The 72,089-nt window shown below is 36.5% G+C and overlaps 2 protein-coding genes across 3 annotated transcripts; both read left to right on the top strand.

The window, feature by feature from the left end:
* Window positions 1-24,840: 24,840 nt before the first annotated feature.
* On the top strand, window positions 24,841-33,979 carry LOC131159610 (tubulin-folding cofactor C). 2 transcript variants are annotated; one of them, XR_009137839.1, is made up of 2 exons: window positions 24,841-26,087; window positions 33,355-33,979. XR_009137839.1 is itself a non-coding variant. In XM_058114646.1 (1 exon), exon 1 carries the CDS (start codon window positions 24,970-24,972, stop codon window positions 26,017-26,019), a length of 1,050 nt encoding a protein of 349 aa, XP_057970629.1. In that variant the 3' UTR covers window positions 26,020-26,217. The 2 variants fall into 2 exon arrangements, 1 of the variants encoding a protein (XP_057970629.1); XM_058114646.1 differs by lacking the exon at window positions 33,355-33,979 and having other exon boundaries at window positions 24,970-26,217.
* On the top strand, window positions 33,366-35,973 carry LOC131159611 (CASP-like protein 2A1). Its single transcript, XM_058114647.1, has 2 exons — window positions 33,366-33,567; window positions 35,241-35,973. Exons 1-2 carry the CDS (start codon window positions 33,395-33,397, stop codon window positions 35,593-35,595), a joined length of 528 nt encoding a protein of 175 aa, XP_057970630.1. The 5' UTR covers window positions 33,366-33,394; the 3' UTR covers window positions 35,596-35,973.
* The last annotated feature ends 36,116 nt before the right edge of the window (window positions 35,974-72,089 follow it).

Raw genomic sequence — 72,089 nt, 5'->3', positions numbered from 1 at the left:
ACACATTAGTTTTGAGGGATTGTAATAAAGAATCAAAGTTATTGGATATTGATCCTGTATCACTACACGTAGGAATATTGCCATGTCTTACAATTATGTTTTGTACTTGGGGTTTCCAAAATTTTTATGGAGGTGATGCAGCATAAAGGAAGTCTAGGATACACTAGTCTTGGTAAGTTTTCTCATATTTCTTTAAATCCATGGTTTTAAAATGAGGCATCTATTACGAGGGTCATGGAGGTGCACCATTTCCTTGTGTTTCAGAAATTAAACTGAAAGTCAATGATAAGGTTTTAGTTAAGAGTTATTTTGTAGATAAACCAATTGTACTGGGGAAGACTATATATGTGGACTGAATATGCAGACATGCATTTTAAATATTGGTGGGAATGACTTCCTAGTCGACTTATTAAATGGATATTGTGAATTATGATGTAATCCTATAAATGGAGTGATTATCAATTTATCATACACTTAGTTGATTGTTTCCAAAAGAAAGTAGTACTCGGGGATCCAAATGGAGTGATTGTTTCTTTCCAACTAACAAGCTCTCATGTTGATATCTTGAGTGCTTGTGAAAGGATGGAACTTGGGCACATGTTTGGGCTTTGTAACAGCAATGAAAGAAAATACACAAGTTAATGAAACTCAAACTTCTTTACCCATAGGTGATGAATTTCTAGATATTTTTCCAGATGATTTATTGGGGCTGCCTCCAAAAGGAGATTGAATTTAATATTGATTTGGTGCTAGGAACGGAGCCTATATCGCTTGCTTCATATAGAATGACATTAGCTAAACTAAGGCAACCTAGGGTGCAACTAGAACATTTCCTTGACAAGAAATTTATTTGATCTTGTGTATCACCATGGGTTGCACCCGTGTTATTTGCTAAGAAATATAAGGGGTCCTTGAGGCTATGCATTGATTATTAAAAGTTGAATTGGGTTGCATTAAGAATTGATATCGACTTCTAAGAATTGGTAGACTAATTGATCAATTGGTAAAATCCCAAAATTTCTGAAGATTGACTTACAATCAAATTATCACCAATTGAGATTTGGGAATTAAACATCCCAAAGATGGAATTTAGTACATAGTAAGATCACTATAAATTTTTTGTGTTACCATTTGGGGTTACCAATGCACCTTACATTTTTATGAATATGATGAATCAAGTTATTCAATCATACTTGGATCAATTTATTGTAGTTTTTATAGATGATTTTTGATATATTTAAAAATTCAAGAAGAGCATGAACAACACTGGTGATTAACTTTACAAACATTATGGGAGCATTAGTTATATGCTAAATGGAAGATGTGAGTTCTGGACAACTAGTGCGAAATTTTTGGGTCATGTCATAATCAAAGAATGATTATCTATTGATTTCTTCTAATGATGATGTTGTATTGAGTTGGGAAACCCTAAAAATGTGGCTTAAATTCATAACTTTTTGGGTTTGGCAGGGTGTTATCATAGGTTTGTGCGGAAATTTTTCAAGAATATCTGTGCCACTAATTGAGTTGACAAGGAAAGGACAGAAAATTTGTGTGAAATGAAGAATGTGAATGAAAATTTCAATAATTAAAATATCTATTAACAATAGTTTCAACAGTAACTTTTCCAAAAAAAAATAGGATCGTTATGTTGTATTTATAGAAGCTTCCTTGAATGGATTGGAATGTGTATTGATGCAAAAGAATTTTATTCAAAGTTATATATAGCAAATTTCGAGGACGAATATTTATAAGGAGGGGAGAATGTAACGCCCCAGAAAATAATATGCATATAAGTGTATATAAACATAATTAGTATACGTAAATGCCGAAAATTAACTAGACAATGTTTAAAATTAATTCTTGTTAATGAGAAACATTATGTATATTGCAGGAAAGGAAGACAATAAGATCCAGTGATCCTTAAAAAAAATAATAATATTAATAATAAATAATACTAATGATGATTAATTAACATAATAAGAATAATTATTAAGTAAGTAATAGAATATAATATAATGGTATATATATTAATATAATATCATTTAATATAAATATAGAATATAATAATCTAATATTATATATATATATAGATGTATCTTGAAGCTTAGGATTTCAATTGAAGTTCAATTTGACCCCCCAGCCGTGCTGCCTTCTCTCTCTCTCTCTCTCTCTCTCTCTCTCTCTCTCTCTCTCTCCTCAAACACTCTCTCTCCCTTTCTAAGATTTCTTAGCTATTTCCTAGCCAAATCGAAAAACGAACATCATATCCGGGTCCTAACTCCGCTCCTGAATACTTTAACCAGAGTAGATTTTTTGTTGGGACGTCATAGGCACCACTACTGGGTTAAGGTAAAGGGAATAAATTATGTCAGGGTTATATAAAAAATATTCTTGATTAAATTTGAGTACGTGAATTTAATTAGATTTATGTTATTTAAAATATGCCTGATTTAAATTGATTACGTGAAATTAATTATATTTATGTTCAAATTTTATTTTAAAAATATGTCTGAGTTAAGTTAAACTGTAGGGATTTGATTATAACAGATTATCAGGAATACTATATGTGTTTTTCTGAATATTCAGGCAAATGGAAATGAAAATTTTGAATTATTTTTATAGGTATATTTTTGGGAAATCAAGTATTTTGAGTTGAGTAAACCCTAGAAGATGATTTAATGTTAGTCCTCAACAAAATATATTTTTCCTAGACAGATATTATATTATATATTATCACTCAAACTGTGTGGCATGAGTATATATATATCTATGTCAGATTATTTTATGATTATCCAAAGCAAGTACGATATGATAATGATTTTCAGAAAATGTTATAAATATTATGGAATTACGATATGACATTTTAGTTGGCTTAATGCCATGATCAGTATATTATAATAGTTCAGCCAGCTTAATGTCGTGATCAATATATTATAACAGTTTAGCTGGCTTAATGCTGTGATCAGTATATTATGACAGTTTAGCCGGCTTAATGCCATGATCAGTATATTATGACAGTTTAACCGGCTTAATGCCGTGATCAGTTATGGAATGATGATTTTATACAAAAATATGATATGACAGTTTTATGCAAAATTATGAAAAAAAAAATGAGATTTATGTTACAATTATATTATATAAATTGTATTATATGATATTAGAACCCTTATGGAACAATTATGTTCAGAGCACGGTACCGTTGCTGTTATGATATAGTCAGTGCCACCACACTTCTTAGATAAAGTGTAGGTGATTGGATAGTCGATTGGGCCATTGAAGTGTAAGATACCCTCCTGGGTTCAGATCAGGGTTGGGGTGACCAATCGTACTTGCATACGCGTTATGTTTGGTTTAGCGTGGTAGGCCAGCCATTGCTAAGTCCTGCCTACGGCTTGTACAACCCGATCGTGTGGGGTGATTACATGATATTATATGATTGTTCATCCAGGGGAAAATTCAGTTATGTATATGTGTATCAGATGATTTATGTACTCAGAGAAACTTATTATGATACAGTATGTATTTTCCATATATATATATATAGGTGTGAGTACAGATTTATCAGATTTATTAGTCAAAGTTTGTTGTTTAAAGTATATATTTATGTTACACAGAACTCATGTTTCCACACACTGATAATAATCTATTCCTTTTTACTAAGATGTGTCTCACCCCATGATTATCCAATATTTTTCAGATGCCATATGGAATATAACAGTGATTAGAGTAGCGCAGTGAAGCGTGGGCGGGATAGAAGGTTTTATTTAGAATAGATCTTTATTAAATTATGTTTGCAATGTATTTAGAATTTTAGGGGTGTTAATTGTGATATTGAAAATGATATTGTTATATTGGGTTAATTAGTACTCTGGTAATTTGTATTTGAGGTCTTCCGCTGTATGAAAATATTATTACAAGTTGTATTAGAGTAGTGGAATTTTTGGGTCGTCACACTTCTTCTTCTTCTTCTTCTTAGAATCCTTTATCAGCTGTGGACAATTAGGTTTGATATGACCTTTTTTTTTTTTTTTTGATTAGTAAAAGTAAATATATTGATCAAGTGTATATATACAACATACTCTGGGCATACCCAGGTTAAAGGGGAAGGCTAAACCCCCATCACAGTTGCTTTGCAATAGAATCAAAAAGGCAAGACAAAAAAAGCCTTCCTAACAAACTCTCATTTCATCAAGACTATCAAAACATTAAAAGTAAATGCAACAACAACAGAAAGTACATTTACAATGCAATCTAACCTGGATCTCCAATCCTATGCTGATAGAGTGATGGGAGTTTTTCATACAAGGCTCTATAAACATGCACCTGGTTGCATTTGATGATGACCTCAATCGGAGTTTCTATCTGCTCAAATTTGCTGTTTTTTCTGAAGTGCCATGTCCAATATACTGTTGTAACCACACAAGCCCTCCTAACCACTGATAGTGTTCCTGTACCTTTTGCTTCTTTAATTAACCACTTCAAGGCTGCATTTAAGGTTGTCATTCTCCTAGTCCATCCAAGCCACCCTCGAAGGTAATTCCAAACTTCCATAACCACTCTGCATAGTACCTTTGTTTCTCCAGAATTGTATGCTTTTGAACATATTAGCTCATCTCCAGAATTCCATAGGTTCAGCTGTTGTACTGCCTCATCCCTACTTCCACACTGTTGTAATAGCATATTTTTAATCTCCACAACCTTCTTGAACAGGGGAGAGTCCTCATGTTTTGCTATGACCTCCCAAATGCTTCCATTATTGAGATAAATCTGATGTATCCATTTCATCCACAAGGAATCTTTCTTTTTATGTACATTCCACAGAGTCTTTGTAAGCAAGGCCCTGTTCCAGATTTTCAAGTCAAAACCTCCCAAACCGCCTTCATTCTTGGGTAACCATACCTCCTTCCATGCTACCAGGGGTTCAACCCTACCTCCCCATAAGAATACTCTGCAAAGTTTCATTATATACTTCAACACAGCCCCTGGAATGGAAAAAATGTATAGCCAAAAACATTCCATTCCCTGGATTACAGTGTTAATTATTTCCATTCTACCTGCATAAGTCAATATTTTCCCTGGCCATGATCCAATGGATTTTTCTATCCTATCAATCAGTGGAGCATAGTGAGATGCTTTCAGTCTTGTGGGAGTTAGAGGTATGCCCAAATACTTGAATGGAAAAGACCCTTGCTGATAGCCGGTCAGATTCCTTAAGCTCTCAGATTCATATCCACTTAGCCCTGCAGCATATATTTTTGATTTTGCTGGGTTTGCTTTCAGGCCTGAACATTTAGAAAAAGAGTCCAAAGCATCCATCAACTTTTTAACTGAACTGTAGTCACCCCTGGAAAAGAAAACTAAGTCATCCGCGAAGGCCAAATGGGTGGATTTTAACTCTTTACATCTGGGATGAAATTTAAAATCTGAAGCCACCTCTAAATATTTCAGTATCCTTGATAAATACTCTAAGTACATTACAAATATTAGAGGGGATAATGGATCACCTTGCCTCAGTCCTTTTTTCCCTTGGAAGAAACCCATCAGGCTACCATTCAGAGCCAATGAGTATGAGGTTATGGTCACACATTCCATAATCCAATCCACCATTTTATCATGAAAGTTCAGGTTTATCAGCATCTGTTTCACAAATTTCCATGAAATGGAGTCATAAGCTTTCTTCAAATCAACCTTCAGCATACATCTTGGCAATATCCTCTTTCTAGCATACTTCCTTACTAGCTCTTAAACCAAGTATATATATTTTCTCTCATGCACCTTTGTTTCACGAAAGCTGATTGAGCAAGGTTCACTATCTTCTCCAGTTCAGTGCTAATTTTGCTTGCAATGATCTTTGAGATGACTTTATAAACCACATTGCAGCAATAGATAGGTCTATAATCATGTACAGTAGTCGCATGATGGCCTTTAGGAATTACCACAATGGCTGGGTGATTAAATTGTTTGAGCAGCTTACCATTCACAAAAAACTCTTTTATTGCTTCAGTGAGGTCCCCACCAACTGTACCCCAAGCTACCTTGAGGAAATTGGAGGTATAACCGTCAGGTCCAGGAGATTTATCATCTCCAATATCAAACAAGGCAAGCTTAACTTCTTCACTAGATACCTCCCTTATTATATGCATTGCTTGGTCATTGCTCAGGATAGGGCCATGAGCAATCACCTCAGGGTTAACATTATCACATTCATATTCAGATCCAAGCAGATCTTTATAGAAATTAATAAATTCATCGGCCACCTGTGAATTAGACTCTGTGTACTCGCCATTATCTTTTTTCACTTTCGAAATATGTTCCCAGCAGTGTTCCTTTTCAGTAAGGCATGGAAGAACTTGGAGCATCTATCATTGTTATTCAGGTATCTGGTTTTAATTTGTTGTGTATGGAAGCTTCTGTTTGCCTTCTCAAGTCTTTCAGCTTTCTCCCTTAGAGCCCCTACTTCCTTTTGCAAAACAGAATTCTTAGGATCATTATGAAGACTATTCTGAGCCAACACCTGACCTTTAGAAGCTTTCACAGCTCTGTTCGAAATATGGGAAATGTGTACTTGATTCAACTCCTTCAGAGGGCCTTTAAGATATTTTAATTTTGAAGCAAGCCTGAACAGTCTGAACCCCTTTACTTCTTTGCACCATGATTTTCTTACCACTTCCTGAAAGTTATTATGACTTCCCTACATGTTGAAATATTTGAAAGGCCTTTTTCCCATGTCTTCATCATCCAACAAAGTGACTATACATGATGCATGATCTGAATAAATGCTAGGCATTTGAAACACCACATGAGTACACAAGCCAGTCAAAAACCATTCCCTATTTGCCACAACTCTGTCAAGTTTACTCCATGTCTTGCCATTAGACCATGTAAGGAAGCTACCAGTAGAATTAAGATCATTAAGCCCACATTCATGAAAGCATTCCTTTATGTCATTTATTTCGTATGCAGTAACTTCATTCCCATTTCTCCTTTCAATTGGGTCAAGTACATTATTAAAATCACCTAACAGAATCCAAGCCCTAGTAAAATCACGGATAGATTGCCATAGCATTCTTCTAACAACAATTGTGTGGAGTCCATAAACAAAGCTTACAAAGAAGCACTTTGATGATATAAGGCACCTAATAGAGCAATGGATTACTTGGGGATTGCTATTTACCATCTCTAATCTAACCTTTTGTGGATTCCATAGCACAATAATTCTTCCAGCAGCATGCTCCCCAAAGTTGTTAAATTGATTCCAGTTGGGAAATTTCTTATTCATCAATTCTTCCAATTTATTAAGTGACAACTTTGTTTCCAAGATTCCCAAAACATCTAGGTAGTTCTTTTTAATGAGGTCAGCAAGCCCATTCTGCTTTAGGGGTTTATTAAAACCCCTGATGTTCTAGCTAGCCACCTTTATTTTGGTTTAGAAGGGGTTTTTTAACCCCTTTCCAATTTTCAGAGGATTATACTGTGCATTCTTCCCTTTTTTCTTCTTCAAAACTGTAGTGAAACCCTCAGCTTTTTCTTTCCCCTGCACAGATTGCTCACCATGAACTAACTGTACGTTATCCTTTGATACATTATCATTTCCATTTCCATTCCCTTTTCCCACAACTTTGCCCACACCTGAACCACTATCAGCACTATTTTCCCCCACATATCTCTCCTCAATCCCTTTTCCACTTTGCTTTTCATTGCCCCTACTGTTAGCATTGAAACTACCTTCTTTTTCATGATCAGGTCCCCTATGGACAACATGCAAGTTGCTATTGATGACATCTACATCAGAGTCCATTTTAACATCAGTGTCTACAGAAGGATCCTCTTCAACAGAATCAAGAATACCAGCATCTGTTTTTGCCCTGTCATCTTCAAAGTTAGTAGCCTCATTCTCCTTATTGACCTCTGCATTGCTGATTGCTTCCTTTTCCTCCATATTTTTTGACATCTGCAAAGGCAATTTATGTCTATATTGAGAGTCAACAGGTTTTTTGGGGCCTTCCCCAGGGTTACAGAAGGCATTAGAGTGACCAATAGCTTTGCATTTCGTATAGAATCTTGGTAATCCCTCGTATACCACCTCCTGTACTATTTCTATATCACCTGGTAGAAAAACATCACTCTATATTTAATTTCTTTGGCTAAGTCCACCTCTGCCTTTGCTCTGGCATAAGAGATTCTAGTTTTATTGGTTGTGAGTTTATCCATGCACAGTGGCCTCTCAATCTGTTAACATATTCTTCAAATTGCACTTGGATGCCACAGTTTGAAAGGAAGGTCCTTCAGTTGAAGCCATACCGGTACTACAGTCCTCTGCTCAATTCCAAATTGGAAATAACTTGGCATTCTCTTTAGAATAAGAGTTCTCCCATATACTGAATATGGCCCATTCATGAGTACCTCATTTAAATCATCTTCATTGAGGAATTTGAAGACAATCCAGCCTTTATCATGCTGTGTAGAAACTACCTTAACATTCCATGCTGTCAATAAAGAATTAAAAACCACCTTACCAGGGAATTTGCCCGTGAAGTACTCCACAATGTGTTTGTTTACAATACCTTCAGAGCTATACATCTCAGACTTTGATATTTGAACTTTGCCTTCACTAGCAGCAAACACAGGCAAAGGACCACAGTGAGCAGGGTCCCTATTATTTGCAAACAACTCTGTCTAGGGGACCTTTTCATTATTTCTAATAATCATATCACCTTCATGATTAATAGGTATCTTCTGTCCATTCTCTTCAGGAGCTGGTAGATTTCCAACAGGATCGTGATTAGTTTTAGAAATTTGAGCACTAGTTCGAGCCATGGCCACAACATTATCAGTTTCATTCAAGTCCAATTCATCAGACTCAAAAAGAACCTCATCATCCCATTGTATCTTCTTACCATTACTCAATCCACGACTCTCCTCTTCTCCACTTTGGTTGCTATTAGCATCAGATGAACCCATTACCTCCTCCACATTTCTGCTTGACAACAATGAACTTCCAGTCTTTCTCTCCCCTATTTGGTTACAACATCTTATCTCTGTGTTTGATTCATCCTGCATGCCCCTCTATGCGCTAATAGAACCCAACAGCTCATTTGAAGATTTCAACCCACTCACAGGTGTTTTGGCCCTTTGCGAAGCTATTTTGAACAGCCTTTCGAATTCTACCATTTTTTCACCATGACTCCTCTTACTCCACTCGTTCCTATTTCCACCTTTGATATTGATGAACTTCAGCGCAAGGTCCCTTTCTTCCCTTCTCTCCTCTTCCTAGAATTCCTTACCTGCAACCCTGGTATCATTTCGATGACCCATAGTTCCCAGAACTCTTCAAAATTCAAAATAAACCATGGGCGGGAAAATGGGCGAATTAAGACCCCGACGTACTAGATTCAATTTAAGCTCTATATTCCTTCTTCGATTAGTTTAAGAACCTCAAATATTGCATCAATGTCCAGATCATTCGCCAACCCCAGTAGATTACTGAGTCTCAAAGCTTCATGAAGAGAAGACCTCGTTCCACTTTCTCAGTTACAACACACTTTGTCTGAACAACTTTCAATCAATCCAATACCTTCGGACAATCCAAAGCCTTAAAAATCCACCCATAATCGCAGCCGATTGCAAGAAATCACAAGATGAGCAACGAAATCAGCCCTAAGAACTCGATCCGTAGTCATGCACCTACTTTCTTGTAGTTATAGCAAGTTGGAGGTTCTGCTTTTGTTTCTTTTCTACTTGATTCTCCTTTGTCCATCCCATATCGTCGAAATTTCCTATTGAATTTCTTATTCTTTTTAAAGAACCTACCTAGTCTTTTGGTGATTAGGGCTATATCTTCTTCATCCATCTCTTCATCTTCCTCATCATTTGAGCTTTCCTTGGAAGCTTTAAGTGCAATGGATTTCTTAACTTTGCTATTTTCAGTTGCCCTTTCGTTAATAGCCATTTCATATGTGAGAAGTGATCCGATAAGCTCGTCTAGGGACAATATTTTAAATTCCTACCTTTAGCTATGGTTGTAGCCTTAGGTTCCCATATAGATGGGAGTCCTCTAAGAATTTTCATAATAATTTCATATGTGAGGTTAGTTCTTTCCTAGTGTGTTGAGGGGATTTATGATGTGAGTGAACCTAGTATACATGCTAGAGATAGATTCATCAGGGTTCATTTTGAAGGCTTCATACTCACTAGTGAGCATATCTATATGACTATCTCTAACATTTACGGTTCCTTCATAAGTTATTTCTAACTTCTCCCAAAATTCCTTAGCACTCTTGCAGCCCATTATCCTATTAAATTCATTTGTGTCTAACGCCCAATAAAGTGCATTCATGACACTTGAATTTATTTGCACAAGCTTTATGTCGACCTCATTCATTTCACTTTCTTCCTTAGGGACTTCTTTATTTTCAGTGAATTTAGTAGGCACGTAATTTCCTTAGACAACAACTCTCCAAGCCCTCCAATTTATGATTTTGTTGAAATTGGTATGATCCCAAGAGGGGGGTGAATTGGACATTTAAACTTTTTTGACTAATTTAAACATTCGCGCCGATTCACCACATATCATATCCCATTCAACATAATGATGTGTATGTAAATAATAAAACTATGAGTGTGAACATACACGTGCAACATATCTCATTTAAATGAATGTGTGCATGCAAATAATTATAACTGTAAATGGACAAACATACAAATATGGAAATTATAGTGTGGAAAGAAAATGAGATAGGGAGAGAGGAACACACAATATTTGTTATCGAGGTTCGGCCAAACCAGCCTACGTCCCTGCTTGGGCATACCCCCCAAGGATTACACTATCCCTGCTTACTTAAACGGGAGGAGTAGAAGCTATTTACATCCTCTCCTTACGGGGCGAGGAAAACCCTAGTTCAATTTTCAGGCTGAACCAAAACAATCTCACTTACGGGGCTGAGACTTCCTAGTTTAATTCCGGGTTGAACCCAACCGATCTCACTTACGAGGCTGAGACTCCCTAGTTCAATTAATAGGATGAACCCAACCGTTACAAGAAAACTCATTTTTGTATATATAAAAATGCTTCTAAATACAAGCAAAGATGTACACATTTAAGCTCTAAATACATGCACTCTAATATGATATGAAATATGCTCAGTAGAGTAAGGGTATTTTTTTCAAAATATTATTGCAATCTTTGAACATAATATGTATAATGAAGACTTCAATGATTTAAACACTAATAAAAGATTTTCTCTAAACAATATTTTTCAAGAACAAACTGGAGAACCTAGGGTTTTGGTTTCAAATGATTTTGCACAACAAAAAAAATGCCTATACAAAATACTCTCTTGTAAAAATGATTTACAACTAAATGAAAGAGAGTTTTGAAGAATAAAAGATTTGCCCCAAGAAAAGAGTTTTGTAATAAAAACGTGTTTTGAGGGAACTTTGATTAGGATAAAATTAGAGAGAAAAGTTGGCTAATCAAAGTTGCTAATCTAAGCAAATGAGGGGGTATTTATAATTTTTCAACAAATTATGAACGTTGGGGATTTTGGGAATTTGAGAAAAGTTTAATCCCAATTACCCTTAATTACCAGCAGTAAAAATGTGGCAACCCGAGAGTTTTGGTCGCTCGAACAGACACATGAAGAAAAGTGTATTTTTCATGTTCGGGTGCCTGAGGACAGGTTCGGGTGGCTAAACTAAAGCTATTTTTCAAATGCTCGAGGTTTCGTCACTCGGTTCTAAGTTCGGTCTGCCAAACTTCAGAGTTCGGTTGCCCGAGGTGATTTTGAACGTGAAGTTCGGGTGCCTGGGCAGGTGGAAAAGTCAGCATTAAAAGTTAGGTCGACCGAGAACACTCAGTTCATTTTGGTTCGGTCGCCCGAAAATACGTCAACTATTTGACTTTCCACTTGTTCGGCCGACCAAGGTGTTTTCAACGCCATGGTTCGGTCGCCCGAAGCTCTATCATTTTAGGTTCTAAGTCCTGTTTTTAAATATAAATTTCCCCTGATTGCACATATGATAGTGGAGATTTTCCTAAGTGCTTGTGCAAGAACTTAGGGTCTTTCTAAGATCGTTTTGAGCTAACTCAAAAATCCGGCGTCGGTTGATTGAGGGTGATCCCTAAGGTCATTCTATGGCCATCAGAGCATACAATCCATATCATGCAGATGCATACATTATTACATACCAAAGATAAAAAATTAAATGCAATACAAATACAATAAATGTCTTCGTCTTTTGCTGTTTCTTCATGGGATACGCCAAGTTGTGTGTACGCTTTAAGTCCTGTCTTGGCTTCCGTTTTCTGGTATCTTATGTTTGTACTGAAATGAAAACCTATTCACACACTAAATGCACACATAAGATACTGGTGATTTGTTAGCATCAAAATAGGGATTGAACTCAAAAAGCTATCAGGTTTATAGAAAAATTCTCATCCTTTGTTTCCAAAAGGTGTAGTTAACATCGCAAAATATTGGAGGTCTTGTGACCTTCACCAAATGGGGACACACCTAGGTTTGCCATTTAGATCTTTGTGTAACTACTTATTAGGATTTATTGTAACCTATGCTTTGATACCAATTGAAATTCGATGTGTAATCCCAAAAGGAGGGTGAGTTGGGCATTTTTAAAATTTAATGTGGAAGTTTAATCTATCTTAATTTGTTTTTCACAAGTGATAATAATTCTTTTAATAACCATAGAAGTATTCTCATCAAACAACTATACCAATATCGAAATTCCTAAATATGAAATAGCTTCAACTAAGATTTCAATATGTAATCAACTACACACTATTGACAATGCTTGCAGCAAATCAATATTAACAAAAGTATGCTTGGCCACAAAATAATTTATGCAATAACTTGAATGAATAATGAACAAACACAATAAAATTCCAATAGATAAATCACACTACTTATATTCGTATCTATAAACAGAGTTTGATCAACAAGACTATTCACAACAATATTAACATTCACAAATCAAAGTAAAACATTCACAGTAGATATATTTCAAGATAAATATGCTTAGAAAATAAAGGAGATAAGGGAAAGAGTGACACTCGAATTTTTTACAAGGTTCAGTAATCGTGCCTATGTACTTGCATCAAGCTACCCGCTATGAGGATTCACTAATCCCTCCTTCAGTATGTGGAGACACCTCTCTCCTTCAGTAGGCGGAGAAGCCTCTCAAGCAAAAACAATCCTTTCCTTCAATAGGCGAAGAAGCCTCTCAAGCAAAAACAATCCTTTCACTTGTCAACAACTCAATTACAGAGCCATCAATTTTTCATAAACAAATAAGAATGGATTTTTTTTTATTTGTGATTCTTATACTTCTATTTTGATAAGCAGAGAAGGAAGGAGGAAAAACATGAAGGGGGCAGCACAATAGGACTCGTTGACGAGGAGCTTATGCTCGTCGACGAGGGAACATAAGAGGTTCGTTGACGAAGGTTCTGAAGCTCGTCGATAAATAATTACCAAGAGCAGGAATTTTTCAGACTTATGGAATCGTCGACGAGAGCCCTGTATTGGTCGACAAAGGTTTGTCTTGGTCTCATCGGCAAGGCCCTGTATTCGTCGACGAGAGGCAACTGGGTTACGTCAGTTTTTTTGAATTTTGAATTTTTGAATGTTGGGTGGTTGGGAAAATAGGGGGAAACCCTTGAGGAACTTCTATATATGTCATCCGGGCCTATTTTCAGAAGTGAGATGATCATTAGAGAAGTGTATTGTGTACATTTAGATTTCCTTAGTGAAATTTGTGTGCCATTGCTTCCGTGGATGTAGGCTTTGTCAAACCATGTAAATTTTTGTGTTGATTTTGTTCTGGTTGTGTGTGTGTTATTTACATTTACTTGTTGTTGTTTATTCCACTGCGTATCTTCATTATACGATCCATATCACAACAAAGTGGTATTAGAGCGTAGTTGTTATGGCATCGGGATCGTCTTCTGCAAGTTTTGACGTTATCAAATTTGATGGAACTGGAAACTTTGGTTTATGGTAGAGGAGAGTGAAAAATATTCTAGTGCAACAAGGAATGGCTAAAGCATTGATTGATACTCAACCGGAAGGAATGGATGAAACAACATGGGTAGATTTGAAAGCAAAGGCAGTGTCGATAATATGCTTGTGTTTGACTGATGAAGTTCTCTATCGGGTGATGAAGGAAGATTCTCTAGTGACTATCTGGCGAAAGTTAGAAAGTTGGTACATGTCTAAATCCCTCAATAACACACTTTTTCTTAAGCAACGTTTATATTGACTTAAGATGGTAGAAGGATCTAGTCTAGATCAACACATCAATGTGTTTAATCAAATCATAAGTGATCTTATGAGAGTTGATGTGAAGTTTGATGAAGATGATAAGACTTTGATGCTGTTAAATTCTTTACCCTCGACTCATACCTACGAAAATCTTGTGATCACTTTTATGTGGGGAAATAAACACTTGATTTGGAAAAAGTAATAAATGCTTTGTTAAATTTTCATCAAAGGTTGAAAATATGTGATGAAAGAGAAGGACTTTTGGTAAAGGGCAGTAATGAGCAAGGCAAAGGAAAGTTTAAAATTGGGTTTAATCAGAAATCCCATAATCAATCCAAGAAGAAGGAAATCTAGTGTTATAAATGCAGTAAAAAGGGGCATGTGAAACTAGAGTGTCCGAATTGGAAAAAGGGAAATGCTAATAAGCTTGAAGGGATTTCTAAATCTATAAAATGTTGCTTCAAGAAGAGGATTCAGCGGATGGTGATGTTCTATCAGTTTTAGCGGAGTCGGATAATCTAACGACCTCTTGGATACTTGACTCGGCATGTTCTTATCATATGACTCCAAACAAGGAGTGGTTCATCACTTATAGGTTAGTAAATTCTGGATCAGTTCTTATGGGTAATAATGCTTCTCGTAAGATCGTTGGCATAGGAAATGTAAAGATAAAGATGTTTGATGGTGTTGTAAGAACATTGTGTAATGTAAGACATATACCTGAGTTGAGAAAGAGTCTAACATCTCTTAGTACTTTGGATTATAATGACTTTAATTACAAGTCCAAAGGTGGAGTCTTTATGGTATGGAAAGGTAATCTAATTGTGATGAAAGGGCAGAAACTGGATGGGAATTTTTACACGTTGTTGGGAACTACCATTGTAGGTGGAGTTGCAACTGTGAATGCTGAATCAGATGAGACCGTCTTGTGGCATATGCGTCTTGAGCATATAGGAGAACATAACATGAAAGAACTACACAAGAGAAAATTGTTGAAAGGTCTAAAATCATGTCAGTTGGAATTCTACAGATTTTTTATTCTTAGAAAAAAGAACAGGACAAAATTCAGATCAACTACTCAAAAGACAAAATGAATTCTTGACTATGTACATTCAGATGTTTAGGGTCCTGTTAGAGTTGCATCAAAAGGTGGACATGTGTACTATGTGAGTTTCATTGATGATTACTCACGAAAAGTTTGAGTTTACTTCATGTGTCACAAATCTAGTACGTTTGCCAAGTTTAAGATTTGGAAGGCTAAAGTGGAAAACCTGACAGGGAGGAGAATCAAATATTTAAGGTCGGATAATGGGACCAAGTACTCTGATTCTCAGTTTATGGAGTTTTGTGCGGAGTAGGGTATCAAGAGACATTTTACAGTTCACCGGACACCTCGGTAAAATGGTGTGGCAGAACGGATGAACCGGACTCTTGCTGATAGGGCTCGGTGTCTTAGATTGAATGCAAGGCTACCGAAGAACTTATGAGCTGAGGCAGTTAGTATGGTTTGTTTTTTGGTTAACTGATCACCAAAGGCATCACTAGGGGGTCAAGTGGCGGAAGAGGTTTGGACGGGAAATGCAGTAGACTACTCCGAATTGAAGGTATTCAGGTGTCCAGCCTATGTCCATGTGTCTAGTGAGGAGAGATATAAGCTTGATCCGAAGTCTCGTCATTGCAACTTCTTGGGATATCCAGAGGGTTTGAAGGGGTATAAGTTGTGGGATTCAGTGGCAAACAAGGTGGTGATTAGTAGAGATGTAGTTTTTGATGAGAAGGCTATGGTTGAAGCGTACTCAAGGGTTTAATGAACAAAAATAAGAGTCAGAAAACTGTGGCAGTGATTAACATGTTGTGTAGGTGGAGTTGGAAGTTCAGGCCAACGAAAATGATCATGGTCTCATGGTTGCAGGGAGCTCTAGCTCGGGAAATCAGCAAGTCGACGATATTCCTATATGGAGATCTGGACGCACCATCAGGCTTCCATCAAGGTATGATTTTGATGAGTTAGTATCTTATGCTTTCCTTACTTGTTGCAAGGATCCAACTTATTTTCAAGAGGCAGTACACGGCCAGAAGAAAGATAGGTGGATGAGAGCAATGATTGATGAGATGGAATCATTACATAAGAACCTAACTTGGGATTTGGTGGAGCTTCCAGATGGGAAGAGACCGATAGGTTGCAAATAGGTGTATATGAAGAAGGAGGCAATTTCAGAAAAGGGAGAAGAGAAATTCAAGGTACGGTTGGTAGCAAAAGGATACTCACAAAAGAAGGGGATAGATTATGATGAGATCTTTTCTCTAGTGGTCCTACATACTTCTATTAGAATTGTGTTGGGGTTGGTAGCTTATTACGATCTTCATTTGGAATAAATGGATGTGAAGATGACGTTTCTTCACGGTGACTTGGAGGAACAAATCTACATGGTACAGCCAGAGGGATTCATTGAACTAGGAAAAGAAAATTTTGTTTGCAGGTTGAAGAAATCTCTGTGTAGGCTAAAATAGTCTCCAAGGCAATGGTATAAACGGTTTGATTTGTACATGATGAAGATTGGCTACAAACGGTGTGAGTATGATTACTGCGTTTATGTGAATAAACTTGAGGATGATTCTCTTGTTTTCTTGTTATTGTACGTCGATGACATGTTGATAGTTGCAAAGGATTTAACTGAAGTGAATTAGTTAAAGGACGTGTTGGATAAGGAATTTGACAAGAAGGATCTTGGTTCAACCAAGAAAATACTTGGGATGGAGATTCGTAGTGACAAGACTGTAGGGAGATTATGGTTATCTCAGGGTGGTTATATATAGAAGTTGTTGGAGAGGTTTAGCATGGCTGATGCAAAACTGGTGTGTACACCTCTAGAGAATCATTTCAAGTTGTCTACTGTAGATTGCCCAAGTTCGGATGAGGAAATCCGAAACATGTCAAAGGTCCCCTATGCTAGTGCTATGGGAAGTTTAATGTATGCCATGGTATGTATGAGGCCAGATTTGATACATGCGGTAACGTGGTGAGTAAGTTCCTCTCTAATCCAAGAAGGCAACATTGGGAAGCCGTCAAATGGATACTTAGATACTTGCGGGGTACATCGGGATATGTGTAAAAACCCCAAAAAGAGATATAAAAGATTAGTGGAATGATTTCTAAAAATTAAAAAAAATAAAAAAAATAAATAAATAATTAATTAAAAGAATTTTTAAAAAAAAGAGAAAAAAATTAATTAAATATAAATTTTATTTTATTAAAAAAAAATAATTATTATTAATATTAATTAAATATTATTATTATTATTATTATTATAATATTTACCCTCCTGAAGCTTGTTGAAGCTTCAGGAGATTCAAAGTTATATATATTATTATTATTATTATTATTATTCTTCTTCTTCTTCTTCTTCTTCTTCTTCTTTTCTCTTCTTTTCTTTTCTTCTCTGCAACTCACTGAAATCTCTCTCTCTCTCTCTCTCCTCTCATTCTCTCTCCCTCTCTCCTCGATTTCATGACGAATTTTCGCCAGATCGAAAATCCGAAAAAACCACTGGACTCCATTCGTCGCTGCCGTCATTTCTACAGAAGCGGATCGATGGTAGGAGCGGCGTAGGCATATTCCCTAGGATAAGCCATTTTTCCTTTTTCTTTAATTTCTCGCAAAATATAAGCCCAATTGAAGAACGGACACCACCACGAGAATCTAGGGATGATTCTCTACAAGTCTAGTGGGACGGAATTCTCGTGGGGGTGTCAGACCAAAACCCCAAATTTGGGGTGCGGCGATTATTAAGGGGCTTATTTTTAATTAGTTAGCATTAATTTAGAAATACTAAAATATTAAGCATTTGGAACTGAAGTAGGATTTCTGAAATTTAGGGCCCGAGTGAGCGCCGCGGGTGTAATTTTGGGACCCGCAGGCAAAATTCAGAAAATTAAGTGGGGATATTAAATAATAGTTTAAATATTAATTTGAGGTATATGGAGCTTAGGGAAGGTTAGATGAGTATTATTTTGGGGAAATAGATTATTAATCTGGGAAAATGTAAATTGCAGGAGTTAAATTTCGGGCGCCAAGGGAGTGAAATTTTGGGTCATAAGGAATTTCTCAATAGCCAGGTAAGGGAATAAACTAAAGCAGTAATTTTCCATACAAATTATTATTGATTATGAGTAAATTTATTTTCAGAAAAGCATATGTTATATTGTGTATTACGAATGAAATGTACGATTGGGAAAATACTGCTACGATGATTAAAATGTATATGTATGTATGAGATGTAAGGAATTCACGATTTTAGAATATGAAGTATGACTTTTAACAGCATATGTGTGGCATGAATATTATTTTATATGAAATATATTATGATGTGAAAGATTTTACGAACCAAGCATGATTTCAGGTATTATGAAAATATGAGTTATGTTGTGATGGTTTTGACGATTATGTGATAAATGATGTATTTTCAAAATATATATACCTGAAACAATTTTGGGGCGAGGCCATATATTTATGTTATTGGCACAAGGCCGTATTTATGTTATTGGCGCGAGGCCATGTATTTATGTTATCGGCAAGAGGCCGTATTTATGTTATTGGCGCGAGGCCACGTATTTATGTTTTCGGCAGGAGGCCGTAATTACTATATTTTCGGCACGAGACCGTAATGATGTTATATATATGATAATGTATTATATGTTATCATCACCAGGATGTTAGTTCAGTTCAATTCAGGGGTTCGGTACCGTAGCTATATGTGTAGATCAGATATCTACGTCAGATTAGTGCTAACCATCCCACGAGGGGATGGAAGATGGATAGTCGATGTGGCTTTCAGTAGAGTGTGGACGTTCACCTGGCAGTCCGAACCAGGGTGTGGCGGGCTCATCGTACTTATAGGCATATTTGATTCGGCAGTGGTCGGCTAGCCATTGTCGGGTCCCGCTTTCGGGCTAAACAACCCGTCATGGGGGGTAATACATGACACTAGTTAGCTATTCATCCTGGGTTTGTTTTTAGTACTACAGTTATAACAGATGATTTTATGTATGTTATGATTTATTAACAGATGTGAAAATATATGTTTACCCAGTATGATATGATGATGTTTATGGAATTATGAAATGTACTATATACGTATAAATGCATTAAATATTCGTGTTGCCACACAACTGTATTTAGTTTATTTTCCCTTACTGAGAAGTGTCTCACCCCCGAATATTAAATGATTTTTAGGAAATCCAATGAGACCGGCGGGCTAGAGCCGCCATTGAGTGATTGGAGCTTCCCTACTAGAAGGGTAAGCATTGAACTAGGATCGGGAGTTTTTGTTATTTAATCCTAGGGTTATTTTGACTTTTGGAGGTTGTATATCACAACAGTATTTTGATGTTATAGAAAGTTCTGGTATTATGTTTTATGATTAGATGTTTGAGATTTTATGTTTACTGCTGCTAGGTTTTCCGCTGTGTTTGACAGGTGTCCCCGCTACCCAAGGGTTCGGGTTGACCAATTCATTTATTATGTGATATTTAATATTAGGAAATTGAGGGACGTTACAATATGACATCATGTTTGGCAAGTAATAGGGTTGTCCTTCAGTTATGGGGTTTGTTGATGTAGATTATGCTGAAGATATGGATGACAAAAGGTTTACAACGGGAAATGTGTTTACCCTTATAGGAGGGCCAGTATGTTAGAGATCCATGGTACAGTCTCTGGTTACATTGTCCACGGCTGAGGCAGAGTATATGGAAGTTGCCGAAGCAGCAAAGGAAGCCTTATGACTTACTGGTTTAGTCAGAGAGTTGGGGTTACAACAAGATGGTGTGATGCTGCATTGTGATAGTTAGAGTGCCATTTACTTGACGAAGAATTAGGTATACCATGCTAGGACTAAGCACATTGATGTGAGGTTCCACAAAGTACGGGAATTGATTGCTTCAGGTGAACTTATGTTGGAAAAAGTTCACACATATGATAATGTAGTAGATATTCTGACCAAATTAGTGAAATTCAAGCATTACTTGAACTTACTTAATGTCTCCAAGTGTTAGAAGGGAGACAAACCTAACCAAGCGTTTTCAAGTTCAAAGTGAAGCAATTCATGTTTTTAAAATTCTTCTAGGGGGCATATAATCGCCAAGGTGGAGATTGTTATTTGTGACTCTTATACTTTTTTCTTGATAAGCAAAGAAGGAAGGAGGAAAACATGAAAGGGGTAGCACAACAGGACTCGTCGACAAGGAGCCTATGCTTGTCGATAAGGGAACAACAGAGGTTCGTTGACGAAGGTTTTGAAGCTTGTCAACGAATAATTACTGAGAGCAGGAATTTTTCAGACTTCTGGAATTGTTGATGAGGCCCTGTATTCGTCGATGAAAGGCACTTGGGCTGCGACTGTTTTTATGAATTTTGAATTTTTAAATGTTGGGTGGTTGGGCAAACAAGGGGAAACCTCCGAGGAACTTCTATATATGTCATCTGGGCATATTTTGAGAAGTGAGATGATCATTAGAGAAGTGTATTGTGTACAGTTAGATTTCCTTAGTGAAATTTGTGTGTCATTGCTTCCGTGGATGTAGGCTTTGCCGAACCACGTAAATTTTTGTGTTGATCTAGTTCTGGTTGTGTGTGTGTTATTTACATTTACTTGTTGTTGTTTATTCCGCTGTATATCTTCATTATACGATCCATATCACAACAGATTTGTACAAAGATAACTCTCCAACTAGAGTGGATTCATACACAATAAACACTACAATACTCTCAAAAGATATTTGCTGATAAGCTCAAAGAGATTGGCTCAGTTTTCTGGGTTTGAAAGTTTTGAACTTTGAAAGAATAAACTCAGAAAATTAGTTTTAGCAAGAGTGACGCACAACATAATTTTTCAATGTAAATCAATATGTTATGGTTACCCTAACACAATTAGGGTTGGCTATATATAGTTACGTTTGAATTATGGTCATTTGTGCAAGTTTTGGTAACATTATATTTGAAATTTAGAATGATTTTCGACCGTTCGCAAAACTTATTGCACGCTTCGTTTGACTAAATTGGTAGTTCGGTCGCCCGAACCAACATTGTCTGGAACTTTAACAATGGCAGTTGCCATTTGGTCAACTGAACCTAAGGTTCGGTTGCTCGAACTCTTTGATGCCAAACCGGTTTGTTCAGACTCCTGCGTTTGGTCAACTGAGCATTAACCTTAGGCGGCCAAATATCCCGAAATTCAATATTCTTGATATTTTTGATTCCAAAATTGATTTTTATCCTTTTGAAATAACATTTGGATTTTGTAAAAACATTTTCCAAGAATTTAAAAGGTATTTAAGTCCAAGTAATTATCCTAAGAATTTCATAACAAACATCAATTGAAAAGTACTTGTGATTACGTGTCAAAGTTGCGTAATTGGGCGCTTAAAATCATGCATTAAAGATAATTTTTAATTAAAGGCTTAATTATGTTCCATATATTAACATCAAGCTCGATTTATAATCTTTGAGTTTTTATTCGATAATTTACGGATTTTTGTACTTTATTAATGCAGGAAAGACTCTGGAAATTAAATCTGAAATTAAATGTACGTGGTCGTGTGAACGAACACGTGTCCGCGTCAAAGTGTGTGTGTTTGAGGATAATTTTCGAAAATCGGAGTTGGAGCTACATGCAAATGAAGAGAAGCCCATGTAGCTGGGCTGGACTTGAGGGCATTGAAATGTAAAAGAAAAGTAAAAAAAAGGGAGGTCAAGTCTTGATGTGACCCGGCTATGCAAAGAACAAAAAGGGCCTTGCTGTGCATGAGAGTGGGTTGGGCTGAGTGTGCGTGAGTGAGTTGAGAACAAGAACAGAAAAAGAAGTGAGTGGGCCTTGGCGTGTACATGCTGGAACCCAAATGAAAAAAGAAGAAGAAGGTTGGGTCATGATGTGACCCAACCATGCAAAGAGGAATGCAAGCCCATGTGTGTGTGTGGCTTGGTGCGCTAGGAGGCGATGGCAGCAAGAGTGTGTGTGCACTGAGGGCTTTTTAGCAAGGAGAAGAATAACAAAACAATCGGAGGAGGGTTAAAAGAAAAAAAAGGAGAAGGCTAGGGTTTAGGGGGATAGCGAGAGGGTTGCGTGGGGTTTTTGTTTTGCTGGTTCCTTAGGAGCTGCCTGCTGGACAGCAGGGAGCCCCGAGCACCTTTAGCTCTCCTCACGGTCAGCCGCATCTCTCTCTCTCTCTCTCTCTCTCTTTTCTCTTTTTAGTGTTTTAAATACTTGTTTAAGCCTTTGATATTATTAATGTTAGTTTTGTCTCAATTAAAGATTGTTGAATTTTAGAAATTTGTTGGGATATTTACATAATTCAAGTTCAGTTTTTTTTGGTTAATCTTGCTTATTTGAGTTGTGTTAAAATTTTGGAGGTTTAAATCTTTGCTTGGTTATTATTAAAGTTTAAGTTTTTTTTTAATATTATCTTTGGAATGAATTTTGGTTTAAGTTATGTTTCATTGGTAAGCTCGGTTTGCTCTTTTTAAAATCTCAAGTTCGTTTTTGTGTGAGTGGATTATTGGATTTAGTTGGTCTTTAAGTCATTGCTGGGTTACTCCTTATTTAAGTTAGTGTTTGATTGAGGTTTTTAGGGGTGAATGTTTTGGTTAAGTGGTAAAGTTTCTGTCTTTGATCTTTTGTTCGAAATTTCAAACACAAGGTCTCTTTTCCGGTTTGAACATTTAGCGTAGGATTTAATTACTTCTTGTTATTTTATGCGTGTTTAATTTTTAGTTAAAGTTTAAATTTCATTGCAAGAATCTAAAAAAATCTAGGAACTCGAATTTGAACTGTGTTCAGTAACTTTTCTTTTCTTAATTTCTTTTGGAATTACATGAAGTTTTGAATTAAACTGCATTCCCTGAGGAGACGATCTAACATTCGGGCTAATTATTACATGACTGAACTCCTATATTTGGAATAATTTTCAAACTGCTCATTTTTAGAGTGAGTCAACTTACATGAAACCTATTTTATAATACACATAAGAAGCTAACTAGGTCTTCATATACTTAACCTTGATCTTCATCCAAGCTTATCTTCAATAACCATTTGTGATTTACTTGTGTTCTTCATGACTTTCCATTATTCATCTTTCATTGTGCTTTTGTATTGAAATACCTGTAAACAACTTGATAGCACAATTAAATACCTTGGTTTGTCATTATCAAAACGAGATTAAGTCTTATTAGACCAATAATCTTTTGGGATCTCCAATGATGGTGCAATCACTTGATGTTAAGAAGGATCCATTTCGACCTCATGATGAGGGGGATGAATTGCTTGGTTCTAAAGTACCATATTTAAGTGCTATTGACTCTCTAATATATCTGACCAATTGTACAAGACCCGACATTGCATTTGCTATAAATCTACTAGTAAGATATAACTCTGCTCCTCTTCGACAACATTAGAATAAAATTAAGCACATTCTAGGCTATTTGAGAGACACATCTGATTTGTGTCTATTCTACTCATTTGATTCCAAATTTCAACTAGTAGGATATGCAGATGCTGGATATTTATCTAATTTTAACAATGCTAAATCTCAAATTGGATATATATTTCTTTACGGAAAAACTGCTATATCTTAAAAATCAATAAATCAGACGATTATAACAACATGCTCCAATCATTTTAAAATACTAGCTATCCATGAAACTAGTAGAGAACACGTATGACTCAAATCAATGATTTTTCATATCTAAGAAAATTGTGGTCTTTAGTCAATCAAGGATATTCCAACAGTTTTATATGAACACAACGTTGCATGTATAACTCAACTAAGAGGATGATACATAAAGGGTGACAGAATAAAACATATATTTCCAAAATTCTTCTATACACATGAACTCCAAAAATATGGTGATATAGATTTTCAGCAGATCTGATCAAGTGATAATCTAACATATTTGTTCACCAAAGTTTTGCCTTTTACAACATTCAATAAATTGGTTCATCTTATCGGAATGAGACATCTTAAAGTTCTTAACAGAAGGAGTTAATATATGAGTGACATCCAAGAGGGAGTGTTAAGAAAACCATAAGAGTTAAATGGCCGTCACTCCTTCATTTTTCTACACCAATAAATGTTTTACTATCCTTTTTACCTTATAAAAGGGTATTCTCTCCTTTTTATTGCATACTTGTATGCACATTTACATGCTTGAAGTAAGTAGGTATATAAAAAGAAGAGGAGAGAGAAAGAAAAGAGCGATATCTTATACAAGAATGATGATATTTTGCATAAGATCAGTTTCAAATCATCCTATAATTTCTTCCGAGATAGTGAAATTTTTGATCCTATCCGCCTGTGGAGATAGTGAAATTTTTGATCTCATCCGCCCGTGGAGTAGGCAGAGCCGAACTATGTAAATTTCTGTCTCATTTTTATTTATTTTCCTATATATTTTATAATAAAAAAAGAAGATTTTTCAATCTATTAATTTGTCCCATATTAAATTTTTTTTTTTTATTAATTTATAACCGTGTGAAAAAGGAATTAAAATTGATGTCATGAACTACAGGACTCCGGTACCTCTTCCTCCTCTTCCACCGCCACCGAGGCCATTGTCTCCGCCATCGCTAGTCTCCGTCGCCTCTGCCATCGCTGACCTCCGCCTAACAATTCCTCGTTCTTCTGTTGCAGCGCTACCATGGAAGAAGATAATTCGTCGAATCCGGCTCAGATCTCTGCCAAAACCACGGGACAGAGAAAGCATGCTGCAATGCTGGAACGCCTCTCGGTCCGATCCACCTCGAGAAAACCTGAATCCGACTCTTCCTCATCCTTTGAATCCACAACCTCCTTCCTTACCCGCTTCTCCAATTCCAAGGACTCCATCGAGTCTGAACTCGCTCGCTGCCGACTCGTCACGGACCCAGACTCGAAATCCCATCTCAAATCGGACCTCGACAAGGTTTCAGCCTCCATAGCCGAGCTTGAGAGGCTTGTTGCCGAGAACTCCTACTTCTTGCCGTCTTACGAGGTTCGATCGTCACTCAAAACCATCTCCGAGCTTAAACAAACCCTAGAAGATCTGAACTCCGAACTGCTCCCTAAAAAGAAATTCGCATTTCGCAATAAGAACGCAAAGAAAGAGCAGGTTACTTTGCCGAAGGACGCCGAAGCTGTGAAGTCGGATTTCAAGAAAGTGGGCGTCACGGTCCGGGAGTCCCCGGGGATTAGGAATCGGGAAAATGCGGTTCTAGTTAGGAATTTTAAGTGTTCGGGCTCAGATGTTGGAGAGTTTACACTTTCGGATCTTAATGGTTGTGAGGTGCGGTTAATTGGTAGCTTGAGGGCATTGTTCATCCATCGGTTGAGGAATTGCAGGGTTTATGTTGGACCTGTGTTTGGCTCCATTTTGATTGAGGAAGTTGAAGGGTGTGTGTTTGTATTGGCGTCGCATCAGATTAGGGTTCACCATGCAAAGGGAACTGATTTTTTTCTAAGGGTGCGAAGTCGGCCGATAATTGAGGATAGTAGTGGTGTGAGGTTTGCACCCTATTGCTTATCTTATGAAGGGATTGAACAAGATCTTCAAGATTCAAGTCTTGAGGAGGAGACTGGCAACTGGGCAAATGTAGATGATTTTAAATGGTTGCGAGCTGTTCACTCTCCAAATTGGTCCATTTTGCCTGAGAATGAAAGGATTGATGCTGTCAATATTTCGAATTTGGAGACAGGGATGGAAGATTGTTAGTTGGTTCATTTTCAAGTTTGATGGGCACCATGTATTGGAAGGGCAAGTTGAACAATCCACATTTTCTGGTAACAATTTTGTTGTGTTTATATATTTTCATGGCATTGATTATATAGTACTCTTTTAATGCAAAATTTGTTTCATTTGTGTTTTTTCTGTTGAATGAAAAGCCATTCTGTTTGACTGTTCTGTGAGAAATTGTGTCTTTTATTTTATGCATCCATGGTTTGTCATAAATGATATGTTTTTCGATGAGTGAGATTACAATGTGTTCCTCGTTACTACTAACTAGTATCTAGCTGATTTCTTAGACCTCTTATGAGAGTAAGGGAGGGCATGGCTCTGGGAGTAAATAAGAATTTAAATTTGGTTCATGGAGTACCTATTCTTAGGAATAGAATACCTATTCCTAGGAATAACATAGCTATTCCATAGGAATGGAATAGTTTGTTGAGCTTGTGAGCTTTGAACATTACCAAGGATTTTGGATTTGTATATCTTGTCTCTTTCTTGCCCAAATTATGTGTTAGATTGATCAGGTACAATTGCACGTAATATTTTGGATTGGGACGAACATAGTCTTAAGTAAAATGCAGTATATTAGAATACTAATATTCTTGGCCGATTTTGCAGCTAAGGTCATATTGTTTTATAGCTTTTAGGCTTGACCATGCATTGAAGTGTTCAAACAGTTTTGCCAAATGGTTGGACCATTTTCAATGTTTACTCGAGCAAAACATGTGCTGGAATGCTGGAACATGCATGCCCGTCAAAAGCAATATCCGTCAGTTGAGACTGACAGTATCATTACTTTTGGATGAACTCCATGGCGTGTATCATATGAGTCATCGAAAAATATTATGTTAGGATTAGCTGCTAGACTTGTGAAGTTTGTGGTCTGAGCAGTGTCAAATCAAGTCAGAGAATAAAGTCACTGCCATACATACATTTACACACATGCACACACTCAGCCATTCGCATACATCTATTAAAAGAAGAGTTAACAAGGTAATGGGGGTTTTATAGGGTGTGGATGGTGTGTTAATGACTAATAAGAATTTTTTCATTGGGGAAATACGTAATAGTTCGTTGCTTTGAAGCCTAGAATTTATTTATTTATTGAGTTTTTGGGATGCCGTAGAATGCACCCAATGTTCTTTAGTAAGCTTACTAGGTGTTCTTTTTCTCCTATTCTTCCCTTTCTTTTTGAAGCGGAAACTTTCTAACAAGACAGATTTTCATGCTCTTTCTTGAAATTAATCAGAGAGAACAAGTTTATCAAGGTTCTTAATTTTCACGTCAGAAAATTTGACTACTTGTTTTGTTGTTATCCAATTGTAGAAGTCTCTTCTTCATCTGATCAAATTTTTTTTCCTTAAATGACTTGGCCAATATTTCTATAAAGGGGATGCATTTTATTCATAATTGAAATTGAATTTAAAATTAAGACTTAGAAAACTTTGGATTAGACCCATGATTGAATCAGAAGGCAAATATAGTTTGGTAGAAGGGTAAAAAAAAAAAAAAAAAGAAAGAGGCTGGGGTTGTATCATATTTGCAAATTTAAAAACTGGATTCAGACAGCTAAATGCCCTCAGATAACAAAAAATTATATTCTCATGCCCCTCTGCATGGTCTCTGTTTCTCTATTAGGCTTAAATTTTTTTTCTTCTTTTCACTTTCTTTTATTGAAAGTTGATCACATCAAGTGACTTCTGTTTGATGGGTCATGGGTCCAACCTGGACAATCCTGGTGGAGTTTCTAATCATTATTGCTCAAAGCATTAAAAAAATCATCTGAACTGATATACATCAAGCGGATGTCTGCAATCTAGTCCTTTTTTTATTTTTTATTTTTTTTCTTCTTCTTGTTCCCCCCCACCCTAATCATTCCAAATATTTTAACCAAAAAACTGTTGGGAGTTATATTAATGAATAAATCATTGCTAGGTAAGTGACAGAACTAGTGGCAGAAAAATTCTTCAATCTCTGCTTCAGTTGCTTCATATTAATAAACAATGCAAGGAAGGTTTAAAGGTTTTGCCCAAGCAAATTAAAGCAGTATCATGCTCTCGTGTAGCTTTTGTTTTGATGGAATAAAGCATTACTGTGGTTCCATCCAAGGAGTTGTTTTGCGAACACAACTAATTCTCCCGCAATTTCAGTATTCTTTTTCTGGGTTATAGTGCTCTCTCCCTGGCTTAGCCTATTTGCAATTCTGTCATGCATGTTTCATCTAATTTTTCTATCAGTAAATATAATCTTATTAGAGGGCATCAAGGGGATGCCACCCAAGCACAACAAACATAAAAATCACCTACCCTGCAGGGTGTCACAAAAGTCAAGAATTACGAGAGGATCAATCTAAAGCAGTCCTCTGTGCCAGCTCGCAGCAGTAGCAGTCCACTGGTCTTTACTAATGAGTAAGGGTGTAGTGGTTCCTTTGAAGGCTCTCCTATTTCTTTCCTGCCAAACACACCAAAAGATGGCAAGAGGGATGAGGGGCAAAACTTGCATCTTGGTTTAGGTATCTTTCCAAGCCCATCCAAGGAGTTGTTTTGCGAACACAACTAATTCTCCCGCAATTTCAGTATTCTTTTTCTGGGTTATAGTGCTCTCTCCCCGGCTTAGCCTATTTGCAATTCTATCATGCATGTTTCATCTAATTTTACTATCAGTAAATATAATCTTATTAGAGGGCATCAAGGGGATGCCACCCAAGCACAACAAACATAAAAATCACCTACCCTGCAGGGTGTCACAAAAATCAAGAATTACGAGAGGGTCAATCTAAAGCAGTCCCCTGTGCCAGCTTGTAGCAGTAGCAGTCCACTGGTCTTTACTAATGAGTAAGGGTGTAGTGGCTCCTTTGAAGGCTCTCCTATTTCTTTCCTGCCAAACACACCAAAAGATGGCAAGAGGGATGAGGGGCAAAACTTGCATCTTGGTTCAGATATCTTTCCAAGCCCATAACTCTCCAACAGAGCTGGCAATGGCCCACTGCTGCCTGATCAAGGAAAAGGCCATGCTCCAAAAGTTCCTGGTTCAGGGGGCATGTTTCGTCTAATTTTCGTTCCTCTCTGCGATGTTTAATTATTAATGTTGCTGTCTTTTTGTCTGATGGTTAAGATTTTTTTGGCCCATTCGAGGCCTATCGGGCCTGGGCTACACAATGGGAGCTAGCCCATCTTCTGTTCCATTCTCCCCCACCATTCCCTCCTAGCATGAAGGCTTCTTAAGTTCTAGCCATTGGGATGTCTTTAAGGGATAATGGTTGAGATTTTTGTACTTCTGTTTGCACAGAACTCAATGAAGAAAAAATGATTTATATTGCCACCACTAATGGCTTGTTTGGTTGAGAGGAATTGAGGCTAGAAAAGAGTTGTAGTTCTGGTTCCAATTCCTTTTCATTGTTTGGTTAATTATCATACGATGGGAGTCATGATTCCTTGGAATGGCATTTCCTTTTGTTAAAGGAATGAGCAGTCCATCAGTTGTATACTCGAATGGGCATCCCATTCCTCATCATTTTCTCTCGAAAGATAAAAATTTCCTGGAAAAACTTTATTCCATGCGTATGTCCCTTGTAGTTTCCATAACTCCATTCTCTCTCTCTGCTGAAACTCCATAGCTGTGCAGCAGTTCTCAAAGCCTGAGTTTATCATCTCCACAACTACCTTCGGCAACCAATCCCTTGGCAGATTCATTCTAGCTGCCTACTCACTCTTGAGCTCCACTGGCTTATCTCTGGACAAGTTATTTCCTTAATTTTTTCTGCTTGATTTCGACTTGAATCTAAGTGTTTGATTTCATTTTCACTTCATCCATGGATTATTTCATTTTTTCAATTACGTATGTTATTTCATTTTATAAACATGTAGACGACAGATTCATTGTTTCAGAGGAACTTGCCTTCTCTAGGGCATTTGATTATTGCATTTAGATTGCTACAGAGGCATTTGCTCTCTTATTGTAGGAAAGTTTGGGTAGAAAGACATATGCTTCTTGCTTATTACGATAGAGATATTTAGAACTTAGTCCAAACTAAAAATCAACCAGATGGTTATATTTTGGATAATTTAAAGTTTTGATGGTTTCTTGATTGCACAATTTATGCAATTCCAAAGTTGAAAAAAAAATATAAAAATTCCCCCCGGCCAATTTATATCCTGCCATAATTCTGAAATATGTTCATTGATCGATTTACTGTACATTTCATTTTTTTTTTAAATTCATTTTTGAAATCAATTTAACAAGAGTGGAGTTTAATTACAATTTCTGCAAATTTTTTAAGACTTTAAAGAGGAAGCAATGAATATCTTCTCTGGTTTGTTGAAGTATGTAATATTTATGAAATTCTTAGTCTAGTTTGCTGCTGCTGGGTTGTGGATTTACATGGGTTTTCTATGGCCAGGTTTGAAATGACCAAATGCGTGCCTAGATTAGCCATTTTTTCTTGGTGCTGGTAGCTTCATTCTTCCTCATAGGTGCGGTGTGTGGCCACCTTTTTACCTTTGTGAAAGCTCTGTGCTGTTGGTAAAATGTGGGCGATCTCCCAAACGCAGGTGAATAATGAATTTAATGGACCTAAATTCACCATATACATGTGGGCAATGCCCCAAATCATGCAAGGATAAAGTGTATTGAACTTTTTTTTTCTTTAGATTATAAGGAAAAGCATTTTTCACAGGTTAGTGTTCTAGCAGTACCCGTGGTTTGAATTTTTCCTAAATGCAAGACAACAGGACAGGAGTTCCCCTAGAATATTCTTGAGGGGGAAATTCTTGCTGTATCATGCATGACTTTGTGATCAAACTGCAGCACTTAAAAGGAATAGCTTTTCTTGTGTTAGTGGACATCTGCTTGTTTAATTTTCTTACATTTGTTATGCCATGAAATTTGTCATTGTTTATTTATTTATTTTTTTTTAAAAGATGTTGCCTAGCAAAATGAAGCTCCTTGCTATGACAAAACATCAACCTTACTTTATTGTGTGTTCATCTATGAAAGAAGTGGGTTGGTCCTTCTGATAGTTCAGATGGGTTATCTCCAAAAATACGTGTTGAAATGAGCTTTTTACCATGTTTCCTCCTCCAACCCCAATTGCAGAGTGATATTCAGATATTTCATATTCCTTGTTTTGGCTTTTGGAAGATATTTGCTAATCTCATAAAAAGGATGCTAGCTATGCTTAATGGGCAACATACATAGATGTTAAATACAGAACAATATATTCATGTGTTCAATTTGTATTTTTCCAGTCATAGAGCAATATGTGCATGTTAAATTCCTGAATTTTGATGCCTCCCAACAATTTTTTTTTAGATTTTCTATGCCAGAATTCTGATTGGGGTCCAGGAAAATGATGGGTCTGTTAGAATTTTACTTTAATCTTGAAAAAAGAGAAACTGGGTTTGCTTGCCTGTTCAAGATATACAATTCCTCCTGAAATTTCTTCCATGCTGACAAAACCCATCTCATTTGGTTTTCTCACGAAGTTCATATGATGATTGCTGGCTATTAATTAGCATAATCCTATATTTTACCATATTATGAATTCAAAATGGGGAGCAGTCTTCTATTAATAAATGGCATAAAAAATGGGGTATTATAACAAGGGCATTTTGTAAAATATGAGGATATTATTATTATTAAAGGCAGCAGAATGTGGTCAAATGCAAGGTTATTTTGGTAATATAAGGATATTATTATTAAAATTTTTATTTTGTACTTATGGGTATTATGGTAAATTTAATAGATATAGTATTTCATAATGTACACGTGTTTTGATGATCCATACATTTTATGTTTATAATAGTAAGGATGTTAGGATAATTGTAAGGATATTATTGTCAAAATATTATATTTTTGTGCATAAAGGTACTACGATCCATGCACATTTTGATGTTTATAACAGTAAGGACATTACGGTAAAGATAACAATATTACTATTAAAATATTATATTTTTGTACATAAGAATATTATGATAAATTTTATATAATTATAATTCTATTCTTCGTAGGATTTATTATTTTGAAGTATATATAGACATAAAATTCTTCTTCATTGCTCGAGAGAATTTTTTTTTTTTTATGTTTTGGGTTAGTGGAAATATACACAGCAAGTACTGCTATAAGTTACTGTTATAACTTTAATGTTGGTGGTTGTGTTATTCTTGAAAATATAATGTATTGATTATTTTGTTGTTGTTACTTTTATTGTGCCCATATGTGATATGTATGACTTACATATGATAATATCTTCAATTATTTGAATTAAAACATTTAAACATGGTCTCAATTCATATAATTTTTTATACCGAACTTTCATATTTTATAAGACAAAGACACTAACTTTCCCTGAGATTTGACAAAAGGATAGGAACTTTTCCTGAAATTTCAAAAATTTCAATGGCTTTTACTGAGGTTTGTCAAAAAGACACAAATCTTCTCTTAAAAAATTAAAAATAGGGGAGAGTTGTGCTTTTTTGGTAAACTTGTTCAAGTTGTAGTCATAATTTATTTTGAATTTACGTCATTTAAAAAGGAGAATTTTAGAATTTTATAGACCAAGGTTGATTTTTGTAAAATTCAGATTACTATGGATGTCAATTGCTATGGAGTATTAAGTCGGACTCATAATTTTTTTTGGATTAAACAATTCATCTCTCGTCACATACTCCTTTTCATTCCTCTTAGTGTCTCAAGCATCAGCCCTAGACCCATAATAATTTGTAATTGCTATTGAGTGATGGGCTTAGGCATGATAGGCACGTTAGAGTGATTATCCTTTCATAGAACATCAAGGAAAGGAAGTCTTTATCCTCATCCTATGGTTATTGTGATTTGCATCGGAGTCGCGGCTTGTTGAGAGAAAACGATGGTTGTCTCCCTAGCTAGGTGCCTCCACCCCCATACACACGCACATACACCCAAGGCTTCAACTTGTATCGATATCCTCACCCTAGGGTTCTCACAATTTCCAATTGAGTCACAACTTGGCAGATAGAAAATGAAAGTTTGCTCTCTGCACACCATCAAGACCCCAACTCGTAAAAATACTAATTAATGAATTCGAGGATACAAGGCACATGTATTTCATTGTATATTTTTGGTGGGAATTATGGCTATGGATTGATTGGAATGTGTGAAGTTGGATGGTGATGACACATTGCAACTGTGGCTTATCCAAGCACTTGGGAAAGCGTGGGATGCCAATCTCCCATATCATCTCACCAAGCTTCGCTGTTCATTAATGCTCCATCACCTACCTTACCTAAATCCATCAATCTCAGCAAGTACTTTATGAGTTAAGTTATTTTGCCCACTGTGCAGTGTAGAGAGAGAGAGAGAGAGAGAGAGAGAGAGAGAGGCCATGGAGAAAGGGGACAAGGGAGGTGCAGCAGCTGCAGGCAGATGCTTTCCAATGGAGATGGTGATGCGTTTGGTGCCAATGGCTCTGTGCATAGCTGCGCTTGTTGTCATGCTCAAAACTTCAGAGTCCAATGACTATGGTTCTCTCTCCTACTCCAACCTTGGACCTTTCAGGTTTATCATCCTCCCTCTTCTTTAATTCCCCCTCTTTAATTTTTTGTTATATATTTATATGCATGTATTCTATATGTTAATACTGTGGAATTAGCAAGAGCTTTCCCCTTTTGATGCTTCTTTATTTTTCGTTTGGGCAATTTGGAGCAAAAACTGACTCCCTGCATATGAAGTTTGAAATTTGTTTGGTGACTTTTAGTTTAATAATTTGTATTCATATTAATAAAGGTCACATGTGGAACTTGAAAAGTATTAAAAGAAAGAAAAATCTGAAAGATTTTAATTTTTTTACAATTCTGCCCTAATAATTTTTTATTTTTAATTGTATTTAGTATGAAGAGAAAATATAAAAAAAATTAATTTTCTTTTTACTTATTTTTTCTTTCCTCTAATAAAATTCTTGATTCGGATGGCTGGATAGAAAGGAAAAAGGAAATTAGAGGCCACATGAAGAGTCGCTTCCTCTCTCATCATATTAGCTCATCTTAGGCCTCGAGCTTAAGGTCTTACAAGTTTGGATTAAATAGTGGCTTTGACTAATTATTGTTAAGAAAAAATATTAAGGAATATGTATCTTGGTCTCTCGTTGGACAGAAACCATATGAATCTTATGTCGATTTGGTTCTGAAGTATAAGCTTAACTCTTGTATTTGTTCAGACACATGCACTAATTGATATTTAGTGTTGGCTAAGGACTTATTTCAATAAATAGGTCGTAAACGGGTAATCATTAAGTACCTGTTAAAAAATATAATTTATTTATTTTATATTTTTTTTCCTTTACCATTTCACAAAATTGACATTATTATTTTTTTCTTAAAACAACACTCATTTATTTTATTTATTAATAATATCTTAATGAAAAGCTTAAAATTTTAAAAATTGTACATAGTATGATTTAAAATTTTAGAAACAATACTTATGTAAATGTAACCTTTCACTTGTGTTGTATATTATTTATTTCCTTTTCAATTTTCAACAAATTTAGTTATACAACTTGCGACTATAAAATATTATTTTATCTAAAAGCTCAAAAGTAAGAATAAATTTTTAAATGATGATTTTTTAAATGTAAACGGGGTGTCCCAACCTAAACTCATCTAACCCATTTATTAAAACTTGGGTTCGGATTGACCCATTTAAAAATGACCGTAGGCTTTGATGCATTTTGCTTCTCTTAGACTATGAATTGAAAGAAAACATGCATAAGGAATTAGCTGTTTATAATTTCTTCATCATTCCCCCCTCTTTAAGGGTGTGTTTGGATGAAAGATTTTTCTTGAAAAAAGATAAGAAAAGATAAGTAAGGAGGAAATTCATTTTTATTATATTTTTCTTTTATATTAAATTTTATAAAAAATAAAAGTTTATTTTTATACGATTAAATATTAAGAAGAATTAAATATTAATGATGTATAAAATCAAAATTTTGTTCATGAATTTATTATGTTTTCATTTTCTTTCTTACTTTCCTCCATAGCCAAACATGAAAACATGAATTTTTTTAATATTTTTTAATTCTTTCTCTAATATTTTTTGAGTTTCAAATGGGACTTAAAAGACATGTTTAGATCAAGAATTTTGGTAGAAAAGGAAAAAAGAAAAAGAGGGAGGATTCATTTTCCATTACATTTTCTCTCTATACCAAGTACTACTAACCATTGCATATGCAGGTATCTGGTGGATGCAAACGGCATCTGTGCTGCGTATTCTCTTCTTTCTGCAATCTTTAGCGCCATTCATCGGCCCTTCACCATGTCCATGTCATGGGCTTTCTTCTTCTTGGACCAGTTGTCAACCTACATTGTGCTGGCGGCGGGGGCGGTGGCGACCGAGGCGGCGTACTTGGCGTACAAGGGCAACAAGTCCGCCGCATGGAGCACTGCTTGTGGATCCTTTGGTGCATTTTGCCACAAGGCCCTTGCGTCTGTGGCCATCTCCTTCCTTTCTGTGCTGTGCTATGCTGCCCTTTCCCTCTTTTCCTCCTATAGACTTTTTAGCAAGTTCCCCTCTCCCACTCAATGCTAGCTCTATCTAGCCCCTGTTGTTTTTTTTTTTTTAATGACCAGAAGTCCAACTTGAGCAAGCCCTATCTAGCCCCTGTTGTTTTTTTTGTTTTAACGACCAGAAGTCCAACTTGAGCAAGCCCTATCTAGGTTTTAATCAACGAAAGCAGTAAAGGTCTTGGCATTCTGTATCCAAGGCACACAAAGGGTATTGGTGAACCTTGTTTCCGGGCATATGAGGTCAATTTGACCTTGTGTTCTTGGGGTTCATCTCGACTCTTTATGTGCGTAGGATATAGAGTGTTGGGAAGTGTATGTAAGATTGCTCTTCAATTAATTCATTGGACCCTTCTACAATACATGCATATTACCTGATGTATATATATATTCCATTATTCTATGTTTTGGGCTTTTTGATGTGAATTTATGTGGATTTGGATAAAATATAATATAAAATTATATTGAATTTCATTCAAATTTATACAAATTTTAAATCGGTGGAGACCTAAAACCTTCCGAACACAACAAAATCTAAAAATCCATTGGCTTGTAGCATTTGTGTTTGATAATATCTTTGTAAGTGCAATGTTTAAAGGGTTTCTTTACATAAGGAAGAATGATTTTGTTTTGTTTTAATTATTTTTTCCCACTTGGTTGGAAGAATGTTTTTTATTTATATCTTTTCTTTGATTTTATAACTTCTTATTTTTAATATTTGAGAGATAGACTGTACACATTGTTTAAGGGTTTGTATGTTATATTTGATTTGTAGAATAGAATAGGAGATGAATGCAATAATATTGTAAAGAGGATTGAGCATCTTTTTAAAGTAAATTATACTGCTTGATGTTTATTCTATTTTATATGAAACAAATGAGAAATGTGTAAGGGATTTATACTGAAAGACATGTTTTATGTAATCGATTTTAGTATTTATTAATAATTTTAGTTATTCTATTTTAATAAGAATCTTTGTGAGCAATGTTTGCTTGACATTATTTATTTAATGATTATGCATGTGTGTCTTTTATTCTATATAGTAGGTGATTTAGTGTGTAGAGTATGACTTACACAGAAGATTAGATCATCAGTTCTTATAGAATATAAGTTTATTGTTTACAATCTTAAATGAAATTGGATACACCATTGGTAGGTTTATAGCACAAGGTTTTAATAGGTCTGTCTTGACTATTGGGAATGGTACAGTTTTAACTCGTTGTGCTAGTACACTTTGTGTGTATTGAATATGACCATCTTGGGGTAATTGTTTTTAAATTGATTATATAAAACAATTAATACCTTATGGTTATTACGAGTACTTATGCTCTTAATCCTGATATGATTATTGGACATGTGCATATAATGTTTATTATTTTGATTCATAGAAGAGTGAGATTTTTTGTGGGTCAAAATGCTCAGTGAGTTGGCTGATTACATTATGTGTATGGTGAACATTAATTATTGATGGATTCCATGTCTCGGTATTGGGATTGATGATACCCTTTTGAGAAAGCTTATAAGTTTTGATTGTGTCAAACTCTGTATGTGGATTTTGAATTCGGTACATCAAATAAGTTGTGGAAGGTTTCAGGGAATTAATATGTCAATTAATTAGTTTTTTAGTAATTTAATTTAATAGACGGGTATTTGTAATCTTCACGTGGGGAGATAAATAAGCATTTAATAATAAGAGCTCGAACTTTAATTTCGAATATGACAGGGAGAGCAATTATAATTTTTTAGTGGTATAAATTATAATTAACGAAATTAAGGATAAATTAAGGTCAAATTAAGAATTCTTAATTACGTGAGAAGCCCTAATCATATTTGCCCAGAGGTCCTTGCTGTAGTCTATATACATGCGTCCCATTCAGCAGTTAGGGGAGACGAAAAAACTCTCACAGAGGCAAATGTTTTCGTGAGAGAAGAAAACTCTAACAGCCGCTTACGAGTCTACTCTTTTAGGAGCAAGACGTGTTCACGGAATATAGTAGAAGATTCTTGGTTGTTTTCAAGAGCTCGTTTTCGTACTTACAGATTCAGGATCAAACTAGACAGATCTCGCAGGTATAATCGTAATCACGTAATTAAGAATTGCATGATCTAATAATTTTTTTTTTGGTTATTTGTATGCACTGCAATCGGATCTAAGGGATATTTCGCAAGTCCCTTCAATTGGTATTAGAGCCTCAGTTGATATTGTATACAGATAATAATATCATGTTCTTCGAAAATCAAATTAATGCATGCTTGGAGTAGAACGTGGATATGCACTAACATCTGTTTTGCAGTGTTATGTTCGACAATTATGGTCACATGAATGTATGTTTTGTGATTGTGATTATTTATTACAAGATTCGTAGCATGTGAACTCCGATTATGGAGGCATATGATTTTGTAATCTGATGAAGTTTCAATACACAAAGTGTTGACTCTATCAGTCCAACCCTATTTTGATAATGACAAATCATTTTGTATTTGACTTGTGCAATTGAGTTTGTGAACAGAATCATAAGTTAGAATGCATGCATGGTAAGCATGATATGGAAGCCACGAGGAATCTATAGTACATATCACTTGATTCAATCCATGAAATTAGAAGAATTAAGGGATGAAGAATCAAGCTTCAAGTTCGAGATCGTCAATGGAAATGAGTATTTAGAATTAAATGTATTTACATGTCATATGATATAATTTGAAGCTCAAATATATCTTAGAAATACCTTAAAGCTCATGCATTCATGAAAAATTTATTTACATTAGTCCAAGTTGAATAAATTTTTCGAGGCAAATTTTAGTGGCCTCGTCGATGAACCCAATGGCCTTGTCGATGAACGTATGAAGGCCACTCGGCGATGAACAGTGTTGTCTCATTGATGAAAAAAATACCGAGAGCCTAAAAAGTTCAGATAGTGCTCTCGTCGACAAACTCATGATTTCGTCGACGAACGAGTGTTGTACACTCGTCGGCGAACGTACCCATTCGTCAATGAAGATCGGGGCGCTGACTCATGATCAAGCACAGACAAAAATTCTGAATTAATTTGATCCAACGACCAGAATTTGATCAAACCCGAGAACTCTTATAAAATTAACCTAAAAACCCTAGTGCCTCACTTTTTGGCATATGATTGGGGAGCCTTGAACACTTTTTGCCTATCTCTTGAGAGCTTTGAATCCTATTGCTAAGAATCGTTGCCTGGACTCCAAAGAAATCATACTTGTCTGGGCATTTGCATCTTCAAAATCCAAGCAAACTTCTGCTAAAACTAGGTTTGATCTTGAGGTTTGAGAAATATTTCATTGAGCTTTCAATTTTTTTATTAAACAGTTGTCTTCTTCATTATTCGTTTATATAAAAAATCTTTTTGGGAGCAAGAAACTAATTTTTCCATAACTATTTATTTGAAAAATCTTTTTGGGAACAGTATCCTAAAGTTTTGAATCCTTGTGATATTCAAAAGTATATTTTTATTCAAAGAGACCTACTTTATTGGTGCAAAAAGTATTTGAGAAATACTGTTTAAATCTTTGAAATATTTAAAGTCATATGTTTACTCAAAGATTAAATCTTACGAGTTATTTGATAACAAGAACTTAAATCTGCATAATATTCAAGTCAATTTTTTTAAGGATCTTATTTGGTATTCTTGCATAAAGTGATTCGAAATCAAACTCTAAGATCTCCAAAGTATATATTTATAAAAAAACTAATTTTTGGGAGATATTGCTTGAAGGGTAGAATTGTGAAGCATATCATTCTTCTTATAAAAGTCATACTTTTACATACATACTGAGCTTCAAGTATTTATCATATGATTATGTGCTAGGTTTTTTCTTGTACTCACTAGCTTGGTTAGAAGCAATTTTGAGTTGTTGTAGAAATTGTAATCTCTATTTTGCATACATGGTTCAGGTTGTGAACTGGGATTGAGGAGGAAGTTACGCCTCTTGTAAGTAGTAGGGTGTAAGGGAAGTTTCGTCCTAGTTAAAGGAACTAATTATTTAGTGGAATCCTTGAGTGAGTTGCTCAATGCAAGGACGTAGGCTAGGGTAAGCCGAACTTCGTAAAAATCGTGTTTGCATCTCTCTTACCTTTACCTCTATTTAATTTCCGCATAATCTTATTGTGTATGTGTTGAACATTTGGTGCATGTGTGAGTAATTGGGTAACATTGCATGTTTGAAAAAGACACAAAAAATTAATTTATTGTGAAGCATTGAGGTAGTTGTAAGTAGATTGCAAGTTTGAAACTGATAGTGTTCAAAATTAGAACCTAAAAGACCTATTTTTTAAAATACCCAATTCACCCCCTCTCTTGGGATAACACCAGAATTCACATTTGGTATCAGAGCAGGTTTACATAGATTTAACTGTTAGTTTTGGAAAAAGATCACATGACACACATTGGTGTAACCCCATTCGGTGAGGGACACTTGTCCACTAGACAGCCAATTTTCTGTGATGTAAATTATACCTACTGGAAACGAAGGATGAATATATATCTTTTAAATGTAGATTGAAAAGTATGGAAAATAGTTTCTAAAGGAAACCATGTTTCTATGAAAGTAGTTGATAAAGTAAATGTACCTAAGATTGAAGATAAGTATATTGAAGATAATTGGAAATCTGTTCAAATAAATGCTACTGCAATGAACCTTCTGTATTGTGCACTAGATGTTAATGAGTTTAATAGGGTGATGACCTGTAAAACCGCTAAAGAGATCTGGGAAAAATTATAAGTAACATATGAAGGCACTAAGGAAGTAAAAGATAGTAGGATAGATATGTTTACTAGTGAATATGAGATATTTAAAATGATTGCTGATGAATCTATTCAATCCATGTATACTATATTTACACACATCACAAATTCATTAAATGTTCTTGGTAAATCTTACCCTACTTATGAGTTAATTAGGAAAATTCTTAGGGGACTACCGCCAGTCTAGGAAGCTAAAGCTACTACTATAGCCGAAGGAAGGAGTTTAAATGAGATGTCGATTGATAAATTGATCAATTCACTTATCACGTATGAGTTAGTAATAAATGAGAGGAAAAATGAGTAGAATAAAGTAAAGAGAGTTACAGCTCTTAAGGCATCGTCTATATACAACACAATCCAAAAATCAAATATACAACACAATGAGAGTTTCCTAGCGAATGAGAACAATGTATAACGACTCAAATAACTCACAAGGATTGATATAGTAAAGGAATGATTGTATGTGAGAGTGTAAGCTTTGTATGAAAACATAAGCTTTGAAAAATTTTAGAGGATTTTGTTACTATTCAAAATGTTAATCGATTACTAATCTAAGCAAATGAACCCATATATATAAGCAGGGCCAAAATTATAACCGTTGGGGATACATGGGGAATAATTAAATTTGTTTTAAAATAGTGTAAGAAAATTAATCCTGTTTAACCCCCAAATAATCGCAGTAAATTTTTGGCCAACCCGAGAGTTTTGGTCTCGATCGACCAAATAAACACATCAGAAAAAGTAACTTTTCCATTTTTGGGTGCCTGAATGAGGATTTGGTCTGTAGACCAAGGCGATTTTTCAATCTGTCCGAGGTTTGGTCACCTGGTCTCAAGTTCGGTTTACTGAACTCACATTTTCGGTCGCCCAAGGGTGATTTGAATGCTAATATTTGGGCTCCCAAGTAGTTGGAAAAAGTAAGGGTAAATGTTCGGTTGACCGAAGACGGTAAAGTCTTTTTGGTTCGGTCGCTTGAAGTCAGGTCAACACGCTGACTATTCAACGGTTCGGTCGACCAATGTGTTTTGAAAACCAAGGTTTAGTCGCTCGAAGCCTTATTATTTTAGGACCTGATAAATGTATGTTCCCCTAATTGCACATTTGAAAGTGTGGACTTATTCTGAGTGCAAGTGTAAGGTCCTAGGGTCTTTCTAAGGTCTTTAAGCTTATCAGTTCCTACATGCATGATGCACATCAATTATTACAGACCATTCCTACTTTATATTACAGACTTGAATTAAACATAATATAAATTACAATAAATGATTGTTTTAGGTCTTTATTCTTCAAGTCACCTCATGCCATCATATGATCTTACTAATATGAACCTGCACACAAACTTGACAAACATTAAATATTAGAGTATTTGTCATAATCAAAACATGGTATGACCTATAAGGTCAATAAGTCTCTTGTAAATACTTCAAACGATTTCAATATGGATGCATGAAGCTCTTAGGTTAATTACTTGGACCTAGATACCTTTTAAAATACTTGAAAAATATTTTTATAAGGTCAAAAGTTATTTCAAAAAAGGTTAAATTTATTTTTAGAATAAAAAGCACAAAAACAGGATTCTCCAAATTCCTTTCTTTTTTCTATAACTGCATTGATATGCAATTTTCTCTATTAATGGTTTCTTTTCTTAAAAAGTGTTCAACATAAAATTTGTTGGAATTTCTCTTAGATTTCCGTTGATATCAAGAATGCCCAATTTGGAGATGTATATAAAATGTTATAACCAAAATACATAATGGTGGTCAAAGTTGACAGTAGATTAGGCAACTGACCATATCCAATCAGTTGACTGAGAAGCAGACAAAACTAGGTTAGGAGACTGACCCATTAGGCCCAGGCGACTGGCCCTATACTGTTTTAAAAAATACATTGATTAAAAAGGCACATGCGACTGACCTTAGTAAATTTAATTTTAAAACAGTGTGGAAAGGTTTCCAAAAGTGTTTGTTTGGACCTTAAACTTTGTAAAAACTTGGGGAATACTCAAAAAAACTTGGGGAGTACGAAATACTACTTTTTCTATCTATAAATACATGTTAAACCCAAGAATCATACACAACAACAATGATCAAAATCAGCTATTGATCAAGTTCTTTTTCAATCAAAGCATTCTTGCTGAATATTTTCTGAAGGCAAAAGCTGAGTACTTGCTAATTTAAAAGCTCACGGTTCTTGTCCTCTACTTGAAATTTTCAAAGAACTCGGTGATATACAATCGAACTTCATCTTTCTATATTGATATTTGATTGAAGTATATTGTGATATTCAAATTGTACTAATAAGCTCTTTTGAGAGTGTCATTGTACACAACATTTTCTCTTGTTGCTTTTGACGATTTAGGGTTGATTGAATCATTGGATAACTGAGCATGGGGTATTGTTTGGAGAGGAGGGTTCCATCCTACTTGAAGGAGTATGTAAACGGTTTTCTTCGCCCAGTTAAGGGAGTGCTATAGTGAAATCCTTGGGTGGTTTGCCTAAGGCGAGGATATAGGCAGGTATAGTCAAACCTAATAAAATCTTGGTGTCTTTCTCTTCGCTAAATCTCTTTAATTTTCTACATATATAAATTGCGTGGATGCTTACGTAATTGTTGGAAATTAATTTATTATTGGGAATTGAGAAAAACTTAAAGGATGTACGTTGATTGATAAATATCAAAGTTTGCGAAAACCTTAAAGGGAGTACGTTGATTGATAAATATCAAAGTTTTTGGAAACCTTAAAGGAATACGTTGATTGATAAACATCAAAACTCATTAACTTATTGATTAAATTCAAGTAATTTATTTGATATCAAAATTTGAATTTTGGAAGTTTGCTGAAATTTCTATTTTGTTTCATATTGTGAAATCAAACTTACATACTTTGTTGATTGGATTGACATATTCAAAAGGATTTTTGGTTGGACTTGTGAGGTTGCAAATCAATATCATTGTAATTGTGTGATTGCTAAATATTAATTTGTTGGGTTAACTCTTAACTAAAGGAACTTGTAAAACAAAGAGATTTCAAAGAAAATTTTAAAAACCCAATTCACCCCTCCTCTTGGGAATACACCTTACTTTTCACATTATGTGCAATAGACTTAGATAGAGTTAACCTAATAACTCCCAGTACCTATTTGTCAAGAAGAGTCCATATATTCCTCATCCTTCATAGTCGCAGGTTTTTTCACTAGAAGCAGCAGATGCAACTTCTTCCCATAAGATAATCCTTGATTTGCATCCTCTAGAATCCAAAGTCCGTGTCATCGAACTTTTCTATTCTAGGCGCCTTTCCTGCTTCCTCCGTCATTGCTCCCACTCAAACCTAACCCTAGGCTCTGATACTAGTTGTAAGGAAATTAACACGAAATTCCCCAAAAACTTGTGAGAAACAAAATACAAAAAAAAAAAAAAAAAAAAAAAAAAAATCACATGCACAAGATAGTATTTACGTGGTTCAGAACTTTCGGGTCTGGGTATAATTTGATCAAACACAACTAGGCTCCACACAACCCAACATTCTAAAAAAAAAAACCAACTTTTTTCATCAAGAAGAAAATGAATTTGTGTGATATTCTCACCAAAGCTCCCATGCTTTTACAAAGTTTTTAAAATATTTTGGAGTTGTACGTCTATGATGGCGCCTTTGGATGTTCTCCAAACTTTTTCAACAACATCTTGTGGTTCTTCCTCTACAAATCCATATTTATCAAAATAGGTTTTATGGTTTTTACTTCTAAAGAAACCAAAATATATTTTAAAAAATATAACTTTTTAAAGAATCACTCATGATGTGGTTGTTGAATGGATTAAAAAATCTCTTTTCTAAAAGATAAAATAAGAGTTTTCAAGTTGGGATTTATGAATTTCCTTCCAAGGAAAATAAATCATGCAAATTCAAGAATTGTCAATAAAACAACCCAAAAAATATTATTAAAATAAAAATAAAAAAAATATTTTTTGGAAACTACAGATGAGTTAATTCCTCTTTTGAGGATATGTAGGCAGTTTACTTTGTAAATCTAGCCATACCAAAAAGAAAATCAATACGTCTTTCTCTTTTTGTTTTTCTAATCTTTGCATGTTTCTATATTAGATATTAAATAGTAGGATTTTCATGAAGTTAATTTCTTTGTATGGATCATGTGAAAGCCTTTTCAAAGGGATTAAGGGGCTGAAAGATTTCTGAAATGAATAAGAAAAAGGGATGAAAGTTGTAGAGGGGCGATTGACCGCCTAATCCCGCAACATGATTTTTAAATATTTTTAAAGTTGCAACCATTTCTTTCAGAAATTTACTTTCAAAAGGGAGAAACACATACACAAATACAATGAAAGTACAATAACCACTCATAGAATGAGTGTTTTAGGGTGCTAATTCTTTAAATTCCAATAAAAGGGAATTGAAGGAATTACCTTTCCTATTCAAAAAATTACTCCAAAACCTAATTCTTTTTTCAAAAAACTTTCCTTTATTTTGACTTTTCAAAATTATAATAAAGTGACAACTCTATTTTCCAAAATAAGTAGACACGTTAGAGAACTAACGGTTTAATTATCTATACTTGTTTGATTATAAACGGTCATCAAAGTGTTAACAACCAAAATGGACCTTAAAAATCCGATATCGGCAATGTGGTTTGAGATGGAAAGATGGCGAATTGGTTATGAATGGACTCATTATGTAACGACCTACTAAATAAACTGGGTTTTATTTATTTATTTTTATATCATAATATTTAACATGCTCTGATACCATTATCATTAACCTAAGCAGCGAGAAGCAGAAACTCAATTAAACATAACCATATGCAAATATATATACAATACCAATACCAGAGTACTAACATGTTTTCCCAAAATATACACATATATCTGTTCTCCAAAATACCCTCAACTATACTGGGATATACAAAAATCCTCCACAATACTCACTTCACTGACAGGACACTACTGAAGCCCCTCTATCTGCGAGCCTGGTCTGCTTGCCTACTTGGATCACCTGAAAAATATTTCAATACTGGGATGAGCCAATGCTCAATAAGACAAAATATGCTATTACTAGTGTGTGGCAAATGAGTTATAATATCATGAATGTTAGAATTTGTGTATTCCCAAGAGGGGGGGGGGGTGAATTGGAATTTTAAACTTTTTCTCCTAGGTTAATGTATTCAACAACAGTATATGCACAACCTAGGGCCTGTCTATACAATTTCCAAATGCGTAGATAAATATAATATGAATATTAAGTTATACGCATCATTCAACCATAACATACATGTGCGGTAAATGTAAAGTGCGGAAATGTAAGCAAACACACAATATGTTATCGGGGTTCGGCCAACTGTGCCTACGTCCCCGCCTCAAGCTCGCAAGCCTGAGGATTCCACTAAAGGCTCACTTAAGGGTGGAGCGACACCGTTTACAACCAGGTCAAATTAACACAGGGCTGACCTCAACCTACACCAGGTCAATTAGCGGGGCTGACCTCAACCTACACGCCTTAACAGGGCGACGCTCCTAGCTTTCCTAACCGGGTATAAGCCAATCCGGGACTATTCCAGGGCTAGTCTCCCTCTTCAGGCCCGTGCTTGGAAATACAACCAAAGTGTATTACAATCAAATGGTACAGTGATTGTGCTTTCAAGTAAAGCAGATATTGTACCCAAATCTGCGCAATAATATACACCACAAATATGAAATAATTTGTAAGCTCAATGTGGTCTAAGATGTCAACTCTCAAATAGATTTACTATCGTTGTAATGAGTGCGTAAGAGTGCAAACCTAAATAATCTTTGTATCAGCGGATATTCAATCTCAGTGCTCAAACAAAGATGTTATCCAAACTTCATATAATCAACAAATTTTCTCAATGTATATATGTATATGAAGCTCTAGCAATGTATAAGTTTGGTTTGCAAAAGGATACTCAATCTTTGTATTTAGCAAGGGATATATGAGTTAACGAATATTGCAACAAAGATTTTATCACACTAGCAAATATCTCATCAAAAATTTTCAAGATAAAAACACAGTAGATATTTGAAAATATTTTTGCAACCAAAATGCAAGTACCAACTTCTTAAGATATTGCAATGACTATGCAATACTCAGAAGTTATATATATAAGTCTTCTTAGGAAAGACTTATTAACAAAGTCCCCTAAGAATACTTTAAGGTTTAGCTCTCAAAAATTAAGTCAAACAATCCAAAGATAGGAGAGCAAAACCAATCACTACAAAACACTCAAAACCAACTTACAAATGATGTAGGCAATATGAGAAGGTAAGATTGAGTGTGTGGAGCTTGGAAATGAGTATTATAGGGTTTTGTTTTTTCAAAGAATTTTCCCCAATCAAAGTGACTAATCCACACAAATTTTCTCAAATGAACTTGTATATATAGGCAAGGGAGAAAATATGACCGTTGGGGACGTATTGGGTATTATTAGAAAAGTTTTAATGATGTTTAAGACATTTTAATCCTATTTAGAAAAATATTAACCACGGTAAAATTAGGACCAACCCGAGAGGTTCGGTCGACCAGAACTGGTTCGGTCGACTAGGACTCAAGTAGCTCGGTCGACCAGGGGGATTTTGAACTAAGTGGCTCAGTCGACCGGAGAGGGCAATTTGCCAAATTTTCAAGGTTCAATCGACCGGGGCTATTTTGAACTGAAGCGCTCGGTCGACCAGACCGTTGGGAATTCTCCCAAGACCCCTCGGTCGACCAGGTTGTTGGAGTACAAATTTGGTCGGTCGACCGGGAGGTCAAAATGTTGACTCCCAGGGGATTCGGTCGATCGGGGTCAAATGAACTATAAGGGGTCGGTCGACCGGGCCTTGGTCAAACTGTTGACCCAGGGCCAGTTCGGTCGACCAGGCCAAAAATGAACTATTTTGGCCGGTCGACCGAAAGTGCACCAAGTGTGCATTTCGATCCCGTATTGACCCAAACAAGTCCTATTCAAGTGCCTAACAAACATATGTGAAATATGTGTGTGTCCTAAGGTCACTTGGGGTCCAATTTGAAGACACCAAAAAAGTTCGGTGTCGGTCGACCGAAGGTGCACCCTAAGGTCTTTATACGATCTTTTCTCATTCATGGTTCGGTTTGAGCTTACATAATAAATCATACGTGTGATGTGTGTGAGTTTATTACAAACCAAATGCCTTAATTACTATTACAGACCAATATAGATATATTACGAAGAATATGATTTGGCCTTCAAGCTTTTCTTGCTTTGTGCACATCTTGATCTTATCATTCTTGATTCCTGCACAAAAACTCAAACACTCATTAGATATAATGAGTATTTGTCATAATCAAAACTGGGCGTGACCAATAAGGTCAACAATGAACATCTGTTTCATATAGTCATGTATAACTAAATATGTAAATACAGTACAAAGGATAAAATACACCACCCTTTCCATGTTGTCACGCCCCGAACCCCAAAATGGGACCCCGGGGTGAGAATATAACCTAACCTGTCCCTATATAATACAAGTCATCAAAAGATACAGTACAATGGATAAGGGTCCGGCCCCATGGGGTTCCCAAGCACCCTAAACACATCAAATCACAAGCATGTATGCAGTGGAAAAATATTTATAAATCAACATATGCAGCACCATACCCGAGTCTATACAAGAGCAAAACATGACTCTAAAAAAACATACAAACTGGGTGCCCAAATACAACCCAAAATGGCAACCCAACAAAACTACAGTCCAAGCACTTACCCAAGTGCTAATGCAGTACACCGACCACTATGCTACCTACACCAGGACGCTAGTTCTGGTTACTCGAAGGACCTGTAAAAATGTACGTACAGCAGGGGTGAGACACCTCTCAGTAAGGAAGAATACAAGTTATATTGGTGTGTGACATTTGAGTGTTATCATTACACAACATACATGCAGTTGAATGGAATCCAGTACTAATTCACACGGTGCATACACGCACATATACGATGGCCATTTATACGTAGCCCCATCACAATACACACACATGATCAGTAACTTGGTGCCGTCACACCCATCGGCCCGAATTAGGTCTGTGATAATCCAGCGTTGGCCCGTAGCCATCCGCGCACACGGCGCCACCGGTATATGGCTAGTCCTCGACTCCCATGGCATCGTATCGGGGCTAATTGGTGGATCCACATCCTTCAGCCTGATCTGCCGAAATAGGCTCATGCCCTCGGATATAGAGCCGGTCACTCTTGCTACGTGGCAGACGATAAACATACGCCCTCGGATATAGAGCCGGTCACTCTCAGTACCTGGACTCACTTTGGAATCGCGGTGCCATCAGCAATTTAGTGCATCACACACACATGCATGCTCATATAACCAAATAAACCACACTCATTTGGTAATCTAAATCATGGTTTTCCAAATAAATACAGTTTAAACACAGTCAAGGCACGACCATCCCAATCACGCAGTATAAATCACACATATACTTGGTTTTCAACAAAACCTGCGATTCAGCCCGTCGCCCCCCTTTTTCCCAAAATTGCAATAATGAAAAACCCATAATTTTCCCCATTAGATCCCCCCAAATGAGTAGCCAAAACATACATAGGACCGTGGACCACAGTTTCATCGAGTTCGATTTCAAAAATAACCAATATAACACGGTTTCCCCCTACCTTAACCCCATATAACAAATCCCAAACTCCAAGGCTCCTAAACAGCGAACCGAGTTCCAAAACCTACAAATCACAATACAAAAAATACTCACAAGACCATTACCTACAAATCTACTGGATCAAAATTGAAAACCGAGCCTTACCTCGATTTTACGTCGAAACTCGAAAATCTCCGAAACGAGATTCGATTCGTAGAAGTTGTAGAGAATCCTTCCATGATCCTTATGGTAACTTTCGTTTCCCGATTCTGTCAACGATCAGCGAAGAAATCTAGAGAGAGAGAGAGAGAGTGTAGGGAGAGTTTAGAGAGAGAGAGAGATATTAAGTTTGCTTAATGAAGAAGAAATGAAATTTCCCTTTTATAGCCCTTGACTCGGCCTAATTTCATCAACGAAATGGTGCCTTCGTCGACGAAAAGTTAGGGATTTTGTTGAGGAAGTCGGTGGCCTCGTCGACGAATCCTGATATTTCCATTTCCCTAGACCTCTCGGCTTTTCTTCATTGACGAACCTCTGAATTTCGTCGATGAAAATCCTTCTACCTTCGTCGACGAAGCCATAATTCGTCGACGAAGTCTGCAAAATTCCGTCTTTTACCCCTCTCTTTATATATAAACCCATTTACCACAATTCAGGTTCTTACAATCTCCCCTCCTAACAAAAAATTTGTCCTCGAAATTTGTCATCTCTCGTTCACGGATTCATACATACAATCAAACACATAGACACAACTCAAGAGCGAACTGGCAATCATCACAGCGCAGTCCCCTCATACACGTACACATGTGAACTGGCGATCACCACAGCACAGTCCCATTATACACATACACATGTGAACTGGCGATCACCACAACACAGTCCCATCATACACATACACATACATGTGCGAACTGGCGATCACCACAGCACAGTCCCATCATACACATACACACACACACACCCTCACATATGGCGGAGGAATACCGTGGTTACATATACAACAGTCTTAGGAGTTCACAATACACACACACTCCCGATGACTAACCACCTATCCCAACCCACAGTAGGATCATGTACAAGAGCTCAAAACAACTGTGGATACTTCCAGCGTATTTTCGTTTCCAGTTCCCAAGAAGCTTCCTCAACCTCGTGGTTTCGCCACAAAACCTTCACTAACGGTATCTCTTTGGTACGAAACTTCTGAACTTTACGATCCAGAACCTGAACAGGTATCTCCTCATACGCTAAAGTATCCTCAATTTCTAACTCATCATAAATAATAACATGTGAAAGATCCAACACGTACCTCCTTAACATGGAGACGTGAAACACATCATGGACCCTCAAAAGTGCTGGAGGTAATGCAACTCTATAGGCTACCGGACCCACTCGCTTAAGTACCTCGAATGGTCCAGTATACCTCGGGCTCATCTTGCCCTTTCTACCGAATCTCATCACCCCTTTCATCGGAGCAATTCGCAGAAATACCTTACCCCCCACCTCAAACTCTAACTCACGGTGGCGAACATCTGCATAACTCTTCTGCCGGCTCTGAGATGATCTAATCCTCTCCCGGATCAAACCCACCTTCTCAGACACCTGCTGCACAAGTTCAGGTGCTAACACCTGACGTTCACCAACCTCATCCCAACATAAGGGAGTTCGACACCTCCGACCATACAAAGCCTCGAACGGTGCCATCCCGATGCCAGATTGGAAGCTGTTGTTATAAGCGAACTTTACAAGTGGCATAAACTGTATCCAACTACTACCGAAGTCTAACACACAAGCTCGCAACATATCCTCCAATATCTGTATCGTCCTCTCCAACTGTCCATCAGTCTGGGGGTGGAACGCTATACTGAAAGTAAGTTTCGTCCCCAATGCCTCATACAAGCTCGTCCATAATCGAGAAGTAAACCTCAGATCTGGATCCGACACAATGGACACCGGTACTCCGTGCATTCTCACAATCTCCTGCACATACAAATCTGCTAGCCTACTCAAAGGATAGCAAATTTTCATTGGTATGAAATGGGCAGATTTCGTCAATCTATCCACGATCACCCAAATGACATTCTGCCCATGAAGCGCTGGTGGCAAACCGGTCACAAAATCCATGGAAATATGCTCCCATTTCCACACCGGAATAGGCAAAGGCTGCAACGGCCCTGCCGGCCTCTGATGTTCAGCTTTCACCTGTTGACACGTCAGACACTGCTCCACGAATTGAGCAATCTGCCTCTTCATACCCGACCACCAGAAGGTGTCGCGCAAGTCCCGATACATCTTCGTACTACTAGGATGTACCGTATACATAGAACGATGTGCCTCCTCTAGAATCGTCCTTTTGATCTCATCATCGTTTAGAACACACAACCTGGTCCCAAACCTCAACACATCTCCCTCGGAGATGTTAAACTCTGTAGTCAGCCCCTGCTGTACCTTTTCCATAACCTCCGCCAATTCTGCATCACTAGCCTGTGCAGCTTTTATACGCTCAAACAAAGTCGGTTGGACCACCAAACCCACCAACTCTATACTTGAGCTTTCCAAATCCTGTCTGATGTGACACTGAGTTACAACCGCAAATACAGTCGTAGGCCCTGACTTTCGACTCAACGCATCAGCTACCACATTAGCCTTCCCTGGGTGATAACTGATCGCGCAATCGTAGTCCTTAATCAACTCTAGCCATTGCCTCTGCCTCATGTTCAACTCCTTCTGTGTGAAGAAATACCTGAGACTCTTATGGTCTGTGAAGATCTCACACTGCACCCCGTACAGATAATGTCGCCAGATCTTTAGTGCATACATAACAACAGCCAACTCCAAATCGTGTGTAGGGTAGTTCTTCTCGTACTCTTTCAGTTGCCGAGAAGCATACGCCACTACCTTACCCTGCTGCATAAGCACACATCCCAGACCTTTCAGAGATGCGTCGCTATAAATCACAAACCCACCATCCCCCGAAGGAACGGTCAATACTGGAGCAGTAACCAGCCGGTGCTTCAACTCTTGAAAGCACTACTCGCAATCATGGTCCACTTAAACTAGACTCCCTTCCTGGTCAATTGTGTCAGAGGTTCAGACAGTTTAGAGAAACCTTCTACGAACCGACGATAGTAACCTGCCAGTCCTAGAAAACTCCGAACCTTTTGTACATTCTTCGGCCTTACCTAGTCGACCACAGCTTCAGTCATGCTAGGATCAACTGATATACCATCCCCAGTAGCCACATGGCCTAAGAACACAATCTGACTCAACCATAATTCACACTTCTTCAGCTTAGCATACAACTTCTTCTCCCTCAGAATCTATAACACTAACCTCAAATGTTCCACGTGCTCTTCTGTACTCATTGAGTATACCAGAATGTCATCAATAAATACCACCACGAACCGATCTAGGTACTTATGAAAAACCCTGTTCATCAAATCCATGAACACCGCCGGAGTATTCGTTAACCCAAATGGCATGATCAAGAACTCATAGTGGCCATATCTGGTTTGGAAAGCAGTCTTCGCTACATCATCCACTCTAACCCTCACATGATGATATCCTGACCTTAAGTCGATCTTCAAAAAAACCCGTGTCCCCTGCAACTGGTCAAAAAGATCATCTATACGAGGTAAAGGATAGCGATTCTTCACAGTCACCTTATTAATCTCACGGTAGTCAATGCACATCCGCATCGATCTATCATTCTTCTTTACAAACAACACTGGAGCTCCCCAAGGCGAAACACTAGGTCGAATAAATCCCCTATCCAGTAATTCTTGCAACTGCTCCTTCAACTCCCGAAATTTTGCTAGAGCCATCCGATATGGAGCTTTAGAGATCGGTGCCTTACCGGACAGCAACTCTATCGCAAACTCCACCTCACGATCCGGAGGTAAACCGGGTAAATCATCTGGAAACACATCTGGGAATTCGCTGACTACTCGAATGTCCTCGAGTATCAACTCATCCGGTGGCGGTTCCTTTATAGAATCTAGGTACCCCTGACATCCATCCAATAGTAGCCTCCTTGCATGTAGTGCTGACAGAATCTGTGGTGCTAAACGCACACACAACCCCACGAATTCGTACTCCTGCTCCCCAGGATGTCTGAAAACTACCACCTTCCTACGACAGTCGATCACAACATAGCTAGAGAACAACCAATCCATCCCCAGAATGATATCAAACCCTGATATGTCGTATACCACAAGATTCACCGGTAGCAGCTTCTCCTGAATTTCCACTGGGCAATCTACCAATATCTTTGTACAAAAAGAAACACTCCTAGATGGTGTAGTAACATATAACACCTTATTCATGTCTCGGGCCTCAACCCCACACCGTCCCACAAAATTTACAGATACAAAGGAATGGGTTGCATCTGAATCAAACAAAACAGAAGCTTTATTCGAAAGGAATAATAAGGTACCTGTCACCACGTTACCTGCATGCTCAGCATCCATTGGAGTAAGGGAGTATACTCTGGCCGGAGCTGTATTCATCTGAGCGGTTCCCTGAGGTATTTGATTGCTCCCTTGGTCCACACTAACTGTAGGCACATCTTGCCTCGGTGCTCAATAATCACGAGACTTGTGGCTTGGCTGGCCACAGTTGTAGCAACTACCTCTAAATGATCGGCACTCACCCTCGTGCCGTCTATGACATTTGATACAACGACCACCAGTCTGGCTCCCCTGAGAATCCTGGCGCTCAGTATCTGGCAGTAACTCGAGCCCTTGCTCCTCTTCTTCCACAATCCCTAACGAGATCCTATCTGAGAACCAGAAGGTACTGTCCTCTTCCTCGATTCCTGATTCACCTTATCCTCTCGAATACCAGTCTCGATCACCGTGGCCTTATCCACCAATACTGAGAACTCGTGGATCTGAAGCATACCCACCAGTCTGCGGATATCCTTCCACAAACCCTTCTCGAACCTCCGAGTCTTCTTATACTCGTTCGAGATCATACATGGTGCAAAGCGGGACAGCTCTATGTACCGAGCCGCATACCCCTGCACCGTCAAACTCCCCTAAACCAACATAGAAAACTCATCTGCCTTCGCATCATGTACTGAAGCCGGGAAGTATCTGTCAAAGAACACCTCCTTGAAACAGCTCCACGTCATCTTCTTTAAACTGACTCTCTGCTTCTCCAGCAGACTCACCGCAGTCCACCATCGACCCGCCTCCCTAGACAGTTGGAAGGTGGCTTAAAGGACTCGCTGCCTATCCGTGCAGTGCAGGACCTCCAAGATCCTCTTAGTCTTTTCCACCCAATCCTCTGCTACTGTCGGGTCAGGTCCTCCAGAGAACGTCGGAGGATGCATGCATGTGAACCTCTCAAAGGTGCACCCCGCAACAATAGAAGAGTGCTCGCGTCTCCTCACACTCCGCCTAATTTCCCGTAATACCTGCCCCTTGAAACCCCGAGGCACAAAAGGAGACTCATCACTCGCAGTCTCCTCGGAGCCATTTCCTAGGTTATTATCCTTGGGCTCCCTGCTGTAACACAACATGAATCTATCAGTATCCCTACAACACATACTGTTAACACAATGATCTACACTAATCGTGTTAACTACTCCCTACCAGGTCTAGGTCTGTCCTATCACACCGACATGAAAGTCATCAATGATCTGCCTTGCTTTTACTGGAATCGTCATCCCAGAAAAAACACGAAATACCGTCGAAAAATTTCGGTCTAGCAACCGAACAACCCTCAACAAACTCTACCTATATCCACATCCTATACTCTGGTATGTACTCATAACTAAGCCTAACCAAGTCTACAAGATCTGGTAACCTGGTTAGCTCTAATACCAAACTGTCATGCCTCGAATCCCGAAATGGGACCCAGGGGTGAGAATGTAACCTAACCCGTCCCTATATCATACAAGTCATCAAAAGATACAGTACAATGGATAAGGGTCCGACCCCATAGGGTTCCCAGGCACTCTAAACACATCTAATCACAAACATGTATGCATCGGAAAAATATTTCTATATCAACATATGCAGTACCATACCAGAGTCTATACAAGAGCAAAACATGGCTCTAACAAAACGTACAAACTGGGTGCCCAAATACAACCCAAAATGGCAACCCAACAAAACTACAGTCCTAGCACTTACACAAGTGCTAACGCAATACGCCAACCACTACGCTCCCTACACCAGGACGCTAGTTCTGGTTACTTAAAGGACCTGTAAAAATGTACGTACAGCAGGGGTGAGACACCTATTAGTAAGGAAGAACCTAGGTTATATCGGTGTGTGGAATTTGAGTGTTATCATGACACAACATACATGCAGTTGAATGAAATCCAATACTAATTCACACAGTGCATACACGCATATATACGACGGCCATTTATATGCAGCCTCTTCACAATACACACACATGATCAGTAACCCAGTGTCGTCACACCCATCGGACCGAAGTCGGTCCTTGATAATCCAGTGTTGGCCCGTAGCCATCCGCGCACATGGCGCCACTGGCACATGGCTAGTCCTCGACTCCCATGGCATTGTACCGGCGCTAATTGGTGGATCCACACCCTTCGGCCTGATCTGTCGGAATAGGCTCATGCCCTCGGATATAAAGTCGGTCACTCTTGCCTATGTGGCGGGCGATAAACACACGCCCTCAGATATAGAGTCGGTCATTCTTAGTACCTGGACTCACTTTGGAATCGCGGTCCCATCAGCAATTCAGTACATGACACACACATGCATGCTCATATAACCAAACAAACCACACTCATTTCGTAATCTAAATCATGGTTTTCCAAATAAATACAGTTTAAACACAGTCAAGGCACGACCATCCCAATCACGTAGTATAAATCACACATATACTCGGTTTTCAACAAAACCTGGGATTCAGCCTGTCGCCCCCCTTTTTCCCAAAACTGCACTAATGAAAAACCCATAATTTTCCCCGTTAGATCCCCCCAATTAAGTAGCCAAAACACACACAGGACTGTGGACCATAGTTCCACCAAGTCCGATTTCAAAAATAACCAATATAATACAGTTTCCCCTTATCTTAACCTTGTATAACGAATCTCGAACTCCAAGGCTCCTAAATAGTGAACTGAGTTCCAAAACCTACAAATCACAGTACAGAAAATACTCACAAGACCATTACCTACAAATCTACTGGATTAGAATTGAAAACCGAGCCTTACCTCGATTTTTCGCCGAAACCCAAAAATCTCTGAAACGAGATTCCGATCCGTAGAAGTTGTAGAGAATCCTTCCATGATCCTCGTGGTAACTTCCGTTTCCCGATTTTTTCAACGATCGACGAAGAAATCTAGAGAGAGAAAGTAGGGAGAGTTTAGAGAGAGAGAGAGATATATATATTAAGTTTGCTTAATGAAGAAGAAAAATGAAATTTCCCTTTTACAGCCCTTGACTCGGCCCAATTTCGTCGATGAAATGGTGCCTTCATCGACGAAAAGTCAGGGATTTCATCGAGGAAGTCGGTGGCCTCGTCGACGAATCCTGATATTTCCATTTTCCCAGACCTCTCAACTTTTCTTCGTCGACGAACCTTTGAATTTCGTCAAAAAAAAATCCTTCTACCTTCGTCGACGAAGTCTGCAGAATTCTGTCTTTTACCCCTCTCTCTATATATAAACCCATTTACCACAATTCGGGTTCTTACACATGTTGCTTAACATAACAGTATCGTAGGTTACTATTCAAAATATTTCTAATATACATAAGTATATTCCTAGTTTATGTAAATTTTACATACATAATAGTAACTGAAAATGTTCCTTGTGGATAACTGTGTGTCATGATTTAACCCCTCATGACAGGGTTGTGCGGCCCGTAGACGGGATTTACCTTGGCTAGCGAACTAAGAATAAATCACTATACTCCATCGGTTTGATCTGCCCACCTCAACCCATATCTGATGGGGATTCTGTCCACGTCAAGGGCCTAGGTGATCGACCTACTACCACGTATTATCTAAATAGGTTGTTGCACTCGTAACGTAACGTATTATCTGTAGCAACGGTACCATGCTCTGTAACTGTATAGTCCAACAGGGTCTGATATTATATAATATATCTCTATATATAACTATCTGATTTACCATGATTCTGAAATAACTGTAATAACCATAATACTACATAAACTATACTGTAATTCATATGTCATTATACTGAGAACTGCATAATCATAATACTGAAGCTGCATAATCATAATACTGAAATTCGTATAAACATGGTACTGAGATTCGTATAATCATGGTACTAGAAATTCGTATAATCATGGTAAAACATATTCGTAAAATCATGATAGTGAAATTCGTAAACATATCTCCGTACTATACTCATAATCTCAAGCCACACCATACTTTAATACATAATTTTCATAACTAAATAAATTGTATAATGTTTTAAAAATACCTAGCATAGCATATTTCCCTTACCTGACGACTAGAAAACCCCTATGGTCTACTGGCCCAATACCCGCAAGGCCTCCAACATAACACCCTGAAAACAACATTTTCCAGAATAGAATATTAGTATTTCTTCGCCTACATCATTTCCTATAACTGTCAGAAGGCTAAAAATGGGCTAAAAGACCTTACCTTGAATTTGAGATGAAATCCAACTTCGTTTCATCAATGATTTGCTATGGCAGAATTGCAGAGAACTTTGCCAGGAGCGTGGTGGTGGCTTCGGATCGTCAATCTGGCGTCTAGCGGGGCCGGCAGCGAAGAGAGAAGGGAGAGAGAGATGTAAGGAGAGAGAGAGAGAGAGGAGCGTTGAAATGTGATAAAAATATGGTTTTTAGCTATTTATATGGTCAGATTCATCGACGAGACACGTCACCTCGTCGACGAGTCATTCATTAAATTCGTCGACGAAAGCCTATATTCGTCGATGAAATTCAGAGCAGCTCATACCGTCTCTCGGTATTTTCTCGTCGACGAAACCCTGTGTTCGTCGACGAAGTCTATTGCCTCCTTCTGTTGCTATTTTTATTTTCCTCCCTCTTTGTTATTAAAATAATTTTATTCTTTAGGTTACTACACATTATGCCAACTCCTATAAGAGGTTCAAGGACAGGAATGGCAAGAATTGTAGAAAGCGTACAAATCGTAGGAGGGAAAGAAGAGGGAGGTTAAAAGAATCGGATTAGAAGAGAGAGAGAGAGAGAGAGAGAGAGAGAGAGAGAGAGAGTACTACGCCTCTTTAACATTGTGCTAGTTATATTATGTGAGTAAATTGATTGAGTAGAGATCATTACAAGATAGGTTAAACATCTATTTATATCCATTCCAAGTCAATCTTGGAATTTATGCCCAAATCATTGTTAACCCTTAAATTGTATGATTACAAATCATAAATTCAAAATAATGGTTTTAATCATAAATCTAAGGAGTTATCAAACATTAAACAATATTTCTGCATTAGCTTCTCGGAGTTCGTATCTTCTTGATGACATAAGGTCACATGTGAGTTTCTAGATTTTTTGTTTTGCGTATTGCCGAAATGCCTTCCAGACATGAACCTGGAATAACTAGTGTTAGTGTATTTTAATATTATTATTTTATCTTGGAAAAGAAGATGTATATTATTATTTTATCTTGGAAAAATGAAGATGTATCTTGGATTGGGTTATGGTCATTTATTCATATATCTCTTAAATGCACAAGGTTGATTAGATGAATGTACCTTGAATCTAGGGTTGTATCTACTTAATATATACATAACTTATTTATTGAGTACATGGAAAATGAAAGGTCATTTTGTACCTATAAATAGACCCTTGAGGCATTAGCATAAGATAAAACCAATTATCTTCATTCTTATATTATCATTCTTTTTTTGAGTCTAGAGAGTTTGACAAGCAAAGAAAAATGTTTTTTTATGGAGCTTTGGACTCCTCTATTTGTGCAAAATTGGAGAGAATTATACGATTTAGATCGAACTATTGTATCCTACGGTAAACAAGCCTTGAGGAAGTCTGCTACACCAGTTCATGGGATAAGCCAATAATCACAGAGGGCTTGAATCTCCATAAAGAGAGGGAGATATCTGTGCCTCAACCTATTTATGAATTGTTTTATTTTTTAATTTTTATTTGTAAATTTATAATTTTATATTATTAGTATTTCTAACAATTTTAAGGAGATTCAAAGTATGGAGCCTACAATCCTTGAGAAACCGAGTGAAAATATTGGAGATTGCAACAAGCCTTTTCGGTTTAGAGGAGCCCATTTCAAAAGATGGAAAGACAAAAAGGTTTTACATAATAAGTATGACACCAATGAGGAAAAAGGTAAGATGTAATTTTGCAAGAAAATGGTAATACCAATAACGGTAACACCACAATGGTAAATTTTATTGCTTTCGAACATAATACTTTGCTTAAAGATCTTTTTCCTAAAAACCCTCAATTAAAGCCTTAGAGGAGAAATATGAAAAATAACAATAGACCTCACAAAATGAACATAGACAACCCTAATCAAAAGAATTTGAACCAATGACCCCCCTTACAAGCAAAACAAACAATGTTTGTAATGTTTGTGGAAAAGTGGGCATATTACTTGAATTTGCAAATTTTGAAAATGTGGACCTATTCCTCAATCTAATATTATTGAGGAACAATTTGTGGCAATGTTTATTGATATAAATATGGTCCACAATATTGAGGGGTGGTGGGCAGACTTAGGTGCTAATAGGCATGTCTGTTATGATAAATCTTGGTTTGACGTCTACACTCCTTTTTGAGGAACCAAAAAGTATGCTCAAAAATAATATTTTAAGATGAAAGATGAAAGATTTAAGTGAGGCTAATATTATTTTAGGCATCAAAATTACAAGATCGTGTGATGGTATATTTCTTGATCAGTCGCATTATACTGACAAAATTTTGAATAAATATGACTATATTAATTGCAAACATGTTACTAATCCTTTTGATTCAAGTAATCACTTTTTTCCTGTTAATAATGAGAATGAAGTGGTTAATCAAGAGGAATATAATAGCATTATTGGTAGCCTGAGATATGCAATTGATTTAATTAGACCTGACATTACATATGCAATAGGAATACTTAGTAGATTTTCGAGCAAGTCAGGAAGAGAACATTGGAATGTTCTTGAACATGTAATGAAATGTTTAGTTGGTACTAAAAAATAAAATAAAATTATGGCTTATCTTTTACTAAGTATCTTACTGTACTTGAAAGTTTTTGTGATGCTGATTGGAATACTTTGTTAGGAGATTCTCTCTCTACCACATGTTATATTTTTTACTTTAGGTGGTGGTGCTATTTGTTGGAAATTTAAAAAATAAACAATAATTGCTAACTTAACTATGGAAGCTTAGCTTATTGCTTTAGCATCAACTAGTGAAGAAGCAAGTTGGTTAAGAAATATGTTGTATGAAATCCCATTTTGGGAAAAAACCAATACCACCTATCCTAATTAACTGTGATAGTACTGCTGCAATTGGTAGAGTGAACAACCGTTATTATAAAGGTAAATATAGACCCTAAGAAGAAAACACAATACTGTGAGGTCATGTTTGAGTAGTGACATTATTAATGTGAGTTATATAAAATCTTCTGAAAATTTTGAAATCCATTAACTAAGGCATTAGCAAGAGAAATGGTCTGGAATATATTGAGGGGGAGAGGATTAAAGCCTATAAAATCATGAACCATATATGAGGATACCCAACCCAAGGACTAGAGATCCTGTAATTGGGTTTAGTGGGAAGAACGAATCATATAGTGGCTGTAAGAAATGCACTATTATTTTTAAAATTCATCCCTATTGTAACGACCCGAAAAATAATGATATTTAAATAATAAAGAGAGAGGGAAATTGAAACAGAAACAGAAGGAGGCAGTAGGCTTCGTTGACGAACGCTTCGCGTTCATCGACAACATTATACTTTGGAGATAATAACCCATAATTCTTACATATGACCTCGTCGACGAACATAGAGAATTTGTCAACGAGCGCATAAGGGGACCTCGTCGACGAAGCCACGCCTCGTCAACGAGAAGATACCGAGAAGGGTTTTTTGGACAGTCTGAAATTCGTAGATGAGGGGGGAAGTTTGTCGACAAAATTATTGGAGGACTCGTTGACGAGATGACGTGTCTCGTCGACGAATCTGGCTCTATAAATAGTGAAAACCTGGATTTTTCATCATTATTTGGCGCAAATTCTTTCTTCTTTCTCTTTATACGCCCCTCCCTCCTTCTCTCTTCGGTTCTGGGCCCGTTTTATGCCGGATCGAAGATCTGAAGTCATCATGACGTTCCTGGCGAAGTTCTTTACAAGTTTGCTGGAGCTGATCATTGGTGGAGTTGGTTTGGATTTCGTCCCAATCTCAGGGTAAGGAATTTTATTAGGTATTTGTCTTTCCCTCAATTATAAGAAATACAATACACGAAGAAATAGTGATGTTTTGTTCTGGGGGATGTGGTTTTCAGGGTGTTGAGTGGAGAACCCTACGGGTATCGGGCTAGAGTACAGTAGGGGCTTTTCAGAGATAAGGTAAGGAAATATGCTATGCTAGGATTTTAAGAATATTAACAGAGTTTTCATAGATACATATATACCTGTTATTATGCAGTTTTTACAGAACGAATGTTTTAATGTTGTGTGGTCTGAGTAGATATTTACCTGATGTAAAATTTATACAGTACTTCAGTATATCATGTTATATAGCATGTATATATAGTTATTCACAGATGATTAACAGACAGATTTATATAGATTTTATTCAGTTCAGTATATCATAGTTTTTACAGAATGCTATGTTTTCTTGAATACCATAACACACAATTTATAAAGACAGATTATACAGTTATAGCATCGAGATGCTACAGTTACTCAGATTCTACAGTAATTACAGTACAAAATTATAGCGTTATGGTTATTTTGGAAACATAATGAAAACAACAAAGGTATATATATATAGATGTACTTATGTAGTATCAGATCCCTGTGGAGATATTACAGACAGATACAGTTTACAGAGCACAGTACCATTGCTATATACAAATAGAGTGCAACCACATATCTCAGATAGTGTGTGGGTACCGTCTAACCATGCTCGGAGAGAATGCAGCTCTCCAGTACACTGGGTAGAGGGGGCCGGTTAGACGAGGTAGCAGCCAATCCCGCGCTTAGGAGTAGATGCAGTTTGGCCGGGTTGAGGTAGTGTAGAGTATGATGACTTACTTGGAGGACCGACCAGGTTAAGTCCTGCCTACGAGCCGCACAACCCTGTCATGAAGGGTTAAATCATGACATATAGAGTCTCGGGGAAAGAATACAGTTATGTATATGTATACATTTTTATAGTTTTTATTGTATGTAGTATGTTATAGCAGTATGAATGATAGAAAGCTCAGATGATACAAATGTTTTAAGCTTTTATACATGTGTTTTATAGATTTTCCAAATCATGCAGTTTTAAATACTATTATTATAATTTAATGACTCGGTCACCACACACTAGTAATAGCATATTTCCACTTATTGAGCATCAACTCACCCTATTACTTTAACATTTTTCAAGTGAGCCAACTAGGCAAGCAAATCGGGCTCGTGGATAGAGATCACTCGGTCACCCTAGTTATAGGGTAAGTTTTGTGTAGGATTTTGTATTTTTGGGTAGTTGACACTGGAGAGAGAGATGTATTATGTAGCTATGGTTGAAAAAACTGAATTCTGGTATTGTATATACATGTATATGTGGTTATGTGATTTATGTTTTCCATTGCATAGAGGTGCCCATTAGATTCAAATATTAGAGTAATTTGTTAAAAAAAAAAATGGAGAAATTTTGAGGATGTTACATCTATGGTGTAAGTGCATTTATCCTGTAATGGAGGAGACTAAGTTTTAAAACTCTTAATGATAATTTGTATTTCTTATAAGTGGGGTATTTGAGTTACAGAAGTACGCTTGACAGATTTCACCTATGTGAGCATGGAAGTGGGGCCACTCTCTATGAGAATTGGACTTCTCAAATATGCTCATGAAATTGGGATAGGCACAAGGCCGAAATGTGCTGGCTATTAAAGCTTATGTCAATACCTGAGTGGTCATGTGTGAGCAGTAATACTTTATTTCTCTTAAACAGTCATAGTTCAAGTTTGAGACCACTACTGGCTCTGGAGTAAAGATTATTGTTCGCTTAGTGAAGTTTCAATGCAGTGCACACCTTCATTATGCATAATTGTTAATCTTTGTTTGTTAAACTCTCTACATGCATGATACATACATAACATTAAATTGAGGTGGGAATTGTTAATCTATTTTAATATTATTATTTTATCTTGGAAAAGAAGATGTATATTATTATTTTATCTTGGAAAAAATGAAGGTGTATCTTGGATTGGGTTATGGTCATTTATTCATATATCTCTTAACTGCACAAGGTTAATTAGATGAATGTACCTTGAATCTAGGGTTATATCTACTTAATATATACATAACTTATTTATTAAATACATGAAAAATGAAAGGTCATTTTGTGCCTATAAATAGACCTTTGAGACATTAGCACAAGATAAAACCAATTATCTTCATTCTCATCTTATCATTCTTCTTTTGAGTGTAGAGAGTTTGACAAGTAAAGAAAAATGTTTTTTTGTGGAGTTTTGGACTTTTCTGTTTTTACAGAATTTGAGAGAGTCATATGATTCAGATTGAGTTATTGTATCCTGGAAGAGACAAGTCTTGAGAAAATCTGTTGCACCGGTTCGTGGGTTAAGCCAATAAACCGCAGAGGGCTTGAATCTCCTTAAAGAGAGTGAGATATCTATGCCTCAGCCTAGTTGTGAATCGTGATTTATTTTTTATTTATAAATTTATGATTTTATATTATTAGTATTTCTAACAACTAGTATTTTCCCATGTCCGAGTAGCTCGTGAGGCGTGCAGTTGACAGACAGATCCCTTTCGGAAGGCACACTGCACAGTACTCATACACGTTCTTGATCAGTAGAAATACATAATCTATAAAGGAAAGGGGTTGGCATCCTTGATTAATGGCATGAAAAGGGGATTCAGCAACTGAGATTCTAATGAAACAGTACGATTCTCTCCAACATCAACCCTTTCTTTATTAACAATTCGTAGACTTTGAAATCTAAGTAGGTGATCAGATTAAATGAAGAACTCATTCTTTATTGTCAATTATGCTGATAAATATCTAAGCCTGGAATCTGCTGTCTCCCCATCATCTCTTGAACCAGCTACCACAACCATCCTGGGCTAATTTAGAACCATTGTGATCTCTACAATTAATCCTATTCGATTTCCAGCTGAAGATCAATAATTGTCCCATACTTTATTGTGAAATTAATTAGTTGAAGTCATTTATTATACCTATCTGCTGTTCATGCTTCAAGAGTTCAACTAGAATTATTTATTTTGAATCAACTAATCGAAGTCTTTCCGTTTAGTATATCACAATTAATAAACTGTTTAAATAAATTTTTTTAAAAAATTAATCTTGGCGAATAGAATTCAACCTTACACATTGGTTGAGTTGGTAGGTTGAGATTCTAAGCTAGTTGATGAATAGAAATGGCAACCACAAGATATGGATAAATGGAAACCGGCTGATAGGGAAGCCTACCCACCTAATTAGAGTGGGAATTTTCCAAACACAAATGATTTCCCACCTTGAAAATGCACTTGAGATGAGAGGAAATGATCTAGGAAGTAAGAGCCTTGGAATGCAGTTGACAATCATAGTTCAAATAGCTACAAGCAAGTAATACAAATGCATAGACTCGATACATATTGAGGAGCGTTTGGTAATATTAAGTGTTTAAGTTTTAAAAATTGATTTTGAATATGATTCTGCAAACTAATTCTTAGTTTTAACTTAAATCATTTCATATAAATGCTAAGAAAGTGTAAAAAACATTAAAAACTTTGGAACGATTAGACTATACAAGTATAGAAGGTTGATGAGGAATGTTCATCCATCTTCATACAACTCTAAAATACCCAAAGGCTAGTAATGCTAAGAATAGGTTTTGTTTCATGGGGTCAAAAATATTTGGGTAAGGAGATGACCTAGGAAGTGTCCAAGTTTAATTACCCCACCTCAACCTCGAAGGCTATTATATATATATATATATTTTGAACTAATCATAGCATCTAATTTGATTCTTCTACATAGTAATTATGCAAATGTTGATATATATATATATATATTATTATTTTTGACCCTAGCAAGTTGGATAAGATGATTAGGAAAGGATTGTAGGTCATAAGAATAAATTGATGAAAACGATTCAAAGTTCCTAAAAAGAACAGAAGTTTGAGAGGTATCTTATTTGAGTTAAAGACCAGACTTTAGGAGTGATATTTTATAATAGTCTCATTTCTTATAGAAGGTAAAATATCTTTAGAAGTTGCTATGGGAGAACAATTGGCAATGAAAAAAAAAGTGGAAATTGTACATGAAAAGAATAAAAAGATATTGAGATGACAACTCATGCTATATATGCATGAAATTCAAACATTGACATATGAATTTTTAATGTATTCTCAATGAGTTTGTAACACAAACATGGTGGAAAAGTAAATATGTGTGTGATGAAATTGAGAGTGTGTATTATTGAAATAAATATTGATGGTATAACTATTTGAGTAGACAATTCATATATCACGTAATTTTTCAAATGATTAACAGAGTAACTATTGCCATGTAGGTCGTGAGCCCATCACATCAACTCAATTACAAGGAGAAAATTAAACGTTTGACATTCAAAGATTAAACCAGCATCACAAATATTGGTTCCATCAAATGTTTTTCTTTCAATGATGGTTTAATTCTGATATCTATCTATATATTTGGATCCTAATTGTGATGCTGCTGGTAAGGGGGACTCTTGTGACTTTGACGACCCTAAGGTCTCTCTTGAGGCATTACGTCGATTAATTATCATGGGTGCGTCAATGGGCGGATGACTTTTACTTTCCGAATTTGATGCCGCACCATAGTGACTAAAGTGACGCAATGGTTGCTGAGTCCCAGGGTTATAAAAAAAAAAAAAAAAAAAAAAGTGCTGCAGCTGGTTAGATATTTAATACAAATTAATTAGGCCTTGAACAACCCAGGGTGTTAAGCTTTCATAATTAAGTTGGAGAGGAGTGGAATGGAATGCACTGGTCTGCGCATGCCTTGAAAATCAACGTGAGAATCCACACTGTAGGGTATAGCTGGCTCCTACTACTGTATATATATAAATATATATAATAATAATAATAATAATAGTATAATGTATATTTCAAAAAAGTCTGCCTCGCCAAATTCCACCGCGCGCACCCCGCGTCAATCTCCTCTCACACTTTTCACACCGCATTAGTTGATTTTTATTTGATTAGTAGAAACTTTTGACCACACTCCCTCTTGCTTATTTTAAATATATATATATATATATATATATATATATATAGATTCATGTACTTCCTCATAACTACCACTGCATTCATGTCCCAAACAAAGACAGAAGAATTCAGCCTCTCTCTCTCTCTCTCTCTCTCTCTCTCTCTCATATTGTTTCATCAGCTACTGACATGAAGTAGAGCATTAGGTCTGGGAAGAGTGGGATCCGATGAAGGTAGAGCGAAGGCCAGCATTTATGGGACCTCTGATCTTTTGCTGGTGCGTTTTCCATTAGGTCTGGGAAGAGTGAGATCCGATGAAGGTAGAGCAAAGGCCAGCATTTATGGGACCTCTGACCTTTTTTGCTGGTGCGTTTTCCTCTCTCTCTCTCTCTCTCTCTCTAGATAAACACATAAACACACACACGAAGAAGCTGTAAAGATAAATGGGTTATGTTATTAATTATAGCTTAGGTTAGCATGCATGGTGTATAAATTGCAAATGATCGATAATAAAGGTGTATGTTCTAGACTTCGATTGATGTTTAGAGAACATGGATTGATGTTTAGAGAACACGGAGTGGTGCTGCTGCTAGTGCAACTATAGTCAACTCTACGCGTGAGATATATAATGTTTTCTTCTGCAGAAAAAAATAATAGAGAGAGAGAGAGAGAGAGAGAGAGAGAGAGTTGAAGTACGCTTTCCATGGCGTCTAATGCCAATTTTAAGGTTGGTACCGTCAGGAAAGAAACATTAGTGCCCCTGTTGACTTGTGGAAATGACCTGTCTGGAATTTCCAACGGAAAAAATTGAAGGAATATGGTTTTTTATGTTCGGTTATCAAGAAAAATTAGAAAAAAAATAAAAAATACATCAAATCAATGAATAAAAATTAAAATTTACGTGTCATTATTAATTTTTCTCAATTTTTAGTCATACTACAATAATTTTTATTTTATTTTTAATAATATTTAATATAGAGAGAAAATATAATGAAAAATGTGTTTCCTTTTTTTTTTTTCCCCTCTTTTCCTTACCTGGGCGAAATCCTTGATCCAAATGGACCCTAAGGGTGATTTAGATCAAGAATTTAACTTGTAAAAAGAAAAGGAGAAGGAGTAGGAAACTCATTTTTCATTATACTTTCTTTTGTTAAATTCTATTCAAAATGAAAATTTATTTAAATATGATTAAAAATTAAGAAAAAGTAAATATTAATGGTGTGTAAAATTAAATTTTTTCTTATAAATTTGATATATTCTTTATTTTCTTTCTCACTTTTCTTGATAACCAAACATATAAATGTGAATTCCTTGATATTTCCTTCCCATTTCTTATTGTTTTCCGAGTTCTAGATGGAGTCTAAAACTATTTTTTTTTAAAAAAAAAAACGTACAATGCTTTTGGTTTTTCTACTTTCAATTTTTTTTTTTGGCCTTTTCAAATTCTCAATAGAAGTTTTGAAAATTTTAAAAATATTGTCCTTTATTTATTTATTTATTTATAAATTTGTTGGAAATTTTAAAGAATATTTAATTGAGTTTCCACAAATGAATAATCCTTTAATTTTTTTTTTTGGGGTTAATTGGGAGGCCTAAGTAAGCCGGAGCTATTATTCGTGGTTTAGTGAGCCCGAAACAACTTGGGCCGAATGAAATATATCATGGGCCTAATATTGAGGCTGTAGATTGTTTTATGCCTATAAGGTACAATATGGGCTCGGCCCACAAATCCTTAAAGGGCATAACAATTTTTAAGCAGTGTCATGTTCTATTTTTTTTATAAATATTTTTGAGAATTCCTATTCCATGGAACACCTATTTTTGGGATTTAGCACTTGTCCATAATTATAATAATAAGTTATTATAATTAAAAATAGAGATCAGCAAGAAAAGTTTCGACGAAAAATTACACAAAAATATTCTTCCGAAACAAAATCTCATTCCCATGAAAATTATTTTGAAGAATGTTATTCCATTAAAAACAATGCGAAAGTATTTTTAGTTCGACGAATCAAACCACTTAAATATGTTACATATTTGCGAGCTTAATTAGCACTTGGAAAGAACATGCCCAGCAGGAAATTAGTAATTTGGAGCCCAGCCCAAACTTTCAAGGTAGAAAGAGGCAGCCCAGGCCCATTTGTATCCAACTGCAGTCCTTTTTGGGCCCATCTAAAAGCAAGAAGTTTCTAATAAGGAAGGAATTATTATTCCAATGATTTATTTTGAGAATAGTTACTCCTTACCTATTCCTTATTATGGACTTTCACATTACTATTTAACTTATATTAACAATATAATTTTTTATATAACTAATTGTAATTAACCTAATAAAACTAATGTGTTCCGTAAACCAAACGTAACCTAAAAGATTAGAATTACAACAACCATAGCAACATTAAATATGACAAAAACAACAAAACATTTCAATAGCCTTCAATGTAATTTGTTGGACTTTAAATAATAATTACAGTTTTGTAGAGGTAGAATTTGGGTACTTTGTGAGTAAAACTAATTTTGACTTAGTTACTTGGAAAGGATAATAATGAAGAACATGGTTTGAGAATTAGGTTTCAAATTTGAAAGTTTGTTAGAGCATGAGGTCTCATTAAGCACTTTAATTCGTCCTTTTATTTTTCTTTCTAGTGAATTTAAAATCAAGATAGTTTCTTGAGAAAAGGTAAGATTCATTAAAAGGGAAGAAACGAGCAAAGGGCTTGAAACTTCCGAGACGAAAATACAACAATTGAGTTTGATAGAACTAGGGGAAGAGTACAAGAATCACCCTCCCAATTCGGATAAAATGCATGAAAAATCCTCGTAGTCTAGTTTGCATAGGGAGCTATTAGACCTAATCCAATGAAACAAATTTGATAAATATCTATAATACACCATTGAAATAGTGAAATTATTTCTCCCTGAAAATTCTCCCATTCCTCTCCTTCCAAATCTTCCAACATATGGGTGTCGGAATTGCTGCTTTCAAGCTTCTAAGAAACCATTGAGTTTAGAAAGATTCCATGAAGAGAATAGTGAAGCCAAAATGTTTGGCATGACCCAATGAGTATACAAGCTTTGACATAGACCCAAATCGACATGCTGAAATGGTAGTGAAGGAAGAGATGATCAACCCTTCACTTTCCTCCTTGCAAAGGGATCACACTGAGACCAACCTCTAGCCTCTTTTTTGCAAATTATCAGCTATCAAGATTCTCTTTTTAGTCACCAATTAGCAGAAGCTGCTAACCTTTGAGAGAATGAAGGTGTTCTACAACAATTTGAAGGGCAGTTTTAAGTTATTGTGTGTATCCATATGAGAGAGATGTTTGTAAATACTAGCCATTTGGAAAACTTGGAAGCTAGAAAGGTTCCACAAGCATGAATCAAATTCCCCCCTACAGATTGTTGCATCATATACTAATTTGAAAAACTCAATTAATTGGTTGACTTCCTTGCCTCTTACTTGCCTAACAAAGGATAGGTCTCAGAATGGGATGTTGTTGGGGGAGCTTAATATTTATACCACTTTAGCAATTTTTCGTGTAGCCAACATGAAAAGGTTCGAGTAAAGTTCTTGAAGTGTGGCATTTGCAACCTATTTATCCAACCAAAACTTAGTTTTGCTCTTGTCTCCAATATTGATCTTCATGTGTTCTCAGATAGTTGCCTTTAGTTTAATGAAGTTTTCCCACAAACTCCATCCTAGACAATTGGAAGGTGTTGATGGGGATCAATAAGCAGTATTGTACCTATATTTGATGCGAATCATCAATTTCCAAAGGCCTTAATCTTCCCTACTAAATAGCTATAACCATTTACCCAATAAAGCTTTGTTCATCGTCTCCAATTGTTTAATGCCCAACCCGCGCTGGCTTTTGGGTTGTCTTACTAGATTCCATTTTACTAGGGGATATTTGAATTTCTCCTTTGTTCCTTTCCAAATAAAATTTCTCTGCAACTTCTCTAATACCTGCACCACCTTCTTTGGCATAGAAAAAATAGACATGTAATAAATGGGTTGACTGGATACTACAAAATTTATAAGGGTTAGTCTGCCTCCCAGAGAGAGAAACTTTGATTTCCATTTTGCCAACTTCCGCTCCACACTTTCAATAATTGGGTCCCAGATATGCCAAGATTTTGGCTTGACCCCCAAGGGTAGGCCCAAGTACGAAGTGGGAAAGGAACTCGATTTGCTATTGAGATTTTTTGCTTTCTCCTTTGCACCTTTGGATACTCCAATTGGTAAAATAAGACTCTTGGAAAGATTAAATTTTAATCCCACGACTGCCTCGAAGCAGAGTAGGATGGCCAGCAAGTTCCTAAATTCATAAGAAGAGTTGTTGCAAAAAATCAAGGTGTCATATGTGAATAAGAGATGTGATAAGGTGATGGAATCTGATAGATTGTGAATATTAAATCCCCTCAACAAATTTTTGGCCAAACCTTTAGAGATCATCTTTGAAAGTGCTTCCATTGCTATGACAAATAGAAAAGGAGAAAGGCGACTGCTTTGCCTTAGATCCCTAGAACTTTTAAAGAAGTCGGTAGCCTCTCCCTGACCAGTACTAAGAAGGAAGCCATTGAAATGCACCATCTAATCAATATCCTCCATTTCTCTCCAAAACCCCATGATTCTTGAAATGTTGATCTGGAAGTCCTAATTTACATGATCAAATGCCTTTTCTAAGTAAAGTTTACACATGAAGCTTTCAATCTTATTCCTCCGTAGAAAGTCTACCCCTTCATTTGCTATCAAAGCCGTGTCTAGTATTTGTCCACCCGAAGCATAGGCTATCTACTATTTGAAAATAAGTAGTGGTATAACTTCTTCAAGTCTGCTAGATAGCACCTTTTGGTAATATTTTGTACAAAATGATGATGAGGCTAATGGGCCTAAGATCTTTAATGTTTTTAGCCCCTTCTTTCTTTGGGATGATGACAATGAAAGTAGCATTTAAACTTCTTTCAAACTCTATTTTGCATAAAATTCTTGAAAAGCTGGAATAAAATCAGCCTTCATGAATCCCTAGCATTTCTGTACCAAGGCTATGGCAAACCCATCTAGGCCAGGCAATTTATTTTTGTTCAAAGAGGTTATGGCACTCCAGTTTTCGTTCTCTAAGAAAGGACTTTCAAGGTTTTCCTTGCAATTATTTGGTAGGAGATTGAAGCATTCTTCCTCAAGCTTGGGCCTCCATAAGAAAGGCTCTTGCAACAATTCATGGAAAAATTTTGTGGTCTCAAATTTAGTGTAGACTTTTTTCCTAATGATCAACCTTGAAATGAAGTTCTTCTTCCTATGCAACGATGTTTGCTCCCTCTTTCAATTTATTATCATGCTCGCTCAGTGGGCCCTTCTTTGATTTGCCATTCCAAAAATCCACATCTTTAACAACGAATCGTTTTTCTGTATTTCTATTATTAGATGCTCCTTGCTCCAATTTTTCAAGTGCACCTTCAATGCCTTTAGTTTTTTAGCAAGTACAAAAGAAGCTAAGCCTCTGAAGGCCAAGGACTTTCACCATTCCTCTATTTTTTTCTCGAAACCTTTAAGCATAAGCCAACTGTTGTCAAATCTAAATGAAAATTTGCCCTACTTGATGCCTCCATAGTTTAACAATATGGGGATTATGATCTGAAATACAACTGTTGTGAATTGTGGCTCATATACTGAGTGGATAACATACACAAAG

This window comes from Malania oleifera, chromosome 7 (genome assembly GCF_029873635.1).
Source record: "Malania oleifera isolate guangnan ecotype guangnan chromosome 7, ASM2987363v1, whole genome shotgun sequence".
Classification (NCBI taxonomy): domain Eukaryota; kingdom Viridiplantae; phylum Streptophyta; class Magnoliopsida; order Santalales; family Ximeniaceae; genus Malania; species Malania oleifera.
Note: the sequence above shows the minus strand (reverse complement) of the source record. Positions and strands in the feature narration are given on the sequence as shown.

Excerpts from the sequence above, each read along its gene's own strand:
- LOC131159610 (XM_058114646.1), top strand. The coding sequence starts at position 24,970 with ATGGAAGAAGATAATTCGTCGAATCCGGCTCAGATCTCTGCCAAAACC.
- LOC131159611 (XM_058114647.1), top strand. The coding sequence starts at position 33,395 with ATGGAGAAAGGGGACAAGGGAGGTGCAGCAGCTGCAGGCAGATGCTTT. Across the intron at positions 33,568-35,240 it reads TCCAACCTTGGACCTTTCAG|GTATCTGGTGGATGCAAACG; the intron begins GTTTATCATCCT and ends TTGCATATGCAG.